Raw genomic sequence first — 72,089 nt, forward strand, 5'->3', positions numbered from 1 at the left:
TCTAATGCCTTGGAAATTCTTTTGTACCCTTCTCCTGACTGATACCTTTTAACAATGAGATCCCTCTGATGCTTTAGAAGCTCTCTGCGGACCATGGCTTGTGCTGTAGGATGCGACTAACAAAATGTCAGGAAAGACCGACTAGAACAGCTGAACTTTATTTGGGGTTAATCAGAGGCACTTTAAATGATGACAGGTGTGTACTGACTCCTATTTAACATGATTTTGTATGTGATTGCTTAATTCTAAACACAGCTACATCCCCAGTTATAAAAGGGTGTGCACACTTATGCAACCATATTTTAGTTTTTTTATTTCCCTTCACCTAAAAGATTTCAGTTTGTTTTTCAATCGAGTTGTACAGTTTATAAGTCACATTAAAGGTGGAAAAAGTTCTGAAATGATTTATCTTTGTCTCATTTTGTTACATCACAGAAACCTGACATTTTAACAGGGGTGTGTAGACTTTTTATATCCACTGTATATCTATCTGCTGTATCTTAGACGTGCATTCGGAAGATTTGAAAGGAAACAAATGCAGAAGAAATCAGACTCTGAAAATAGCTGAATGCCGCTAGCGGCCGCCACCTTCCCCATTATTATTATAATAATAATGCCCATGGGTACAAGGATAACAGTACAATGGAGAAACAATACGATTAAAGGCAAAATTTTACATACAAATACAGGGGAAATTGAGATTTTATTCCAAAACACAGTTCAATTCAATGGCATCTATTTATCAAGCCGTCAACCGCAAATACGCTGGAATTCTGCAGCATATTTGTGGTAAGCCTGATTCCCCTTAGTTATCAAACCCTACAGACCGGCAAAAATAGAATTTTGTGACGTAACATACGATCCGCCGGACTCAGTCCGACACAGATCGATGCTTACGTCACTACAGATGTTCCGAATGCAAATTTGGCACAATCCGACTACTTTTGCTAGTTATCAAATGTCTACCAGGTACGCTCAGCACTGTTCCAGCCCAGCGTACCTGGTTTTCAATCCGCTGCCCTGGACTCCCATAGGATCAGATTAGATTAGGGCAGATTAGAGGTTAATAAGTATAATGTAGGTGTCGGCGGTGTAGGGGGGGGCAGATTAGGGGTTAATAAATATAATGTAGGTGTCGGCGGTGTAGGGGGGGCAGATTAGGGGTTAATAAGTATAATGTAGGTGGCGGCGGTGTAGGGGGGGGGCAGATTAGGGGTTAATAAGTATAAAGTAGGTGGCGGCGGGCTCCGGGAGCGGCGGTTTAGGGTTTAAACAATTTATTTAGTTTCGGCGGGGTCCTTGAGCGGCGGTTTAGGGGTTAAACAATTTATTTAGTTGCGGCGGGGTCCGTGAGCGGCGGTTTAGGGGTTAAACAATTTATTAAGTTGCGTCGGGGTCTGTGAGCGGCGGTTTAGGGGGTAAACAGTATAGTATAGTGTGGGTGTTTAGTGACAGGGTACTAATAAAGCTGTGAAAAAGCCAAAGAGCAGCGAGATTAATGACTGTTAGTTAACAACAGTCCGCTGCTCATCGCACCGTACTTGGTGTGCGGCTTTTTGACAACTTTTTTGATAATTTTGGAGAACGTATTCAGGTCCGCAGCAGCGATGTTAGGCGAGCGTATTGGTGCCGGCGAATGCAGGCAAGTTGACAGGTTGATAAATAGATGCCAATTTGTCATCTAATATATGCATAATCACTTGTACTAATTTATCATGGTTTACATAAATAAAGTACTTGTGATATTTGCAGGCGAATTACATTTTGCGTGTAGGTAACTGCTCTATAAGAGATTGTGAGATTAGAGGTGCGGTTGTCATTTGCCTAAATCCCATTATTGAATTCTAAAAAACAAAGTAAGTTGGAATTTTCCAGGGCTCTCTTTTCTATAAACATCTTTGACTCACAGTAGATCTCTCTGATTCTTTAAATCTCTGGATGTCCCCTATTGCTTTTCTCGCACTGTTTCCCATACAAAACATTCCCGCACTGCTGAACATTCTCAGAGAGTTCTGCATTCTGCTCATTGCTCACTTCTGTAACACGGGGGGCCCCAGATTCACACAAGCTTTGTCTTCTCAATCTCAGGCTCTTTATAGTATTACTAGACTTTCCATGAGCCGTCAGACCTGGGAGTTAGCTCTGCATTCATATCACATCTCTAGCTGCTACATTTGTATTGTTATTGTATGATAATATAACTAGATTATACTTATCAATAAGGTTTTGTGTGTGTAAGGCTTTAGTTCTCCAGTGTTGTGAGTGACTGAACTCTGCACAACAGGTACTGTAAGCTCTGCAGGGCAGGGAGTGCTGTATAGTTATTAGATAGTAAGCTCTGCAGGGCAGGGAGTGCTGTATAGTTATTAGATAGTAAGCTCTGCAGGGCAGGGAGTGCTGTATAGTTATTAGATAGTAAGCTCTGCAGGGCAGGGAGTCAGTGAGTGCTGTATAGTTATTAGATAGTAAGCTCTGCAGGACAGGGAGTCAGTGAGTGTTCTATATCTAATAGATAGTAAGTTCTGCAGGACAGGGAGTCAGTGAGTGTTCTATATCTAATAGATAGTAAGTTCTGCAGGACAGGGAGTCAGTGAGTGTTCTATATCTAATAGATAGTAAGTTCTGCAGGACAGGGAGTCAGTGAGTGTTCTATATCTAATAGATAGTAAGTTCTGCAGGACAGGGAGTCAGTGAGTGTTCTATATCTAATAGATAGTAAGCTCTGCAGGACAGGGAGTCAGTGAGTGTTCTATATCTAATAGATAGTAAGTTCTGCAGGACAGAGAGTCAGTGAGTGTTCTATATCTAATAGATAGTAAGTTCTGCAGGACAGGGAGTCAGTGAGTGTTCTATATCTAATAGATAGTAAGTTCTGTAGGACAGGGAGTCAGTGAGTGTTCTATATCTAATAGATAGTAAGTTCTGCAGGACAGGGAGTTAGTGAGTGTTCTATATCTAATAGATAGTAAGTTCTGTAGGACAGGGAGTCAGTGAGTGTTTTATAGCTAATAGATAGTAAGTTCTGCAGGACAGGGAGTCAGTGAGTTCTCTATATCTAATAGATAGTAAGTTCTGCAGAACAGGGAGTTCGTGAGTGTTCTATATCTAATAGATAGTAAGTTCTGCAGGACAGGGAGTCAGTGAGTGTTCTATATCTAATAGATAGTAAGCTCTGCAGGACAGGGAGTCAGTGAGTGTTCTATATCTAATAGATAGTAAGTTCTGCAGGACAGGGAGTCAGTGAGTGTTCTATATCTAATAGATAGTAAGTTCTGCAGGACAGAGAGTCAGTGAGTGTTCTATATCTAATAGATAGTAAGTTCTGCAGGACAGGGAGTCAGTGAGTGTTCTATATCTAATAGATAGTAAGTTCTGCAGGACAGAGAGTCAGTGAGTGTTCTATATCTAATAGATAGTAAGTTCTGCAGGACAGAGAGTCAGTGAGTGTTCTATATCTAATAGATAGTAAGTTCTGCAGGACAGAGAGTCAGTGAGTGTTCTATATCTAATAGATAGTAAGTTCTGCAGGACAGAGAGTCAGTGAGTGTTCTATATCTAATAGATAGTAAGTTCTGCAGGACAGGGAGTTAGTGAGTGTTCTATATCTAATAGATAGTAAGTTCTGCAGGACAGGGAGTCAGTGAGTGTTCTATATCTAATAGATAGTAAGTTCTGCAGGACAGAGAGTCAGTGAGTGTTCTATATCTAATAGATAGTAAGTTCTGCAGGACAGAGAGTCAGTGAGTGTTCTATATCTAATAGATAGTAAGTTCTGCAGGACAGGGAGTCAGTGAGTGTTCTATATCTAATAGATAGTAAGTTCTGCAGGACAGGGAGTCAGTGAGTGTTCTATATCTAATATATAGAATGCTCTGCAGGACAGGGAGTCAGTGAGTGTTCTATATCTAATAGATAAGTTGTGCAGGACAGGGAGTTAGTGAGTGTTCTATATCTAATAGATAGTAAGCTCTGTAGGGCAGGGAGTCAGTGAGTGTTCTATATCTAATAGATAGTAAGTTCTGCAGGACAGGGAGTCAGTGAGTGTTCTATATCTAATAGATAGTAAGCTCTGTAGGGCAGGGAGTCAGTGAGTGTTCTATATCTAACAGATAGTAAGTTCTGCAGGACAGGGAGTCAGTGAGTGTTCTATATCTAATAGATAGTAAGTTCTGCAGGACAGAGAGTCAGTGAGTGTTCTATATCTAATAGATAATAAGTTCTGCAGGACAGGGAGTCAGTGAGTGTTCTATATCTAATAGATAATAAGTTCTGCAGGACAGGGAGTCAATGAGTGTTCTATATCTAATAGATAGTAAGTTCTGCAGGACAGGGAGTCAGTGAGTGTTCTATATCTAATAGATAGTAAGCTCTGCAGGGCATGGAGTCAGTGAGTGTTCTATATCTAATAGATAGTAAGTTCTGCAGGACAGGGAGTTAGTGAGTGTTCTATATCTAATAGATAGTAAGTTCTGCAGGACAGGGAGTCAGTGAGTGTTCTATATCTAATATATAGAATGCTCTGCAGGACAGGGAGTCAGTGAGTGTTCTATATCTAATAGATAGTAAGTTCTGCAGGACAGGAAGTCAGTGAGTGTTCTATATCTAATAGATAGTAAGCTCTGCAGGGCATGGAGTCAGTGAGTGTTCTATATCTAATAGATAGTAAGTTCTGCAGGACAGGGAGTCAGTGAGTGTTCTATATCTAATAGATAGTAAGTTCTGCAGGACAGAGAGTCAGTGAGTGTTCTATATCTAATAGATAGTAAGTTCTGCAGGACAGGGAGTCAGTGAGTGTTCTATATCTAATAGAGAGTAAGTTCTGCAGGACAGAGAGTCAGTGAGTGTTCTATATCTAATAGATAGTAAGTTCTGCAGGACAGGGAGTCAGTGAGTGTTCTATATCTAATAGATAGTAAGTTCTGCAGGACAGAGAGTCAGTGAGTGTTCTATATCTAATAGATAGTAAGCTCTGCAGGACAGGGAGTCAGTGAGTGTTCTATATCTAATAGATAGTAAGTTCTGCAGGACAGAGAGTCAGTGAGTGTTCTATATCTAATAGATAGTAAGCTCTGCAGGACAGGGAGTCAGTGAGTGTTCTATATCTAATAGATAGTAAGCTCTGTAGGGTAGGGAGTCAGTGAGTGTTCTATATCTAATAGATAGTAAGCTCTGTAGGGTAGGGAGTCAGTGAGTGTTCTATATCTAATAGATAGTAAGTTTTGCAGGACAGGGAGTCAGTGAGTGTTCTATATCTAATAGATAGTAAGTTTTGCAGGACAGGGAGTCAGTGAGTGTTCTATATCTAATAGATAGTAAGTTCTGTAGGGCAGGGAGTCAGTGAGTGTTCTATATCTAATAGATAGTAAGTTCTGCAGGACAGGGAGTCAGTGAGTGTTCTATATCTAATAGATAGTAAGTTCTGCAGGACAGGGAGTCAGTGAGTGTTCTATATCTAATAGATAGTAAGTTCTGCAGGACAGGGAGTCAGTGAGTGTTCTATATCTAATAGATAGTAAGTTCTGCAGGACAGGGAGTCAGTGAGTGTTCTATATCTAATAGATAGTAAGTTCTGCAGGACAGGGAGTCAGTGAGTGTTCTATATCTAATAGATAGTAAGCTCTGCAGGACAGGGAGTCAGTGAGTGTTCTATATCTAATAGATAGTAAGTTTTGCAGGACAGGGAGTCAGTGAGTGTTCTATATCTAATAGATAGTAAGTTCTGTAGGGCAGGGAGTCAGTGAGTGTTCTATATCTAATAGATAATAAGTTCTGTAGGACAGGGAGTCAGTGAGTGTTTTATAGCTAATAGATAGTAAGTTCTGCAGGACAGGGAGTTAGTGAGTGTTCTATATCTAATAGATAGTAAGTTCTGCAGGACAGGGAGTCAGTGAGTGTTCTATATCTAATAGATAGTAAGTTCTGCAGGACAGGGAGTTAGTGAGTGTTCTATATCTAATAGATAGTAAGTTCTGCAGGACAGGGAGTCAGTGAGTGTTCTATATCTAATAGATAGTAAGCTCTGCAGGACAGGGAGTTAGTGAGTGTTCTATATCTAATAGATAGTAAGTTCTGCAGGACAGGGAGTCAGTGAGTGTTCTATATCTAATATATAGTAAGCTCTGCAGGACAGGGAGTCAGTGAGTGTTCTATATCTAATAGATAGTAAGTTCTGCAGGACAGGGAGTCAGTGAGTGTTCTATATCTAATAGATAGTAAGTTCTGCAGGACAGGGAGTCAGTGAGTGTTCTATATCTAATAGATAGTAAGTTCTGCAGGACAGGGAGTCAGTGAGTGTTCTATATCTAATAGATAGTAAGTTCTGCAGGACAGGGAGTCAGTGAGTGTTCTATATCTAATAGATAGTAAGTTCTGCAGGACAGGGAGTCAGTGAGTGTTCTATATCTAATAGATAGTAAGCTCTGCAGGACAGGGAGTTCGTGAGTGTTCTATATCTAATAGATAGTAAGCTCTGTAGGGCAGGGAGTCAGTGAGTGTTCTATATCTAATAGATAGTAAGTTCTGCAGGACAGGGAGTCAGTGAGTGTTCTATATCTAATAGATAGTAAGCTCTGTAGGGCAGGGAGTCAGTGAGTGTTCTATATCTAATACATAGTAAGTTCTGCAGGACAGGGAGTCAGTGAGTGTTCTATATCTAATAGATAGTAAGTTCTGCAGGACAGGGAGTCAGTGAGTGTTCTATATCTAATAGATAGTAAGCTCTGCAGGACAGGGAGTCAGTGAGTGTTCTATATCTAATAGATAGTAATTTCTGCAGGACAGAGAGTCAGTGAGTGTTCTATATCTAATAGATAGTAAGTTCTGCAGGACAGGGAGTCAGTGAGTGTTCTATATCTAATAGATAGTAAGTTCTGCAGGACAGGGAGTCAGTGAGTGTTCTATATCTAATAGATAGTAAGCTCTGCAGGACAGGGAGTCAGTGAGTGTTCTATATCTAATAGATAGTAAGTTCTGCAGGACAGAGAGTCAGTGAGTGTTCTATATCTAATAGATAGTAAGTTCTGCAGGACAGGGAGTCAGTGAGTGTTCTATATCTAATAGATAGTAAGTTCTGCAGGACAGGGAGTCAGTGAGTGTTCTATATCTAATAGATAGTAAGTTCTGCAGGACAGAGAGTCAGTGAGTGTTCTATATCTAATAGATAGTAAGTTCTGCAGGACAGGGAGTCAGTGAGTGTTCTATATCTAATAGATAGTAAGTTCTGCAGGACAGGGAGTCAGTGAGTGTTCTATATCTAATAGATAGTAAGTTCTGCAGGACAGGGAGTCAGTGAGTGTTCTATATCTAATAGATAGTAAGCTCTGCAGGGCATGGAGTCAGTGAGTGTTCTATATCTAATAGATAGTAAGTTCTGCAGGACAGGGAGTCAGTGAGTGTTCTATATCTAATAGATAGTAAGTTCTGCAGGACAGAGAGTCAGTGAGTGTTCTATATCTAATAGATAGTAAGTTCTGCAGGACAGGGAGTCAGTGAGTGTTCTATATCTAATAGATAGTAAGTTCTGCAGGACAGGGTGTCAGTGAGTTCTCTATATCAAATAGATAGTAAGTTCTGCAGGACAGGGAGTCAGTGAGCGCTGTATAACTATTAGATAGTAAGCTCTGCAGGGCAGGGAGTCAGTGAGTGTTCTATATCTAATAGATAGTAGGTTCTGCAGGACAGGGAGTCAGTGAGTGTTCTATATCTAATAGATAGTAAGTTCTGCAGGACAGGGAGTCAGTTAGTGTTCTATATCTAATAGATAGTAAGCTCTGCAGGGCATGGAGTCAGTGAGTGTTCTATATCTAATAGATAGTAAGTTCTGCAGGACAGGGAGTCAGTGAGTGTTCTATATCTAATAGATAGTAAGTTCTGCAGGACAGAGAGTCAGTGAGTGTTCTATATCTAATAGATAGTAAGCTCTGCAGGACAGGGAGTCAGTGAGTGTTCTATATCTAATAGATAGTAAGCTCTGTAGGGCAGGGAGTCAGTGAGTGTTCTATATCTAATAGATAGTAAGCTCTGTAGGGCAGGGAGTCAGTGAGTGTTCTATATCTAATAGATAGTAAGCTCTGCAGGGCAGGGAGTCAGTGAGTGTTCTATATCTAATAGATAGTAAGTTCTGCAGGACAGGGAGTCAGTGAGTGTTCTATATCTAATAGATAGTAAGCTCTGTAGGGCAGGGAGTCAGTGAGTGTTCTATATCTAATAGATAGTAAGTTCTGCAGGACAGGGAGTCAGTGAGTGTTCTATATCTAATAGATAGTAAGTTCTGCAGGACAGGGAGTCAGTGAGTGTTCTATATCTAATAGATAGTAAGTTCTGCAGGACAGAGAGTCAGTGAGTGTTCTATATCTAATAGATAGTAAGTTCTGCAGGACAGAGAGTCAGTGAGTGTTCTATATCTAATAGATAGTAAGTTCTGGAGGACAGAGAGTCAGTGAGTGTTGTATATCTAATAGATAGTAAGTTCTGGAGGACAGAGAGTCAGTGAGTGTTCTATATCTAATAGATAGTAAGTTCTGGAGGACAGAGAGTCAGTGAGTGTTCTATATCTAATAGATAGTAAGTTCTGCAGGACAGGGAGTCAGTGAGTGTTCTATATCTAATAGATAGTAAGTTCTGCAGGACAGGGAGTCAGTGAGTGTTCTATATCTAATAGATAGTAAGTTCTGCAGGACAGGGAGTCAGTGAGTGTTCTATATCTAATAGATAGTAAGTTCTGCAGGACAGGGAGTCAGTGAGTGTTCTATATCTAATAGATAATAAGTTCTGCAGGACAGGGAGTCAGTGAGTGTTCTATATCTAATAGATAGTAAGTTCTGCAGGACAGGGAGTTAGTGAGTGTTCTATATCTAATAGATAGTAAGTTCTGCAGGACAGGGAGTCAGTGAGTGTTCTATACTAATTGATAGTAAGCTCTGTAGGGCAGGGAGTTAGTGAGTGTTCTATATCTAATAGATAATAAGTTCTGCAGGACAGGGAGTCAGTGAGTGTTCTATATCTAATAGATAGTAAGTTCTGCAGGACAGGGAGTCAGTGAGTTCTCTATATCTAATAGATAATAAGTTCTGCAGGACAGGGAGTCAGTGAGTGTTCTATATCTAATAGATAGTAAGTTCTGCAGGACAGAGAGTCAGTGAGTGTTCTATATCTAATAGATAGTAAGCTCTGCAGGACAGGGAGTCAGTGAGTGTTCTATATCTAATATATAGTAAGTTCTGCAGGACAGGGAGTCAGTGAGTGTTCTATATCTAATAGATAGTAAGCTCTGTAGGGCAGGGAGTCAGTGAGTGTTCTATATCTAATAGATAGTAAGCTCTGTAGGGCAGGGAGTCAGTGAGTGTTCTATATCTAATAGATAGTAAGTTCTGCAGGACAGGGAGTCAGTGAGTGTTCTATATCTAATATATAGTAAGTTCTGCAGGACAGGGAGTCAGTGAGTGTTCTATATCTAATAGATAGTAAGCTCTGTAGGGCAGGGAGTCAGTGAGTGTTCTATATCTAATAGATAGTAAGCTCTGTAGGGCAGGGAGTCAGTGAGTGTTCTATATCTAATATATAGTAAGTTCTGTAGGGCAGGGAGTCAGTGAGTGTTCTATATCTAATAGATAGTAAGCTCTGTAGGGCAGGGAGTCAGTGAGTGTTCTATATCTAATAGATAGTAAGTTCTGCAGGACAGGGAGTCAGTGAGTGTTTTATAGCTAATAGATAGTAAGTTTTGCAGGACAGGGAGTCGGTGAGTGTTCTATATCTAATAGATAGTAAGTTCTGCAGGGCATGGAGTCAGTGAGTGTTCTATATCTAATAGATAGTAAGTTCTGCAGGACAGGGAGTCAGTGAGTGTTCTATATCTAATAGATAGTACGTTCGGCAGGATAGAGAGTCAGTGAGTGTTCTATATCTAATAGATAGTAAGCTCTGCAGGACAGGGAGTCAGTGAGTGTTCTATATCTAATAGATAGTAAGTTCTGCAGGACAGGGAGTCAGTGAGTGTTCTATATCTAATAGATAGTAAGTTCTGCAGGACAGGGAGTTAGTGAGTGCTGTATAACTATTAGATAGTAAGCTCTGCAGGGCAGGGAGTCAGTGAGTGCTGTATAACTATTAGATAGTAAGTTCTGCAGGACAGGGAGTCAGTGAGCGCTGTATAACTATTAGATAGTAAGCTCTGCAGGGCAGGGAGTCAGTGAGTGCTGAATAGCTATTAGAAAGTAAGCTCTGCAGGGCAGGGAGTCAGTGAGTGCTGTATAACTATTAGATAGTAAGCTCTGCAGGGCAGGAAATCAGTGAGCTCTGTATAGCTATTAAATAGTAAGCTCTGTAGGGCAGGGAGTCAGTGAGTGTTCTATATCTAATAGATAGTAAGTTTTGCAGGACAGGGAGTCAGTGAGTGTTTTATAGCTAATAGATAGTAAGTTCTGCAGGACAGGGAGTCAGTGAGTGTTCTATATCTAACAGATAGTAAGTTCTGCAGGACAGGGAGTCAGTGAGTGTTCTATATCTAATAGATAGTAAGTTCTGCAGGACAGAGAGTCAGTGAGTGTTCTATATCTAATAGATAGTAAGTTCTGCAGGACAGGGAGTTAGTGAGTGTTCTATATCTAATAGATAAGTTCTGCAGGATAGAGAGTCAGTGAGTGTTCTATATCTAATAGATAGTAAGTTCTGCAGGACAGGGAGTCAGTGAGTGTTCTATATCTAATAGATAGTAAGTTCTGCAGGACAGGGAGTCAGTGAGTGTTCTATATCTAATAGATAGTAAGTTCTGCAGGACAGAGAGTCAGTGAGTGTTCTATATCTAATAGATAGTAAGTTCTGCAGGACAGGGAGTCAGTGAGTGTTCTATATCTAATAGATAGTAGGTTCTGAAGGACAGAGAGTCAGTGAGTGTTCTATATCTAATAGATAGTAAGTTCTGCAGGACAGGGAGTCAGTGAGTGTTCTATATCTAATAGATAGTAAGCTCTGCAGGACAGGGAGTCAGTGAGTGTTCTATATCTAATAGATAGTAAGTTCTGCAGGACAGGGAGTCAGTGAGTGTTCTATATCTAATAGATAGTAAGCTCTGCAGGGCAGGGAGTCAGTGAGTGTTCTATATCTAATAGATAGTAAGCTCTGCAGGGCATGGAGTCAGTGAGTGTTCTATATCTAATAGATAGTAAGTTCTGCAGGACAGAGAGTCAGTGAGTGTTCTATATCTAATAGATAGTAAGTTCTGCAGGACAGAGAGTCAGTGAGTGTTCTATATCTAATAGATAATAAGTTCTGCAGGACAGGGAGTCAGTGAGTGTTCTATATCTAATAGATAGTAAGTTCTGCAGGACAGGGAGTCAGTGAGTGTTCTATATCTAATAGATAGTAAGTTCTGCAGGACAGAGAGTCAGTGAGTGTTCTATATCTAATAGATAGTAAGTTCTGCAGGACAGGTAGTCAGTGAGTGTTCTATATCTAATAGATAGTAAGTTCTGCAGGACAGGGAGTCAGTGAGTGTTCTATATCTAATAGATAGTAAGTTCTGCAGGACAGGGAGTCAGTGAGTGTTCTATATCTAATAGATAGTAAGCTCTGTAGGGCAGGGAGTCAGTGAGTGTTCTATATCTAATAGATAGTAAGTTCTGCAGGACAGGGAGTTAGTGAGTGTTCTATATCTAATAGATAGTAAGTTCTGCAGGACAGGGAGTCAGTGAGTGTTCTATATCTAATAGATAGTAAGTTCTGCAGGACAGGGAGTCAGTGAGTGTTCTATATCTAATAGATAGTAGGTTCTGCAGGACAGGGAGTCAGTGAGTGTTCTATATCTAATAGATAGTAAGTTCTGCAGGACAGGGAGTCAGTGAGTGTTCTATATCTAATAGATAGTAAGTTCTGCAGGACAGGGAGTCAGTGAGTGTTCTATATCTAATAGATAGTAAGTTCTGCAGGACAGGGAGTCAGTGAGTGTTCTATATCTAATAGATAGTAAGCTCTGTAGGACAGGGAGTCAGTGAGTGTTCTATATCTAATAGATAGTAAGTTCTGCAGGACAGGGAGTCAGTGAGTGTTCTATATCTAATAGATAGTAAGTTCTGCAGGACAGGGAGTCAGTGAGTGTTCTATATCTAATAGATAGTAAGTTCTGCAGGACAGGGAGTCAGTGAGTGTTCTATATCTAATAGATAGTAAGTTCTGCAGGACAGGGAGTCAGTGAGTGTTCTATATCTAATAGATAGTAAGTTCTGCAGGACAGGGAGTCAGTGAGTGTTCTATATCTAATAGATAGTAAGTTCTGCAGGACAGGGAGTCAGTGAGTGTTCTATATCTAACAGATAGTAAGTTCTGCAGGACAGGGAGTCAGTGAGTGTTCTATATCTAATATATAGTAAGTTCTGCAGGACAGGGAGTCAGTGAGTGTTCTATATCTAATAGATAGTAAGCTCTGCAGGACAGGGAGTCGGTGAGTGTTCTATATCTAATAGATAGTAAGCTCTGTAGGGCAGGGAGTCAGTGAGTGTTCTATATCTAATAGATAGTAAGCTCTGTAGGGTAGGGAGTCAGTGAGTGTTCTATATCTAATAGATAGTAAGTTCTGCAGGACAGGGAGTCAGTGAGTGTTCTATATCTAACAGATAGTAAGTTCTGCAGGACAGGGAGTCGGTGAGTGTTCTATATCTAATAGATAGTAAGTTCTGCAGGACAGGGAGTCAGTGAGTGTTCTATATCTAACAGATAGTAAGTTCTGCAGGACAGGGAGTCGGTGAGTGTTCTATATCTAATAGATAGTAAGTTCTGCAGGACAGGGAGTCAGTGAGTGTTCTATATCTAATAGATAGTAAGCTCTGCAGGACAGGGAGTCAGTGAGTGTTCTATATCTAATAGATAGTAAGTTTTGCAGGACAGGGAGTCAGTGAGTGTTCTATATCTAATAGATAGTAAGTTCTGCAGGACAGGGAGTTCGTGAGTGTTCTATATCTAATAGATAGTAAGCTCTGTAGGGCAGGGAGTCAGTGAGTGTTCTATATCTAATAGATAGTAAGTTCTGCAGGACAGGGAGTCAGTGAGTGTTCTATATCTAATAGATAGTAAGTTCTGCAGGACAGAGAGTCAGTGAGTGTTCTATATCTAATAGATAGTAAGTTCTGCAGGACAGGGAGTCAGTGAGTGTTCTATATCTAATAGATAGTAAGTTCTGCAGGACAGGGAGTTAGTGAGTGTTCTATATCTAATAGATAGTAAGCTCTGTAGGGCAGGGAGTCAGTGAGTGTTCTATATCTAATAGATAGTAAGCTCTGTAGGGTAGGGAGTCAGTGAGTGTTCTATATCTAATAGATAGTAAGCTCTGTAGGGTAGGGAGTCAGTGAGTGTTCTATATCTAATAGATAGTAAGTTCTGCAGGACAGAGAGTCAGTGAGTGTTCTATATCTAATAGATAGTAAGTTCTGCAGGACAGGGAGTCAGTGAGTTCTCTATATCTAATAGATAGTAAGTTCTGCAGGACAGGGAGTCAGTGAGTGTTCTATATCTAATAGATAGTAAGTTCTGCAGGACAGAGAGTCAGTGAGTGTTCTATATCTAATAGATAGTAAGCTCTGCAGGACAGGGAGTTAGTGAGTGTTCTATATCTAATAGATAGTAAGTTCTGCAGGACAGGGAGTCAGTGAGTGTTCTATATCTAATAGATAGTAAGTTCTGGAGGACAGAGAGTCAGTGAGTGTTCTATATCTAATAGATAGTAAGTTCTGGAGGACAGAGAGTCAGTGAGTGTTCTATATCTAATAGATAGTAAGTTCTGTAGGGCAGGGAGTCAGTGAGTGTTCTATATCTAATAGATAGTAAGCTCTGCAGGACAGGGAGTTAGTGAGTGTTCTATATCTAATAGATAGTAAGTTCTGCAGGACAGGGAGTCAGTGAGTGTTCTATATCTAATAGATAGTAAGTTCTGCAGGACAGGGAGTCAGTGAGTGTTCTATATCTAATAGATAGTAAGTTCTGCAGGACAGGGAGTCAGTGAGTGTTCTATATCTAATAGATAGTAAGTTCTGCAGGACAGGGAGTTAGTGAGTGCTGTATAACTATTAGATAGTAAGCTCTGCAGGGCAGGGAGTCAGTGAGTGCTGTATAACTATTAGATAGTAAGTTCTGCAGGACAGGGAGTCAGTGAGTGCTGTATAACTATTAGATAGTAAGCTCTGCAGGGCAGGGAGTCAGTGAGTGCTGTATAACTATTAGATAGTAAGCTCTGCAGGACAGGGAGTCAGTGAGTGTTCTATATCTAATAGATAGTAAGTTCTGCAGGACAGGGAGTCAGTGAGTGTTCTATATCTAATAGATAGTAAGTTCTGCAGGACAGGGAGTTAGTGAGTGTTCTATAGCTAATAGATAGTAAGTTCTGCAGGACAGGGAGTTAGTGAGTGTTCTATATCTAATAGATAGTAAGTTCTGCAGGACAGGGAGTTAGTGAGTGTTCTATAGCTAATAGATAGTAAGTTCTGCAGGACAGGGAGTTAGTGAGTGTTCTATATCTAATAGATAGTAAGTTCTGCAGGACAGGGAGTTAGTGAGTGTTCTATAGCTAATAGATAGTAAGTTCTGCAGGACAGGGAGTTAGTGAGTGTTCTATATCTAATAGATAGTAAGTTCTGTAGGGCAGGGAGTCAGTGAGTGTTCTATATCTAATAGATAATAAGTTCTGTAGGACAGGGAGTCAGTGAGTGTTTTATAGCTAATAGATAGTAAGTTCTGCAGGACAGGGAGTTAGTGAGTGTTCTATATCTAATAGATAGTAAGTTCTGCAGGACAGGGAGTTAGTGAGTGTTCTATAGCTAATAGATAGTAAGTTCTGCAGGACAGGGAGTTAGTGAGTGTTCTATATCTAATAGATAGTAAGTTCTGTAGGGCAGGGAGTCAGTGAGTGTTCTATATCTAATAGATAATAAGTTCTGTAGGACAGGGAGTCAGTGAGTGTTTTATAGCTAATAGATAGTAAGTTCTGCAGGACAGGGAGTTAGTGAGTGTTCTGTTTCTAGTAGATTGTAAGTTCTGCAGGGCAAACTCAATATTTATTTAGTTGAGAACCGTGCCAGGGCGTTAGTTATAACTGTGAGTACCGTTGTTAACATAAACAATTATTTCCCGCAGTTACGTCTGAGTGAAACGCAATATAATCACACTAGGGACAGTCCCCTCTCTGTCGCTGAGTGACACTCAGGGACGCTTTGTCCTCCTGGATCAGAGAGTGACAGATGAGGGAAGACTTAATGGCCTTGTATTTGCTGAGAGTAAACAGCTCAGTTTGTTTTTTAAATCCCTTTCCACCTCCTTTCTGCACCCTTTAACCCTTTCACTGCTGCACTGCTTTCCAGTTCCTCTAAAGACCCTTTAACAGAGAAAGGTACAAACTACTGATCTGAATTCCCCTTTAAATATTTTGTATTAATTCCCTTCCCCAATCGGTCCCACAACTATTAGTAAAATCACAGTACAAAGTAAAGGAACATAAAGGTACAGAAGCACAGTTCAAATTCACTGAGATTTGTTTGTGATATTCAGAAATGCTTTATAAATGTTCTTCCAGCACGTGACCCGCTGAGTATCTGACGATACGAATTCTATGCATTTATGTGATACTCGTGCTTTCTGCTAGTGCTATATCCCTGCCAGCACGTGCCCGCTGAGTATCTGACGATAAGAATTCTATACATTTATGTGATACTCGTGCTTTCTGCTAGTGCTATATCCCTGCCAGCACGTGACCTGCTGAGTATCTGACTGTAAGAATTCTATACATTTATGTGATACTCGTGCTTTCTGCTAGTGCTATATCCCTGCCAGCACATGACCCGCTGAGTATCTGACGATACGAATTCTATGCATTTATGTGATACTCGTGCTTTCTGCTAGTGCTATATCCCTGCCAGCACGTGACCCGCTGAGTATCTGACGATAAGAATTCTATACATTTATGTGATACTCGTGCTTTCTCCTAGTGCTATATCCCTGCCAGCACGTGACCCGCTGAGTATCTGACGATAAGAATTCTATACATTTATGTGATACTCGTGCTTTCTGCTAGTGCTATATCCCTGCCAGCACGTGACCTGCTGAGTATCTGACGATAAGAATTCTATACATTTATGTGATACTCGTGCTTTCTGCTAGTGCTATATCCCTGCCAGCACGTGACCCGCTGAGTATCTGACGATAAGAATTCTATACATTTATGTGATACTCGTGCTTTCTGCTAGTGCTATATCCCTGCCAGCACGTGACCCGCTGAGTATCTGACGATAAGAGTTCTATACATTTATGTGATACTCGTGCTTTCTCTTAGTGCTATATCCCTGCCAGCAGGTGACCCGCTGAGTATCTGACTGTAAGAATTCTATGCATTTATGGGATGCTCGTGCTTTCTCCTAGTGCTATATCCCTGCCAGCACGTGACCTGCTGAGTATCTGACTGTAAGAATTCTATGCATTTATGGGATGCTCGTGCTTTCTCCTAGTGCTATATCCCTGCCAGCACGTGACCCGCTGAGTATCTGTCGATAAGAATTCTATACATTTATGTGATACTCGTGCATTCTCCTAGTGCTATATCCTTGCCAGCACGTGACCTGCTGAGTATCTGACTGTAAGAATTCTATACATTTATGTGAAACTCGTGCATTCTCCTAGTGCTATATCCCTGCCAGCACGTGACCCGCTGAGTATCTGACTGTAAGAATTCTATAAATTTATGTGATACTCGTGCTTTCTCCTAGTGCTATATCCCTGCCAGCACGTGACCCACTGAGTATCTGACGATAAGAATTCTGTACATTTATATGATACTCGTGCTTTCTCCTAGTGCTATATCCCTGCCAGCACGTGACCCGCTGAGTATCTGACGATAAGAATTCTATACATTTATGTGATACTCGTGCTTTCTCCTAGTGCTATATCCCTGCCAGCACGTGACCCGCTGAGTATCTGACGATAAGAATTCTATACATTTATGTGATACTCGTGCTTTCTGCTAGTGCTATATCCCTGCCAGCACGTGACCTGCTGAGTATCTGACGATAAGAATTCTATACATTTATGTGATACTCGTGCTTTCTGCTAGTGCTATATCCCTGCCAGCACGTGACCCGCTGAGTATCTGACGATAAGAATTCTATACATTTATGTGATACTCGTGCTTTCTGCTAGTGCTATATCCCTGCCAGCACGTGACCCGCTGAGTATCTGACGATAAGAATTCTATACATTTATGTGATACTCGTGCTTTCTGCTAGTGCTATATCCCTGCCAGCATGTGACCCGCTGAGTATCTGACGATAAGAGTTCTATACATTTATGTGATACTCGTGCTTTCTCTTAGTGCTATATCCCTGCCAGCAGGTGACCCGCTGAGTATCTGACTGTAAGAATTCTATGCATTTATGGGATGCTCGTGCTTTCTCCTAGTGCTATATCCCTGCCAGCACGTGACCTGCTGAGTATCTGACTGTAAGAATTCTATGCATTTATGGGATGCTCGTGCTTTCTCCTAGTGCTATATCCCTGCCAGCACGTGACCCGCTGAGTATCTGTCGATAAGAATTCTATACATTTATGTGATACTCGTGCATTCTCCTAGTGCTATATCCCTGCCAGCACGTGACCTGCTGAGTATCTGACTGTAAGAATTCTATACATTTATGTGAAACTCGTGCATTCTCCTAGTGCTATATCCCTGCCAGCACGTGACCCGCTGAGTATCTGACTGTAAGAATTCTATAAATTTATGTGATACTCGTGCTTTCTCCTAGTGCTATATCCCTGCCAGCACGTGACCCACTGAGTATCTGACGATAAGAATTCTGTACATTTATATGATACTCGTGCTTTCTCCTAGTGCTATATCCCTGCCAGCACGTGACCCGCTGAGTATCTGACGATAAGAATTCTATACATTTATGTGATACTCGTGCTTTCTCCTAGTGCTATATCCCTGCCAGCACGTGACCCGCTGAGTATCTGACGATAAGAATTCTATGCATTTATGTGATACTCGTGCATTCTGCTAGTGCTATATCCCTGCCAGCACGTGACCCGCTGAGTATCTGACGATACAAATTCTATGCATTTATGTGATACTCGTGCATTCTGCTAGTGCTATATCCCTGCCAGCACGTGACCCGCTGAGTATCTGATGATAACAATTGTATGCATTTATGTGATACTCGTGCATTCTGCTAGTGCTATATCCCTGCCAGCACGTGACCCGCTGAGTATCTGACAATAAGAATTTGATGCATTTATGTGATACTCGTGCATTCTGCTAGTGCTATATCCCAGCCAGCACGTGACCCCTGAGTATCTGATGAATAGAATTATATACATTTATGTGATACTTGTGCTTTCTCCTAGTGCTATATCCCTGCCAGCACGTGACCCGCTGAGTATCTGACGGTAAGAATTCTATACATTTATGTGATACTCGTGCTTTCTCCTAGTGCTATATCCCTGCCAGCACGTGACCTGCTGAGTATCTGACGATAAGAATTCTATACATTTATGTGATACTCGTGCTTTCTCCTAGTGCTATATCCCTGCCAGCACGTGACCCGCTGAGTATCTGACGATAAGAATTCTATACATTTATGTGATACTCGTGCATTCTCCTAGTGCTATATCCCTGCCAGCACGTGACCCGCTGAGTATCTGACGATAAGAATTCTATACATTTATGTGATACTCGTGCATTCTCCTAGTGCTATATCCCTGCCAGCACGTGACCTGCTGAGTATCTGACGATAAGAATTCTATACATTTATGTGATACTTGTGCATTCTCCTAGTGCTATATCCCTGCCAGCACGTGACCCGCTGAGTATCTGACGGTAAGAATTCTATACATTTATGTGATACTCGCGCTTTCTCCTAGTGCTATATATCTGCCAGCACGTGACCCGCTGAGTATCTGACGGTAAGAATTCTATACATTTATGTGATACTCGCGCTTTCTCCTAGTGCTATATATCTGCCAGCACGTGACCCGCTGAGTATCTGACGATAAGAATTCTATACATTTATGTGATACTCGTGATTTCTCCTAGTGCTATATCCCTGCCAGCACGTGACCCACTGAGTATCTGACGGTAAGAATTCTATACATTTATGTGATACTCGTGCTTTCTCCTAGTGCTATATATCTGCCAGCACGTGACCCGCTGAGTATCTGACGATAAGAATTCTATACATTTATGTGATACTCGTGCTTTCTGCTAGTGCTATATCCCTGCCAGCACGTGACCCGCTGAGTATCTGACGATAAGAGTTCTATACATTTATGTGATACTCGTGCTTTCTGCTAGTGCTATATCCCTGCCAGCACGTGACCCGCTGAGTATCTGACGATAAGAATTCTATACATTTATGTGATACTCGTGCTTTCTCCTAGTGCTATATCCCTGCCAGCACGTGACCCGCTGAGTATCTGACGATAAGAATTCTATACATTTATGTGATACTCGTGCTTTCTCCTAGTGCTATATCCCTGCCAGCACGTGACCCGCTGAGTATCTGACGGTAAGAATTCTATACATTTATGTGATACTCGTGCTTTCTCCTAGTGCTATATATCTGCCAGCACGTGACCCGCTGAGTATCTGACGGTAAGAATTCTATACATTTATGTGATGCTCGTGCTTTCTCCTAGTGCTATATATCTGCCAGCACGTGACCCGCTGAGTATCTGACGGTAAGAATTCTATACATTTATGTGATACTCGTGCTTTCTCCTAGTGCTATATATCTGCCAGCACGTGACCTGCTGAGTATCTGACGATAAGAATTCTATACATTTATGTGAAACTCGTGCTTTCTCCTAGTGCTATATCCCTGCCAGCACGTGACCTGCTGAGTATCTGACGATAAGAATTCTATACATTTATGTGATACTCGTGCTTTCTGCTAGTGCTATATCCCTGACAGCACGTGACTCGCTGAGTATCTAAGGATAAGAATTCTATACATTTATGTGATACTCGTGCTTTCTGCTAGTGCTATATCCCTGACAGCACGTGACTCGCTGAGTATCTGACGATAAGAATTCTATTCATTTATGTGAAACTCGTGCTTTCTTCTAGTGCTATATCCCTGACAGCACGTGACCCGCTGAGTATCTGACGATAAGAATTCTATACATTTATGTGATACTCGTGCTTTCTGCTAGTGCTATATCCCTGCCAGCACGTGACCCCTGAGTATCTGACTGTAAGAATTCTATACATTTATGTGATACTCGTGCTTTCTGCTAGTGCTATATCCCTGACAGCACGTGACCCGCTGAGTATCTGACGATAAAAATTCTAAACATTTATGTGATACTCGTGCTTTCTCCTAGTGCTATATCCCTGCCAGCACGTGACTCGCTGAGTATCTGACGATAAGAATTCTATACATTTATGTGAAACTCGTGCTTTCTGCTAGTGCTATATCCCTGCCAGCATGTGACCCGCTGAGTATCTGACGATAAGAATTCTATACATTTATGTGATACTCGTGCTTTCTGCTAGTGCTATATCCCTGCCAGCATGTGACCCGCTGAGTATCTGACGATAAGAATTCTATACATTTATGTGATACTCGTGCTTTCTGCTAGTGCTATATCCCTGCCAGCACGTGACTCGCTGAGTATCTGACGATAAGAATTCTATACATTTATGTGATACTCGTGCTTTCTGCTAGTGCTATATCCCTGACAGCACGTGACCCGCTGAGTATCTGACGATAAAAATTCTAAACATTTATGTGATACTCGTGCTTTCTCCTAGTGCTATATCCCTGCCAGCACGTGACTCGCTGAGTATCTGACTGTAAGAATTCTATACATTTATGTGATACTCGTGCTTTCTGCTAGTGCTATATCCCTGCCAGCACGTGACCCGCTGAGTATCTGACTGTAAGAATTCTATACATTTATGTGATACTCGTGCTTTCTCCTAGTGCTATATCCCTGCCAGCACGTGACCCGCTGAGTATCTGATGATTAGAATTATATACATTTATGTGATACTCGTGCTTTCTCCTAGTGCTATATCCCTGCCAGCACGTGACTCGCTGAGTATCTGACTGTAAGAATTCTATACATTTATGTGATACTCGTGCTTTCTGCTAGTGCTATATCCCTGCCAGCACGTGACCCGCTGAGTATCTGACTGTAAGAATTCTATACATTTATGTGATACTCGTGCTTTCTCCTAGTGCTATATCCCTGCCAGCACGTGACCCGCTGAGTATCTGATGATTAGAATTATATACATTTATGTGATACTCGTGCTTTCTCCTAGTGCTATATATCTGCCAGCACGTGACACACTGAGTATCTGATGATTAGAATTATATACATTTATGTGATGCTCGTGCTTTCTCCTAGTGCTATATATCTGCCAGCACGTGACGCACTGAGTATCTGATGATTAGAATTATATACATTTATGTGATGCTCGTGCTTTCTCCTAGTGCTATATCCCTGCCAGCACGTGACTCGCTGAGTATCTGACGATAAGAATTCTATGGGCTAGATTTGTTAAGCTGCGAATGCAGCAGTTTCGCCGGAAACAAAAGTTATGACCGCTGCTACTTAACTCATCCTCCACCTCTGAGACGTTGGACAGCAAACATCCCAGTCAGATATGATCGGGTTGATTGACACCTGATTGGCCGCGAATGTGCAGGGGGGCGGCATTGCACAAGAACTTCACTAGAACTGCTTGTGCAATGATAAATACCGACAGTGTATGCTGTCTGCATTTAGCGATGTCGGGCGGACGCCGATCATGTCCGTCCTACATTTAATAAATCTACCCCTATGCATTTATGTAATAGGGGTAATAGGTGTGTGTGTATATGTGTATATATAGATGTGTAGATAGAGATATAGATATATAGATATATAGATGTGTAGATAGAGATATAGATATATAGATATATAGATAGATATATAGATATATAGATATATAGATAGAGATATAGATATATAGATATATAGATAGAGATATAGAGATATAGATAGAGATATAGATATATAGATATATAGATTTGTAGATAGAGATATAGATATATAGATAGAGATATAGAGATATAGATATATAGATGTGTAGATAGAGATATAGATATATAGATAGAGATATAGAGATATAGATATATAGATATGTAGATAGAGATAGAGATATATAGATATATAGATAGAGATATAGAGATATAGATATATAGATGAGTAGATAGAGATATAGATATATAGATAGAGATATAGAGATATAGATATATAGATATGTAGATAGAGATAGAGATATATAGATATATAGATAGAGATATAGAGATATAGATATATAGATGTGTAGATAGAGATATAGATATATAGATAGAGATATAGAGATATAGATATATAGATGTGTAGATAGAGATATAGATATATAGATATATAGATAGAGATATAGAGATATAGATATATAGATGTGTAGATAGAGATATAGATATATAGATATATAGATAGAGATATAGATATATAGATATATAGATAGAGATATAGAGATATAGATATATAGATATATAGATTTGTAGATAGAGATATAGATATATAGATATATAGATAGAGATATAGATATATAGATATATAGATGTGTAGATAGAGATATAGATATATAGATGTGTAGATAGAGATATAGATATATAGATAGAGATATAGATATATAGATATATAGATAGAGATATAGATATATAGATAGAGATATAGAGATATAGATATATAGATGTGTAGATAGAGATATATAGATATATTGATAGAGAAATAGAGATATAGATATATAGATATATAGATAGAGATATAGATATATAGATGTGTAGATAGAAATATAGATATATAGATAGAGATATATAGATATAGATATATAGATGTGTAGATAGAGATATAGATATATAGATATATATATATATATATATAGATGTGTAGATAGAGATATAGATATATAGATAGAGATATAGAGATATAGATATATAGATGTGTAGATAGAGATATAGATATATAGATATATAGATAGAGATATAGAGATATAGATGTGTAGATAGAGATATAGATATATTGATATATAGATAGAGATATAGAGATATAGATATATAGATGTGTAGATAGAGATATAGATATATAGATATATAGAGATATAGATATATAGATGTGTAGATAGAGATATAGATATATAGAGATATAGATATATAGATGTGTAGATAGAGATATAGATATATAGATAGAGATATAGATATATAGATGTGTAGATAGAGATATATATATATATATATAGATAGAGATATAGAGATATAGATATATAGATATGTAGATAGAGATATAGAGATATAGATATAGAGATATAGAGATATAGATATATAGATGTGTAGATAGAGATATAGATATATAGATAGAGATATAGAGATATAGATATATAGATGTGTAGATAGAGATATAGATATATAGATATATAGATAGAGATATAGAGATATAGATATATAGATGTGTAGATAGAGATAGAGATATATAGATATATAGATAGAGATATAGATATATAGATGTGTAGATAGAGATATAGATATATAGATAGAGATATAGAGATATAGATATATAGATATATAGATGTGTAGATAGAGATATAGATATATAGATAGAGATATAGAGATATAGATATATAGATGTGTAGATAGATATATAGATATATAGATAGAGATATAGAGATATAGATATATAGATGTGTAGATAGAGATAGAGATATATAGATATATAGATAGAGATATAGAGATATAGATATATAGATGTGTAGATAGAGATATAGATATATAGATAGAGATATAGAGATATAGATATATAGATATGTAGATAGAGATAGAGATATATAGATATATAGATAGAGATATAGAGATATAGATATATAGATGTGTAGATAGAGATATAGATATATAGATAGAGATATAGAGATATAGATATATAGATGTGTAGATAGAGATATAGATATATAGATAGAGATATAGAGATATAGATATATAGATGTGTAGATAGAGATATAGATATATAGATAGAGATATAGAGATATAGATATATAGATATGTAGATAGAGATAGAGATATATAGATATATAGATATATAGATAGAGATATAGAGATATAGATATATAGATGTGTAGATAGAGATAGAGATATATAGATATATAGATAGAGATATAGAGATATAGATATATAGATGTGTAGATAGAGATATAGATATATAGATAGAGATATAGAGATATAGATATATAGATGTGTAGATAGATATAGATATATAGATAGAGATATAGAGATATAGATATATAGATGTGTAGATAGAGATATAGATATATAGATATATAGATAGAGATATAGAGATATAGATATATAGATGTGTAGATAGAGATATAGATATATAGATATATAGATAGAGATATAGAGATATAGATATATAGATGTGTAGATAGAGATAGAGATATATAGATATATAGATAGAGATATAGAGATATAGATATATAGATGTGTAGATAGAGATATAGATATATAGATGTGTAGATAGAGATATAGATATATAGATAGAGATATAGAGATATAGATATATAGATGTGTAGATAGAGATATAGATATATAGATATATAGATAGAGATATAGAGATATAGATGTGTAGATAGAGATATAGATATATATATATATATATAGATAGAGATATAGAGATATAGATATATAGATGTGTAGATAGAGATATAGATATAGATATATAGATATATAGATAGAGATATAGAGATATAGATATATAGATATATAGATAGAGATATAGAGATATAGATATATAGATATATAGATAGAGATATAGAGATATAGATATATAGATGTGTAGATAGAGATATAGATATATAGATATATAGATAGAGATATAGAGATATAGATATATAGATATATAGATAGAGATATAGAGATATAGATATATAGATATATAGATAGAGATATAGAGATATAGATATATAGATATATAGATAGAGATATAGAGATATAGATATATAGATGTGTAGATAGAGATATAGATATATAGATAGAGATATAGAGATATAGATATATAGATGTGTAGATAGAGATATAGATATATAGATGTGTAGATAGAGATATAGATATATAGATATATAGATAGAGATATAGAGATATAGATATATAGATATATAGATAGAGATATAGAGATATAGATATATAGATGTGTAGATAGAGATATAGATAGAGATATATAGATATATAGATAGAGATATAGATATATAGATGTGTAGATAGAGATATAGATATATAGATGTGTAGATAGAGATAGAGATATATAGATATATAGATAGAGATATAGATATATAGATGTGTAGATAGAGATATAGATATATAGATATATAGAGATATAGATATATAGATGTGTAGATAGAGATATAGATATATAGATATATAGAGATATAGATATATAGATGTGTAGATAGAGATATAGATATATAGATAGTACTATATATATATATATATGAAGGTATGAGGTTTGGAGCCAATAAAATAAATAGATTGTAAATAGGGAGGTTTGGAGCCAATAAAATAAATAGATTGTAAATAGGGAGGTTTGGAGCCAATAAAATAAATAGATTGTAAATAGGGAGGTTTGGAGCCAATAAAATAAATAGATTGTAAATAGGGAGGTTTGGAGCCAATAAAATAAATAAAATGAATAGCTCCTTACTAACTAGCGCACTCCTACAAAGTACTAATACACAGCTCTATAAAACTTATGTGTAAAGATAACGGTACAGTGTAATGAACAATAATATTATGTACAAAAAAGAATAGGGATTTATCAACCAAAAACTTTCTTCAAACTTGCACAAGACAAAAATATATCACTCTTCTTAATCATACAAAATCTCCCGTATCCAGAGTTCCTATTTGATTCCGATGTCAAAGGAGTTGACGTCACTTCTCTAGCCGGGACTGGTGGTTGTTTTGAGCTCTTTTGAATAGGAAGCTCGTTGTATCTTTGAGGATTACACTTGAATGTGCGACAAATAACAGCTCCTGAAGGATTTCAGTGAATATATCCAGTGGACCTTCATTCACACTCCCGTGAGGACGCTGATTCGGGTATATCCCGCTTGCTTGCTTGTGCTCACATACCTTATATGTTTGTGGTCATATCCTGTGAGTAGCTCTACACAAGGGATTGGGGCTACAGCTTTTATATGTTTAGTTTGTAATAAACACACTTAGAGTTTTTTGTGTGCTCTCTTTCCTTGTTTTTATAGAATTACTATATATATATATTACTGTCTTAGGCCATCATTAGATTTGTTGTTTAAGCAAAGTTTTATTATCATATATAATTATTTTTCCATCTTAATGGGAGGAGAGTCCACGGCTTCATTCATTACTGTTGGGAAATAAGAACCTGGCCACCAGGAGGAGGCAAAGACACCCCAGCCAAAGGCTAAAATATCTCCCCCACTCCCCTCATCCCCCAGTCATTCTTTTCCTTTCGTCACAGGAGGTTGGCAGAGAAGTGTTAGAAGATTTTGGAGTAGTCTCTTATGGAGGGTCGTACTCTTCGACATGGGACTGGAGTTTTAAGTAGTCTTCTCAGCCTCTCAGTGAGAGAATGGGTGAAAGTTAGAGTCCGGAGATGCAGGGAGAGTCTTTCTGCGAAACCATCCCGCCTCAGTTTAACAGCTCCATAAGCAATCAGTGTTGACGAGTTTCGCTGCCTGCTTTCTGCTCTCAAGTCCATGTCAGGAGCGATGCTACTACCCTGTCACACTTGAATGGCCGTGTCCCTGTTCCACGGCATAGATTCTGGTAAGATCATTTAATTTATACTTATTTGATAACGCAAGAAGACACGGTCACAGTGTGTCTCCATTTATCTGTATAGAATCAATGTTTAATATCCCTGGAGAGGGAGTTATATGAACATGGGGGGGGGGGTTTATGCATAATATTCTTTATTGTGTTTGATGCTGCGACATGTGTGAGATGAGGCTCTGGCAATGTGCGAACAGTCAGGTTTTCTTGAGAAATTTTTGCGCGGCCTCTTTTTGGCACATTTTTCTCTATAGTGCACGGGCGGTCCTGCATGGCACTCCTTGTGATCAGGTGTGGCCTCTTTAACTTCCTCTTTCTTGATCGGCGGTTGCAGGAGACAAAACGGTTTCTCTGTGGTCCGGGTCATAGGAGGTGGTGATTGCCCCGGCCATTTGGGTAAAAAGGTGCCATTTAATTCTATCTAGTCCGTAATAAAGGCGCAAGCTATGGAGGACTCTGATATATTAGAGGGTACTCCCTCCTTAACCAGATCTAATACCTGTGTTTATTGTGAGGAGGTTCCGGTAGATCCGCCTACTCAACTATGTTCCACATGCTTTGATAAAATTGCAATATCTAAAGAATAAGATATTTAGTACAACCGAGCCGTCCACCTCTGAGGGTTCTCCGTCCCGCGAAGTGCCTTGCCTACATTCATCTTTGATTACACATGCAGCTCCCTAGGGCTCTACTAATCCTTCCGCGGGAGGGGCCCTTTGGCCTCCAGATTTTGCTGATCAGTTGCAAACGGCGGTCACTGTGGCCTTCAATGCCTTACCACGGCCTGCTAAGTGCAAGAGAAAGGTGAAACATAGCTATCCGTCCCAGGGGATTTCTGACAGATTATCCGCTGATGAAGACGACTCCAACTCCTCAGAGGACACTCTCTCTGGGTCGGAATCGGCAAAATCTAGACCTCCGGCTGCGAAGGAGCCAGACTTTAAGTATAAAATGGAGCATTTGCGCTTCTTGCTGAAAGAGGTGCTTGCTACGTTGGAGGTTCCGGGACCGAAACTTCTGGAGGATCCTTCGATCCCTAAGCTAGGTAGGGTCTACAAGGACAGGATGGTGCCTCCGGCCTTCCCGGTTCCTGTTAAGATGGCTAATATAATTAAGAACGAATGGAAGAAACTTGGTACATCCTTTTCTCCCTCTACTTCTTTTAAAAAACTGTTCCCCGTTCCAGACTCTCCACATGAACTGTGGGGGGGCATTCCTAAGGTGGATGGAGCTATCTCCACACTTGCTAAGCGTACAACTATCCCACTCGAGGATAGTTCGTCGTTCAAAGAGCCCATGGATAAAAAATTAGAATCCATGTTGAGAAAGATGTTTCAGCTAACGGGGTTTGTATTTCAACCAGCAGTGGCGGTCACCGCGGTGGCTGGAGCTGCTACCTACTGGTGTGACGCTCTGTCAGCTATGGTCCAGGTGGAGACTCCCCTTGAGGTGATACAGAAACAAATTAAGGCCTTAAGGGTGGCTAATTCGTTTATCTGTGATGAAAATATGCAGATTATTCGCCTGATTGCCAAGACATCAGTTTTCTCTGTTCTAGCCCGTAGGGCTTTGTGGTTAAAGTCGTGGTCTCCTGACATGACTATACACAAACAACAGGATAATCCAAACATTCACTTAATGAACTCTGTGTGCAATCAATGTGTTAGGATACAGTCTTATTCAATAATAGTGAGATAGGAGTAGTGTGTGTGACTAGTTAACCAACTATAGTCTTGCAAACATGTTTTTTCTATGTATGCTATGTATAACTGGTATAGCTATAAAGGGTTAAGTTTGATTACTCAGGTGTGCCTTTTTTACCCTAACCGAGAGCTGTGAAAGGGTTTTTAAGCTGCAATTGTATATGCACTTTTAATGGCTATGAGTATGGTGTTCAACCAAACCTGTTTGTGAGGCACAGAGATATGCTTATCCCATGAATTTTAATATGCAACAATAAAAGCTAAATTTTATATAAATTCTGCAAGTGGACTCCTGGCATTTCTTTCTTTATTCTATTCTGCCTGCATGACTTCCAAGTATAGATTACTTTCCCTCCAGGGAATTTTTTTTTTGGTCCAGGCCTGGACTGTATTATATCCATGGTCACGGGAGGCAAGGGTGCTTTCCTACCGCAGGATAAGAAGAATAAGACTAAGGGGTCTACTTTTCGTCCATTTCGTTCGGACAAGTCCCAACGCCAGCAACCTGCTGTGAAACCCGAGCAGTCCAAAGGATCTTGGAAACCTGCTCAATCTTGGAACAAAGCCAAGCAGAGCAAGAAGCCTGCCAAGACAAAATCGGCATGAAGGGGCGACCCCCGATCAGTCTCTGGATCGCGTAGGGGGCAGACTATCACTTTTTGTGGAGGCTTGGATGAGAGACATTCACGATCCTTGGGTTCTGGAGGTCATTGCCCAGGGATACAGGATAGGGTTCAAGACTCATCCGCCCAGGGGCAGATTCTTTCGGTCAAACCTATCTTTAAGTCTAGAGAAGAGAGACGCCTTTCTAGAGTGCGTGAGAGATCTCTCCTTTCTTGGAGTAATCGTACCAGTACCCCTAGCGGAAAGAGGTCTGGGGTATTATTCAAACCTTTTCGTGGTGCCAAAGGAGGGCACGTTTTGCCCTATTCTAGATCTAAAGTGCCTAAACAAATTTCTGTTGGTCCCATCATTCAAGATGGAGACGATCAGGTTCATTCTGCCCCTAGTTCAAGAGGGACAGTTTATGACTACAATAGATTTGAAGGATACTTACCTTCACGTGCCAATCCACAAGGATCACTTCAGATTCCTAAGATTTGCGTTTCTAGACTAACACTTCTAGTTTGTAGCCCTACCGTTCAGTCTGGTGACTGCCCCAAGAGTCTTCAAGAAGGTTCTGGGTGCGCTGCTCACGGTAGCAAGAGCCAGAGGTATTGCAGTGGCACCTTATCTGGACGACATCCTGGTCCATGCTTTGTCATGCAGTCTAGCAGAGGACCATTCGAGGACTCTTCTTCTCCTTCTTTGATCCCATGGATGGAAGATAAATGAGGGAAAGAGTTCCCTGGTTCCCAGCAACAGAGTGGAATTTCTGGGCACATTCATAGATTCCATATCCATGAAGATATTCCTTACAGATCAGAGACGTTGCAAGATTGCGTCCAGCTGTCTTGCCCTTCAGACCTCCTTCAGGCCATCTGTGGCCCGGTGTATGGAGGTGATTGGGCTCATGGTAGCCAGCATAGATGTCATTCCATTCACCATTTTCCATCTCAGACCTCTTCAGTTGTGCATGTTAAGACAAAGGAACGGTCATCACTCAGATCTATCCCAACAGATCTCCTTGGACAACCAAACGAGGGAATCTCTCTCTTGGAGGATCTTCCCGGACCAACTGTCCCAGGGGACACCCTTCTTGAGACCATCCTGGGAGATTGTGACCACGGACGCAAGTCTGTCAGGATGGGGAGCTGTTTGGGGTGCCAGGAAGGTACAGGGCAGGTGGACTCAAGAGGAGTCGCTTCTCCCGATTAATATTCTGGAACTTCGAGCGATCTTCAATGCTCTGAGGGCTTGGCCCCTCCTTGGGCCATCCTGATTCATCAGATTCCAATCGGACAACATTACCTCTGTGGCTTAGATCAACAAGAAGTACCTACAATCCAATGGGCATTAACAGGAAGTACCTATTAGTCTGTTAGCATTAACAGGAAGTACCTACCAGCCATTGGGCATTAATAGGAAGTACCTATAAGTCTGTGATCATTAACAGGAATAACCTACCAGCCAATGGGCATTAACAGGAAGTACCTACCAGCCTATGGGCATTAACAGGAAGTACTTATCAGTCTGTAATCATTAACAGGAAGTACCTTTCAGCCAATGTCTATTAACAGGAAGTACACAACATTGGTGCTCAAATTTAATGGGCCTTAAACACTGAATAAATAATATATATAGTGCTGCATTCAAAGCAAATGATGTGGAAATGCATTCTGTAAAATGATATTAGATTCTTCTATCAAATAACGTACTTATAAATGTTGTCCATAATGTCCCTTTAATTCCTCTTTTATAAAACAGGCCCATATGTAGACAGAACCCGTTCCGCCATTATTGGTGATACAGTAGCGGACATAAATAGGTCTCGTATCGTCAGATTGAGACCTTGTGTAAACACACTTGTATCAGAAGAGCCTCTCGCTGAGATAACACACACAGATTAGGTGAGATTCCTGTATGGCCGCTGCTCTCACACAGCAAATCATGTACAGGGATCTGTCACCTTTTATTTATAATAAAAATGCTTGTGAGTAAAAATGATTTCTCTTTTTATTTGAGGAAACCTCCATAAATCATTCCCAGTTTTGGCTCATGAAACGTTGTATTATTTTTATTTAATAAGCACGTGTGTCATTTTATTTTTTCCCGCAACTGCTGCAAGAGAAAAACCTGCTATGGAACGTTATAGAGGCCAAGCTCGTAATACCGGGATCGATATTTTAGAAGTCTTAAAGGGACATGAAACCCAAAATAAATCTTCCGTGATTGAGACAAAGAATACAATTTTAAACAAAACTTTATTATATCTTCATTAAAACACTGTAATCCACTTAACAAGAATCACTATAGTCCTCCGTGACAAGATAGAGGCTGGCGCGTTTCGGCTCTTGCCGTAGCTACACCTCTTTAAAAACATAATCTTATTGTGATTGGCTAAAACCACATTGACATCAGAGGTTTCATTTAAGCATACAGGGCTAGATTACAAGTGGAGAGCTAAATTATTGTGTGCCCACGATAGGGCAAATGTACCCTTTTGCAGGCGCATGATAATTAACCAGCCATTACAAGTACCTGGTTATTGCTACTACAAACTCGCATGAGCAGTAAGGTCTCTGGTTAATTTTATAAATGTGCCCCGTATCCTCCCAAAATACAATGTAGTGTATTTTATTAAAAAGCAAATGCACTCAGCTAGCTCCCAGTATTGCTGTGCTGCACTAGAGCTTTAATGGCTGTATATATAAGTTTATGGCTATGAAACACACAAATAAAATGGCCAGTGGCACAGGGCAGCTGTACGTAAGGTTGCCACCAGATGTCCCCAAATCACACATTTATATTTCTGTTTTTTCTTAAGGGCCACAAGTGCCGGTGAAGAGGGACACACATGGCACATGATCGCTGTTATACATCTGGCACACCAAGAGATGTAGCACCCCAAAACCTCAAAGGTGCCCTGGAATTGTAGGGTAGTGCCCACTTCTCTGTGCACAACAAGGGACATGACACCCAAAAGTGTCTCCTTTGTTAAACATCTCGATAAGCCAATGGCAAGAGGGATATATGTGCAGCCACCAATCAACAGCTCCCAGTAGTGCATACCTAGGTATGTTTTTCAACAAAGGGTACCAAGAGAACTAAGTTGTTTGAAATTGCTGCTCTATCTTAATCATGAATTAAACATTTGGGGTGTCACATCCTTTTAAAGTAAGGAGAAGGAAGATTTTATAAAACTTGTCTAATCCCAGTATCCGCTGTACCCCAGATGTTTAGTGTGGGACAAGATGTTATGTAGCATTACAGTGACTCAGACAGACAGGCAGGGACAGAGAGCTTTTAGGGGATATAGTGTCCCCTATTGGCACCTGTGTACCCCAGATGTTTAGTGTGGGACAAGATGTTATGTAGCATTACAGTGACTCACACAGACAGGCAGGGACAGAGAGCTTTTAGGGGATATAGTGTCCCCTATTGGCACCTGTGTACCCCAGATGTTTAGTGTGGGACAAGATGTTATGTAGCATTACAGTGACTCACACAGACAGGCAGGGACAGAGAGCTTTTAGGGGATATAGTGTCCCCTATTGGCACCTGTGTACCCCAGATGTTTAGTGTGGGACAAGATGTTATGTAGCATTACAGTGACTCACACAGACAGGCAGGGACAGAGAGCTTTTAGGGGATATAGTGTCCCCTATTGGCACCTGTGTACCCCAGATGTTTAGTGTGGGACAAGATGTTATGTAGCATTACAGTGACTCACACAGACAGGCAGGGACAGAGAGTGAGAGCTTTTAGGGGATATAGTGTCCCCTATTGGCACCTGTGTACCCCAGATGTTTAGTGTGGGACAAGATGTTATGTAGCATTACAGTGACTCACACAGACAGGCAGGGACAGAGAGCTTTTAGGGGATATAGTGTCCCCTATTGGCACCTGTGTACCCCAGATGTTTAGTGTGGGACAAGATGTTATGTAGCATTACAGTGACTCACACAGACAGGCAGGGACAGAGAGCTTTTAGGGGATATAGTGTCCCATATTGGCACCTGTGTACCCCAGATGTTTAGTGTGGGACAAGATGTTATGTAGCATTACAGTGACTCACACAGACAGGCAGGGACAGAGAGTGAGAGCTTTTAGGGGATATAGTGTCCCCTATTGGCACCTGTGTACCGCCTGTAGCCGCAGTATTTTCGGCGCCCGCCCCCCCATTCCTATTATTGTCGTCAGGCTCCGTGCCCAGCGAGACTAGCGCTGATATGTCTCCCCGTGTGTATATATATGTATATATACGCTGATAAATGAGCAGAACAGCTTCTGTTTATTCTCAGTTCCTCGGGCTGTTGGAGCTTTGGCAATGAGACGCGCTGAGGATATTAACTCCTTCCTGGGGTGGGGTGGGGGGGATCGCCTGCACTTTAAACACCTTTTCTAAACTGGCAACTTTTGTGTTGTTTAATGAATTACAAACACTGGGTAAACAGGCCGTTTGGTTCACATTAAAGGGACAGTAAATACTTTTAGGTGATGATATTGATGTTTATTGATAGTAAAGAAACTTTGCAATATATTTGTATTACTTAAAGGGATATGAAACCCAAACATTTCTCTTGTGATTCAGACTAGGGGGTATATTTATCATAGTGCGAGCAGACATGATACAATGTAGCGTATCATGTCCGCTGCACAATGCCCACAGCATACGCTCTCTGCATTTATCATTGCACCATCAGTTCTTGTGAACTGCTGGTGCAATGCCGCCCCCTGCAGATTCGCGGCCAATCAGCTACTAGCAGGGGGTGTCAATCAACTCGATCGTATTCAATCGTCTGTGGCCTCAGAGCAGGCGGACAGTTATGGAGCAGCGGTCTTTAGAACTTAAAGGGCCAGTAAACCTAGAAAATAATGTTATATAATTCTGCACATAGTGCTAGCTTTATGCGGTTACATTTTTATTATAAAAGAGGGGTTTTCAGGCCCTCTGTGCTCTACTGATCGGCTCTGGTTTTTTCACTGAGCGCATCTGACAGCCCGGGCCGATAGCGCCATTACACTCAGTGCAGCTCGCTGCCGCTGTCAGACAGAGTAGGAAGGAGCTGCACTGAGTGTAATGGCACGATCGGCCCGGGCTGTGACTAGACAGCTGCCAGATGCGCTCAGGGGGAAAACCAGAGCCGCTCAGTAGAGCACAGAGGGCCTGATAACCCCTCTTTTATAATAAAAATGTAACCGCATAAAGCTAGCACTATGTGCAGAATTATATAACATTTTACTGGCCCTTTAAGGCTCGCGCGGAAACGGGCATCAAGCTCCATACGCAGCTGATAAATCAGCCCCAGAGAATACAATTTACTTTTATTATCCAATTCCTAGGTAGGTGCACTACATGCAGGATCTAGTGCTCCTGCAAACTGCTGCCATCTAGTGCTCCTGCAAACTGCTGCCATCTAGTGCTCCTGCAAACTGCTGCCCTATAGTGCTCCTGCAAACTGCTGCCCTATAGTGCTCCTGCAAACTGCTGCCCTATAGTGCTCCTGCAAACTGCTGCCCTATAGTGCTCCTGCAAACTGCTGCCATCTAGTGCTCCTGCAAACTGCTGCCCTATAGTGCTCCTGCAAACTGCTGCCATCTAGTGCTCCTGCAAACTGCTGCCATCTAGTGCTCCTGCAAACTGCTGCCCTATAGTGCTCCTGCAAACTGCTGCCATCTAGTGCTCCTGCAAACTGCTGCCCTATAGTGCTCCTGCAAACTGCTGCCATCAAGTGCTCCTGCAAACTGCTGCCCTATAGTGCTCCTGCAAACTGCTGCCCTATAGTGCTCCTGCAAACTGCTGCCATCTAGTGCTCCTGCAAACTGCTGCCATCTAGTGCTCCTGCAAACTGCTGCCCTATAGTGCTCCTGCAAACTGCTGCCATATAGTGCTCCTGCAAACTGCTGCCCTATAGTGCTCCTGCAAACTGCTGCCATCTAGTGCTCCTGCAAACTGCTGCCATCTAGTGCTCCTGCAAACTGCTGCCCTATAGTGCTCCTGCAAACTGCTGCCATATAGTGCTCCTGCAAACTGCTGCCCTATAGTGCTCCTGCAAACTGCTGCCATATAGTGCTCCTGCAAACTGCTGCCCTATAGTGCTCCTGCAAACTGCTGCCATCTAGTGCTCCTGCAAACTGCTGCCATCTAGTGCTCCTGCAAACTGCTGCCCTATAGTGCTCCTGCAAACTGCTGCCCTATAGTGCTCCTGCAAACTGCTGCCATCTAGTGCTCCTGCAAACTGCTGCCCTATAGTGCTCCTGCAAACTGCTGCCATCTAGTGCTCCTGCAAACTGCTGCCCTATAGTGCTCCTGCAAACTGTTGCCCTATAGTGCTCCTGCAAACTGCTGCCATCTAGTGCTCCTGCAAACTGCTGCCCTATAGTGCTCCTGCAAACTGCTGCCCTATAGTGCTCCTGCAAACTGCTGCCCTATAGTGCTCCTGCAAACTGCTGCCATCTAGTGCTCCTGCAAACTGCTGCCCTATAGTGCTCCTGCAAACTGCTGCCATCTAGTGCTCCTGCAAACTGCTGCCCTATAGTGCTCCTGCAAACTGCTGCCCTATAGTGCTCCTGCAAACTGCTGCCATCTAGTGCTCCTGCAAACTGCTGCCCTATAGTGCTCCTGCAAACTGCTGCCCTATAGTGCTCCTGCAAACTGCTGCCATCTAGTGCTCCTGCAAACTGCTGCCCTATAGTGCTCCTGCAAACTGTTGCCCTATAGTGCTCCTGCAAACTGCTGCCATCTAGTGCTCCTGCAAACTGCTGCCCTATAGTGCTCCTGCAAACTGCTGCCCTATAGTGCTCCTGCAAACTGCTGCCCTATAGTGCTCCTGCAAACTGCTGCCATCTAGTGCTCCTGCAAACTGCTGCCCTATAGTGCTCCTGCAAACTGCTGCCATCTAGTGCTCCTGCAAACTGCTGCCCTATAGTGCTCCTGCAAACTGCTGCCCTATAGTGCTCCTGCAAACTGCTGCCATCTAGTGCTCCTGCAAACTGCTGCCCTATAGTGCTCCTGCAAACTGCTGCCATCTAGTGCTCCTGCAAACTGCTGCCCTATAGTGCTCCTGCAAACTGCTGCCCTATAGTGCTCCTGCAAACTGCTGCCATCTAGTGCTCCTGCAAACTGCTGCCATCTAGTGCTCCTGCAAACTGCTGCCATCTAGTGCTCCTGCAAACTGCTGCCCTATAGTGCTCCTGCAAACTGCTGCCCTATAGTGCTCCTGCAAACTGCTGCCATCTAGTGCTCCTGCAAACTGCTGCCCTATAGTGCTCCTGCAAACTGCTGCCCTATAGTGCTCCTGCAAACTGCTGCCATCTAGTGCTCCTGCAAACTGCTGCCCTATAGTGCTCCTGCAAACTGCTGCCATCTAGTGCTCCTGCAAACTGCTGCCATCTAGTGCTCCTGCAAACTGCTGCCCTATAGTGCTCCTGCAAACTGCTGCCATCTAGTGCTCCTGCAAACTGCTGCCCTATAGTGCTCCTGCAAACTGCTGCCATCTAGTGCTCCTGCAAACTGCTGCCCTATAGTGCTCCTGTAAACTGCTGCCATCTAGTGCTCCTGCAAACTGCTGCCATCTAGTGCTCCTGCAAACTGCTGCCCTATAGTGCTCCTGCAAACTGCTGCCATCTAGTGCTCCTGCCAACTGCTGCCCTATAGTGCTCCTGCAAACTGCTGCCATCAAGTGCTCCTGCAAACTGCTGCCATCTAGTGCTCCTGCAAACTGCTGTCCTATAGTGCTCCTGCAAACTGCTGCCATCTAGTGCTCCTGCAAACTGCTGCCCTATAGTGCTCCTGCAAACTGCTGCCATCTAGTGCTCCTGCAAACTGCTGCCCTATAGTGCTTCTGCAAACTGCTGCCATCAAGTGCTCCTGCAAACTGCTGCCATCTAGTGCTCCTGCAAACTGCTGCCCTATAGTGCTCCTGCAAACTGCTGCCCTATAGTGCTCCTGCAAACTGCAGCCCTATAGTGCTCCTGCAAACTGCTGCCCTATAGTGCTCCTGCAAACTGCTGCCCTATAGTGCTCCTGCAAACTGCTGCCATATAGTGCTCCTGCAAACTGCTGCCCTATAGTGCTCCTGCAAACTGCTGCCCTATAGTGCTCCTGCAAACTGCTGCCATATAGTGCTCCTGCAAACTGCTGCCCTATAGTGCTCCTGCAAACTGCTGCCCTATAGTGCTCCTGCAAACTGCTGCCATCAAGTGCTCCTGCAAACTGCTGCCATCTAGTGCTCCTGCAAACTGCTGCCATCTAGTGCTCCTGCAAACTGCTGCCATCTAGTGCTCCTGCAAACTGCTGCCATATAGTGCTCCTGCAAACTGCTGCCACCTAGTGCTCCTGCAAACTGCTGCCACCTAGTGCTCCTGCAAACTGCTGCCATCTAGTGCTCCTGCAAACTTCTGCCATATAGTGCTCCTGCAAACTGCTGCCCTATAGTGCTCCTGCAAACTGCTGCCATCTAGTGCTCCTGCAAACTGCTGCCATCTAGTGCTCCTGCAAACTGCTGCCATATAGTGCTCCTGCAAACTGCTGCCATCTAGTGCTCCTGCAAACTGCTGCCATCTAGTGCTCCTGCAAACTGCTGCCATCTAGTGCTCCTGCAAACTGCTGCCATATAGTGCTCCTGCAAACTGCTGCCCTATAGTGCTCCTGCAAACTGCTGCCCTATAGTGCTCCTGCAAACTGCTGCCCTATAGTGCTCCTTCAAACTGCTGCCATCAAGTGCTCCTGCAAACTGCTGCCCTATAGTACTCCTGCAAACTGCTGCCATCTAGTGCTCCTGCAAACTGCTGCCCTATAGTGCTCCTGCAAACTGTTGCCCTATAGTGCTCCTGCAAACTGCTGCCCTATAGTGCTCCTGCAAACTGCTGCCATCTAGTGCTCCTGCAAACTGCTGCCCTATAGTGCTCCTGCAAACTGCTGCCATCTAGTGCTCCTGCAAACTGCTGCCATCTAGTGCTCCTGCAAACTGCTGCCCTATAGTGCTCCTGCAAACTGCTGCCCTATAGTGCTCCTGCAAACTGCTGCCATCTAGTGCTCCTGCAAACTGCTGCCATCTAGTGCTCCTGCAAACTGCTGCCATATAGTGCTCCTGCAAACTGCTGCCCTATAGTGCTCCTGCAAACTGCTGCCCTATAGTGCTCCTGCAAACTGCTGCCCTATAGTGCTCCTGCAAACTGCTGCCCTATAGTGCTCCTGCAAACTGCTGCCCTATAGTGCTCCTGCAAACTGCTGCCCTATAGTGCTCCTGCAAACTGCTGCCATCTAGTGCTCCTGCAAACTGCTGCCATCTAGTGCTCCTGCAAACTGCTGCCATATAGTGCTCCTGCAAACTGCTGCCCTATAGTGCTCCTGCAAACTGCTGCCCTATAGTGCTCCTGCAAACTGCTGCCCTATAGTGCTCCTGCAAACTGCTGCCCTATAGTGCTCCTGCAAACTGCTGCCATCTAGTGCTCCTGCAAACTGCTGCCCTATAGTGCTCCTGCAAACTGCTGCCCTATAGTGCTCCTGCAAACTGCTGCCCTATAGTGCTCCTGCAAACTGCTGCCATCTAGTGCTCCTGCAAACTGCTGCCATCTAGTGCTCCTGCAAACTGCTGCCATATAGTGCTCCTGCAAACTGCTGCCCTATAGTGCTCCTGCAAACTGCTGCCCTATAGTGCTCCTGCAAACTGCTGCCCTATAGTGCTCCTGCAAACTGCTGCCCTATAGTGCTCCTGCAAACTGCTGGCCATCTAGTGCTCCTGCAAACTGCTGCCATCTAGTGCTCCTGCAAACTGCTGCCCTATAGTGCTCCTGCAAACTGCTGCCCTATAGTGCTCCTGCAAACTGCTGCCTATAGTGCTCCTGCAAACTGCTGCCCTATAGTGCTCTGCAAACTGCTGCCCTCTAGTGCTCCTGCAAACGGCTGCCATCTAGTGCTCCTGCAAACTGCTGCCATATAGTGCTCCTGCAAACGCTGCCCTATAGTGCTCCTGCAAACTGCTGCCCTATAGTGCTCCTGCAAACTGCTGCCCTATAGTGCTCCTGCAAACTGCTGCCCTATAGTGCCCTGCAAACTGCTGCCTATAGTGCTCCTGCAAACTGCTGCCCTATAGTTTGCTCCTGGCAAACTGCTGCTCTAGTGCTCCTGCAAAACTGCTGCCATCTAGTGCTCCTGCAAACTGCTGCCCTATAGTGCTCCCTGCAAAACTGCTGCCCTATAGTGCTCCTGCAAACTGCTGCCATCTAGTGCTCCTGCAAACTGCTGCCCTATAGTGCTCCTGCAAACTGCTGCCCTATAGTGCTCCTGCAAACTGCTGCCATCTAGTGCTCCTGCAAACTGCTGCCATCTAGTGCTCCTGCAAACTGCTGCCATCTAGTGCTCCTGCAAACTGCTGCCATCTAGTGCTCCTGCAAACTGCTGCCCTATAGTGCTCCTGCAAACTGCTGCCCTATAGTGCTCCTGCAAACTGCTGCCATATAGTGCTCCTGCAAACTGCTGCCATCTAGTGCTCCTGCAAACTGCTGCCCTATAGTGCTCCTGCAAACTGCTGCCCTATAGTGCTCCTGCAAACTGCTGCCCTATAGTGCTCCTGCAAACTGCTGCCCTATAGTGCTCCTGCAAACTGCTGCCCTATAGTGCTCCTGCAAACTGCTGCCATCTAGTGCTCCTGCAAACTGCTGCCCTATAGTGCTCCTGCAAACTGCTGCCCTATAGTGCCCTCTGCAAACTGCTTGCCCTAGAGTGCTCCTGCAAACTGCTGCCCTATAGTGCTCCTGCAAACTGCTGCCAGTATAGTGCTCCTGCAAACTTGCTGGCCCTATAGTGCGCCTGCAAACTGCTGCCATCTAGTGCTCCTGCAAACTGCTGCCCTATAGTGCTCTGCAAACTGCTGCCCTATAGTGCTCCTGCAAACTGGCTGCCCTATAGTGCTCCTCGCAAACTGCTGCCTATAGTGCTCCTGCAAACTGCTGCAATCTAGTGCTCCTGCAAACTGCTGCCATATAGTGCTCCTGCAAACTGCTGCCCTATAGTGCTCCTGCAAACTGCTGCCATCTAGTGCTCCTGCAAACTGCTGCCATATAGTGCTCCTGCAAACTGCTGCCTATAGTGCTCCTGCAAACTGCTGCCATCTAGTGCTCCTGCAAACTGCTGCCCTATAGTGCTCCTGCAAACTGCTGCCATATAGTGCTCCTGCAAACTGCTGCCATCTAGTGCTCCTCAAACTGCTGCCCTATAGGTGCTCCTGCAAACTGCTGCCCTATAGTGCTCCTGCAAACTGCTGCCCTATAGTGCTCCTGCAAACTGCTGCCTATAGTGCTCCTGCAAACTGCTGCCATCTAGTGCTCCTGCAAACTGCTGCCATCTAGTGCTCCTGCAAACTGCTGCCCTATAGTGCTCCTGCAAACTGCTGCCATATAGTGCTCCTGCAAACTGCTGCCATCTAGTGCTCCTGCAAACTGCTGCCATATAGTGCTCCTGCAAACTGCTTGCATCTAGTGCTCCTGCAAACTGCTGCCATATAGTGCTCCTGCAAACTGCTGCCCTATAGTGCTCCTGCAAACTGCTGCCATCTAGTGCTCCTGCAAACTGCTGCCCTATAGTGCTCCTGCAAACTGCTGCCATCTAGTGCTCCTGCAAACTGCTGCCATCTAGTGCTCCTGCAAACTGCTGCCATATAGTGCTCCTGCAAACTGCTGCCCTATAGTGCTCCTGCAAACTGCTGCCCTATAGTGCTCCTGCAAACTGCTGCCCTATAGTGCTCCTGCAAACTGCTGCCATCTAGTGCTCCTGCAAACTGCTGCCATATAGTGCTCCTGCAAACTGCTGCCATCTAGTGCTCCTGCAAACTGCTGCCCTATAGTGCTCCTGCAAACTGCTGCCATCTAGTGCTCCTGCAAACTGCTGCCCTATAGTGCTCCTGCAAACTGCTGCCCTATAGTGCTCCTGCAAACTGCTGCCATCTAGTGCTCCTGCAAACTGCTGCCCTATAGTGCTCCTGCAAACTGCTGCCATATAGTGCTCCTGCAAACTGCTGCCATATAGTGCTCCTGCAAACTGCTGCCCTATAGTGCTCCTGCAAACTGCTGCCATATAGTGCTCCTGCAAACTGCTGCCATATAGTGCTCCTGCAAACTGCTGCCCTATAGTGCTCCTGCAAACTGCTGCCCTATAGTGCTCCTGCAAACTGCTGCCCTATAGTGCTCCTGCAAACTGCTGCCATCTAGTGCTCCTGCAAACTGCTGCCCTATAGTGCTCCTGCAAACTGCTGCCATCTAGTGCTCCTGCAAACTGCTGCCCTATAGTGCTCCTGCAAACTGCTGCCATCTAGTGCTCCTGCAAACTGCTGCCATATAGTGCTCCTGCAAACTGCTGCCATATAGTGCTCCTGCAAACTGCTGCCATATAGTGCTCCTGCAAACTGCTGCCCTATAGTGCTCCTGCAAACTGCTGCCCTATAGTGCTCCTGCAAACTGCTGCCATCTAGTGCTCCTGCAAACTGCTGCCACTATAGTGCTCCTGCAAACTGCTGCCCTATAGTGCTCCTGCAAACTGCTGCCCTATAGTGCTCCTGCAAACTGCTGCCCTATAGTGCTCCTGCAAACTGCTGCCCTATAGTGCTCCTGCAAACTGCTGCCATCTAGTGCTCCTGCAAACTGCTGCCATATAGTGCTCCCTGCAAACTGCTGCCCTATAGTGCTCCTGCAAACTGCTGCCCATCTAGTGCTCCTGCAAACTGCTGCCATCTAGTGCTCTGCCAAACTGCTGCCATTTGTGCTCCTGCAAACTGCTGCCTATAGTGCTCCTGCAAACTGCTGCCATCTAGTGCTCCTGCAAACTGCTGCCCTATAGTGCTCCTGCAAACTGCTGCCCTATAGTGCTCCTGCAAACTGCTGCATCTAGTGCTCCTGCATACTGCTGCCCTATAGTGCTCCTGCAAACTGCTGCCCTATAGTGCTCCTGCAAACTGCTGCCCTATAGTGCTCCTGCAAACTGCTGCCCTATAGTGCTCCTGCAAACTGCTGCCATCTAGTGCTCCTGCAAACTGCTGCCATCTAGTGCTCCTGCAAACTGCTGCCCTATAGTGCTCCTGCAAACTGCTGCCATCTAGTGCCTCCTGCAAACTGCAGGCCATCTAGTGCTCCCTGCAAACTGCTGCCCTATAGTGCTTCCTGCAAACTGCTTCCATCTAGTGCTCCTGCAAAACTGCTGCCTATAGTGCTCCTGCAAACTGCTGCCATCTAGTGCTCCTGCAAACTGCCTGCCATATAGTGCTCCTGCAAACTGCTTCACTAAGTGCCTCCTGCAAACTGGCTGCCCTATAGTGCTCCTGCAAACTGCTGCGCCTATAGTGTCTGCAAACTGCTGCCTAAAAGCTCCTGCAATGCTGCCATCTAGTGGCTCTGCAAACTGTGCCCTCTAGTGCTCCTGCAAACTGCTGCCCTATCTAGTGCTCCTGCAAACTGCCTGGCCTGATAGTGCCTCCTGCAACACTGCTGTCATCTAGTGCTCCTGCAAACTGCTGCCCATATAGTGCTCCCTGGCCAAACTGCCTGCACTATAGTGCTCCTGCAAACTGCCTGCCCATCTAGTGCTCCTGCCAAACCTGCTGCCACTCTAGGTGCAACTGCCTAAGGCACTGCAAACTGCTATGCCATCTAGTGCCCTCCTGGCCAAACTGCTGCCCTCTAGTGCTCCTGCAAATGCTGCCCAATAGTGCTCCTCCAAACTGCTGCCCATACAAGTGCTCCTGCAAAACTGCTGCCCTATAGTGACTCCTGCAAACTGCTAGCCATTAGTGCTCCTGCAAACTGCATGCCCATCAAGTGCTCCTGCCAAACTGCTGCCCTATAGTGCTCCCTGCAACTGCCTGCCATCTAGTGCTCCTGCAAACTGCTGCCCTTATAGTGCTCCTGCAAACTGCTGCCCTATACGTGCTCCTGCAAACTGCTTGCCCATATAGTGCTCCTGCCAAACTGCTGCCATATAGTGCTCCTCGCAAACTGCTGCATAGTGCTCCTGCAAACTGCTGCCTATAGGCTCCTGCAAACTGCTGCCATCTAGTGCTCCTGCAAACTGCTGCCATATAGTGCCCTCCTGCAAAACTGCTGCCCTATAGTGCTCCTGCAAACTGCTGCCCTATAGTGCTCCCTGCAAACTGCTGCCCTATAGTGCTCCTGCAAACTGCTGCCCAATAGTGCTCCCTGCAAACTGCTGCCATCTAGTGCTCCCTGCAAACTGCTGCCATCTAGTGCTCCTGCAAACTGCTGCCCTATAGTGCTCCTGCAACTGCTGCCCTTATGTGCTCTGCAAACTGCTTGCCCTATAGTGCTCCTGCAAACTGCTGCCCTATAGTGCTCCTGCAAACTGCTGCCATCTAGTGCTCCTGCAAACTGCTGCCATCTAGTGCTCCTGCAAACTGCTGCCATATAGTGCTCCTGCAAACTGCTGCCCTATAGTGCTCCTGCAAACTGCTGCCATCTAGTGCTCCTGCAAACTGCTGCCCTATAGTGCTCCTGCAAACTGCTGCCATATAGTGCTCCTGCAAACTGCTGCCATATAGTGCTCCTGCAAACTGCTGCCCTATAGTGCTCCTGCAAACTGCTGCCATATAGTGCTCCTGCAAACTGCTGCCATATAGTGCTCCTGCAAACTGCTGCCCTATAGTGCTCCTGCAAACTGCTGCCCTATAGTGCTCCTGCAAACTGCTGCCCTATAGTGCTCCTGCAAACTGCTGCCTATAGTGCTCCTGCAAACTGCTGCCATATAGTGCTCCTGCAAACTGCTGCCATCTAGTGCTCCTGCAAACTGCTGCCCTCTAGTGCTCCTGCAAACTGCTGCCATCTAGTGCTCCTGCAAACTGCTGCCATCTAGTGCTCCTGCAAACTGCTGCCCTATAGTGCTCCTGCAAACTGCTGCCCTATAGTGCTCCTGCAAACTGCTGCCATATAGTGCTCCTGCAAACTGCTGCCATCTAGTGCTCCTGCAAACTGCTGCCCTATAGTGCTCCTGCAAACTGCTGCCATATAGTGCTCCTGCAAACTGCTGCCCTATAGTGCTCCTGCAAACTGCTGCCCTATAGTGCTCCTGCAAACTGCTGCCCTATAGTGCTCCTGCAAACTGCTGCCATCTAGTTGCTCCTGCAAACTGCTGCCCTATAGTGCTCCTGCAAACTGCTGCCCTATAGTGCTCCTGCAAACTGCTGCCGCTATAGTGCTCCTGCAAACTGCTGCCATCTAGTGCTCCTGCAAACTGCTGCCATATAGTGCTCCTGCAAACTGCTGCCCTATAGTGCTCCTGCAAACTGCTGCCCTATAGTGCTCCTGCAAACTGCTGCCCTATAGTGCTCCTGCAAACTGCTGCCCTATAGTGCTCCTGCAAACTGCTGCCATATAGTGCTCCTGCAAACTGCTGCCCTATAGTGCTCCTGCAAACTGCTGCAATCTAGTGCTCCTGCAAACTGCTGCCCTATAGTTGCTCCTGCAAACTGCTGCCCTATAGTGCTCCTGCAAACTGCTGCCATCTAGTGCTCCTGCAAACTGCTGCCATATAGTGCTCCTGCAAACTGCTGCCCTATAGTGCTCCTGCAAACTGCTGCCATCTAGTGCTCCTGCAAACTGCTGCCCTATAGTGCTCCTGCAAACTGCTGCCATATAGTGCTCCTGCAAACTGCTGCCATCTAGTGCTCCTGCAAACTGCTGCCATATAGTGCTCCTGCAAACTGCTGCCCTATAGTGCTCCTGCAAACTGCTGCCCTATAGTGCTCCTGCAAACTGCTGCCATCTAGTGCTCCTGCAAACTGCTGCCATCTAGTGCTCCTGCAAACTGCTGCCATCTAGTGCTCCTGCAAACTGCTGCCCTATAGTGCTCCTGCAAACTGCTGCCATATAGTGCTCCTGCAAAACTGCTGCCATCTAGTGCTCCTGCAAACTGCTGCCCTATAGTGCTCCTGCAAACTGCTGCCATCTAGTGCTCCTGCAACTGCTGCCCTATAGTGCTCCTGCAAACTGCTGCCCTATAGTGCTCCTGCAAACTGCTGCCATATAGTGCTCCTGCAAACTGCTGCCCTATAGTGCTCCTGCAAACTGCTGCCATCTAGTGCTCCTGCAAACTGCTGCCATATAGTGCTCCTGCAAACTGCTGCCATCTAGTGCTCCTGCAAACTGCTGCCCTATAGTGCTCCTGCAAACTGCTGCCCTATTAGTGCTCCTGCAAACTGCTGCCATATAGTGCTCCTGCAAACTGCTGCCATCTAGTGCTCCTGCAAACTGCTGCCATATAGTGCTCCTGCAAACTGCTGCCCATAGTGCTCCTGCAAACTGCTGCCCTATAGTGCTCCTGCAAACTGCTGCCATATAGTGCTCCTGCAAACTGCTGCCCTATAGTGCTCCTGCAAACTGCTGCCCTATAGTGCTCCTGCAAACTGCTGCCATCAAGTGCTCCTGCAAACTGCTGCCCTATAGTGCTCCTGCAAACTGCTGCCATATAGTGCTCCTGCAAACTGCTGCCATATAGTGCTCCTGCAAACTGCTGCCCTATAGTGCTCCTGCAAACTGCTGCCATATAGTGCTCCTGCAAACTGCTGCCATATAGTGCTCCTGCAAACTGCTGCCCTATAGTGCTCCTGCAAACTGTTGCCCTATAGTGCTCCTGCAAACTGCTGCCCTATAGTGCTCCTGCAAACTGCTGCCATCTAGTGCTCCTGCAAACTGCTGCCCTATAGTGCTCCTGCAAACTGCTGCAATCTAGTGCTCCTGCAAACTGCTGCCCTATAGTGCTCCTGCAAACTGCTGCCATCTAGTGCTCCTGCAAACTGCTGCCATCTAGTGCTCCTGCAACCTGCTGCCATATAGTGCTCCTGCAAACTGCTGCCATATAGTGCTCCTGCAAACTGCTGCCCTATAGTGCTCCTGCAAACTGCTGCCATATAGTGCTCCTGCAAACTGCTGCCATCTAGTGCTCCTGCAAACTGCTGCCATCTAGTGCTCCTGCAAACTGCTGCCCTATAGTGCTCCTGCAAACTGCTGCCTATAGTGCTCCTGCAAACTGCTGCCATCTAGTGCTCCTGCAAACTGCTGCCATATAGTGCTCCCTGCAAACTGCTGCCCTATAGTGCTCCCTGCAAACCTGAGGCCCTATAGTGTCTCTGCAAACTGCTGCCATCTAGTGCACCTGCAACCTGCTGCCATCTAGTGCTCCTGCAAACTGTGCCTATAGTGCTCATGCAAACTGCTGCCCATCTAGATGCTCCGTCAAATGGCCAAAACTGTCCTGCAACTGCTGCATAGTGCTTCCTGCAAACTGCTGCACCTCTAGTGCTCCTGCCAAACTGCTGCCCTATAGTGCTCCTGCAACTGCACTGCCCTCTCGTGCTCCTGCAAACTGCTGCATCTAACTGCTAGTCTGCAAAGCCTAGTGTCCAGTAATAGTGCTCCTGCAAACTGCTGCCATCTAGTGCTCCTGCAAACTGCTGCCATATAGTGCTCCTGCAAACTGCTGCCCTATAGTGCTCCTGCAAACTGCTGCCATCTAGTGCTCTGCAAACTGCTTGCATATAGTGTCTGCAACTGCTGCTATAGTGCTCCTGCAAACTGCTGCCCTATAGTGCTCCTGCAAACTGCTGCCATCTAGTGCTCCTGCAAACTGCTGCCCTATAGTGCTCCTGCAAACTGCTGCCCTATAGTGCTCCTGCAAACTGCTGCCTACTAGTGCTCCTGCAAACTGCTGCCCTATAGTGCTCCTGCAAACTGCTGCCTATAGTGCTCCTGCAAACTGCTGCCTATAGTGCTCCTGCAAACTGCTGCCCTTAGTGCTCCTGCCAAACTGCTGCCATCTAGTGCTCCTGCAAACTGCTGCCCCTATAGTGCTCCTGCAAACTGCTGCACTATAGTGCTCCCTGCAAACTGCTGCCATCTAGTGCTCCTGCAACCTGCTGCCCTTATAGTGCTCCTGCAAACTGCTGCCCTATAAGTGCTCCTGCAAACTGCTGCCATCTAGTGCTCCTGCAAACTGCTGCCATATAGTGCTCCTGCAAACTGCTGCCATCTAGTGCTCCTGCAAACTGCTGCCCTATAGTGCTCCTGCAAACTGCTGCCCTATAGTGCTCCTGCAAACTGCTGCCATCAAGTGCTCCTGCAAACTGCTGCCCTATAGTGCTCCTGCAAACTGCTGCCCTATAGTGCTCCTGCAAACTGCTGCCATATAGTGCTCCTGCAAACTGCTGCCATCTAGTGCTCCTGCAAACTGCTGCCATATAGTGCTCCTGCAAACTGCTGCCATCTAGTGCTCCTGCAAACTGCTGCCATCTAGTGCTCCTGCAAACTGCTGCCATAAAGTGCTCCTGCAAACTGCTGCCATCTAGTGCTCCTGCAAACTGCTGCCCTATAGTGCTCCTGCAAACTGCTGCCCTATAGTGCTCCTTGCAACTGCTGCCTATAGTGCTCCTGCAAACTGCTGCCCTATAGTGCTCCTGCAAACTGCTGCCCTATAGTGCTCCTGCAAACTGCTGCCCTATAGTGCTCCTGCAAACTGCTGCCCTATAGTGCTCCTGCAAACTGCTGCCTATAGTGCTCCTGCAAACTGCTGCCCTATAGTGCTCCTGCAAACTGCTGCCATCTATAGTGCTCCTGCAAACTGCTGCCCTATAGTGCTCCTGCAAACTGCTGCCATCTAGTGCTCCTGCAAACTGCTGCCATCTAGTGCTCCTGCAAACTGCTGCCCTATAGTGCTCCTGCAAACTGCTGCCCTATAGTGCTCCTGCAAACTGCTGCCCTATAGTGCTCCTGCAAACTGCTGCCATCTATAGTGCTTGCAAACTGCTGCCCTATAGTGCTCCTGCAAACTGCTGCCCTATAGTGCTCCTGCAAACTGCTGCCCTATAGTGCTCCTGCAAACTGCTGCCCTATAGTGCTCCTGCAAACTGCTGCCATCTAGTGCTCCTGCAAACTGCTGCCCTATAGTGCTCCTGCAAAACTGCTGCCCTATAGTGCCTCCTGCCAAACTGCTGCCCTATAGTGCTCCCTGCAAACTGCTGCCATCTAGTGCATCCCTGCAAACTGCATGCCATATAGTGCTCCTGCAAACTGCTGCCCTATAGTGCTCCTGCCAAAACTGCTGCCCTATAGTGCTCCTGCAAACTGCTGCCCTATAGTGCTCCTGCAAACTGCTGCCCTATAGTGCTCTACAATGTGCTATAGTGCTCCTGCAACTGCTGCCCAATAGTGCTCCTGCAAACTGCTGCCATCTAGTGCTCTGCAAACTGCTGCCACCTATAGTGCTCCTGCAAACTGCTGCACTATAGTGCTCCTGCAAACTGCTGCCCTATAGTGCTCCTGCCAAACTGCTGCCCCTATAGTGCTCCCTGCAGAACTGCTGCCCAATATGTGCTCCTGCAAACTGCTGCCCTATAGTGCTCCTGCAAACTGCTGCCCTATAGTGCTCCTGCAAACTGCTGCCCTCTAGTGCTCCTGCAAACTGCTGCCCTATAGTGCTCCTGCAAACTGCTGCCCTATAGTGCTCCTGCAAACTGCTGCCCTATAGTGCTCCTGCAAACTGCTGCCATATAGTGCTCCTGCAAACTGCTGCCATCTAGTGCTCCTGCAAACTGCTGCCATCTAGTGCTCCTGCAAACTGCTGCCATCTAGTGCTCCTGCAAACTGCTGCCATATAGTGCTCCTGCAAACTGCTGCCTCTAGTGCTCCTGCAAACTGCTGCCATCTAGTGCTCCTGCAAACTGCTGCCATATAGTGCTCCTGCAAACTGCTGCCATCTAGTGCTCCTGCAAACTGCTGCCCTATAGTGCTCCTGCAAACTGCTGCCCATCTAGTGCTCCTGCAAACTGCTGCCATCTAGTGCTCCTGCAAACTGCTGCCCTATAGTGCTCCTGCAAACTGCTGCCCTATAGTGCTCCTGCAAACTGCTGCCATATAGTGCTCCTGCAAACTGCTGCCATATAGTGCTCCTGCAAACTGCTGCCATCTAGTGCTCCTGCAAACTGCTGCCATCTAGTTGCTCCTGCAAACTGCTGCCATCGTAGTGCTCCTGCAAACTGCTGCCATATAGTGCTCCTGCAAACTGCTGCCATATAGTGCTCCTGCAAACTGCTGCCCTATAGTGCTCCTGCAAACTGCTGCCATCTAGTGCTCCTGCAAACTGCTGCCCATATAGTGCTCCTGCAAACTGCTTGCCCTATAGTGCTCCTGCAAACTGCTGCCATCTAGTGCTCCTGCAAACTGCTGCCATATAGTGCTCACTGCAAACTGCTGCCATATAGTGCTCCTGCAAACCTGCTGCCCTATAGTGCTCCTGCAAACTGCTGCCATCTAGTGCTCCCGCAAACTGCTGCCATCTAGTGCTCCTGCACATCTGATGCCCTATAGTTGCTCCTGCAAAAACTGCTGCCCTATAGTGCTCCTGCAAACTGATGCCATCTAGTGCTCCCTGCAAACTGCTGCCCTATAGTGCTCCTGCAAACTGCTGCACTATAGTGCTCCTGCAAACTGCTGCCCTATAGTGCTCCTGCAAACTGCTGCCCTATAGTGCTCCTGCAAACTGCTGCCCTATAGTGCTCCTGCAAACTGCTGCCCTATAGTGCTCCTGCAAACTGCTGCCCTATAGTGCTCCTGCAAACTGCTGCCATATAGTGCTCCTGCAAACTGCTGCCATCTAGTGCTCCTGCAAACTGCTGCCATCTAGTGCTCCTGCAAACTGCTGCCATCTAGTGCTCCTGCAAACTGCTGCCCTATAGTGCTCCTGCAAACTGCTGCCCTATAGTGCTCCTGCAAACTGCTGCCATCTAGTGCTCCTGCAAACTGCTGCCCTATAGTGCTCCTGCAAACTGCTGCCCTCTAGTGCTCCTGCAAACTGCTGCCCTCTAGTGCTCCTGCAAACTGCTGCCCTATAGTGCTCCTGCAAACTGCTGCCATCTAGTGCTCCTGCAAACTGCTGCCCTATAGTGCTCCTGCAAACTGCTGCCATCTAGTGCTCCTGCAAACTGCTGCCCTATAGTGCTCCTGCAAACTGCTGCCCATCAAGTGCTCTGCAAACTGCTGCCCTCTAGTGCTCCTGCAATGCTGCCCTATAGTGCTCCTGCAAACTGCTGCCATCTAGTGCTCCTGCAAACTGCTGCCCTCTAGTGCTCCTGCAAACTGCTGCCCTATAGTGCTCCTGCAAACTGCTGCCATCTAGTGCCTCCTGCAAACTGCTGCCCTATAGTGCTCCTGCCAACTGCTGCCCTAAGTGCTCCTGCAAACTGCTGCCATCTAGTGCTCCTGCAAATGCTGCCCCTTTAGTGCTCCTGCAAACTGCTGCCCCTATAGTGCTCCTGCAAACTGCTGCATCTAGTGCTCCTGCAAACCTGCTGCCCTATAGTGCTCCTGCAAACTGCTGCCATATAGTGCTCCTGCAAACTGCTGCCTATAGTGCCTCCTGCAAACTGCTGCCATCTAGTGCTCCTGCAAACTGCTGCCCTATAGTGCTCCTGAAACTGCTGCCATCTAGTGCTCCTGCAAACCTGCTGCCCTATAGTGCTCCTGCAAACTGCTGCCCTATAGTGCTCCTGCAAACTGCTGCCATCTAGTGCTCCTGCAAACTGCTGCCATATAGTGCTCCTGCAAACTGCTGCCCTATAGTGCTCCTGCAAACTGCTGCCATCTAGTGCTCCTGCAAACTGCTGCCATCTAGTGCTCCTGCAAACTGCTGCCATATAGTGCTCCTGCAAACTGCTGCCCTATAGTGCTCCTGCAAACTGCTGCCCTATAGTGCTCCTGCAAACTGCTGCCTATAGTGCTCCTGCAAACTGCTGCCCTATAGTGCTCCTGCAAACTGCTGCCATCTAGTGCTCCTGCAAACTGCTGCCCTATAGTGCTCCTGCAAACTGCTGCCCTATAGTGCTCCTGCAAACTGCTGCCCTATAGTGCTCCTGCAAACTGCTGCCATCTAGTGCTCCTGCAAACTGCTGCCATCTAGTGCTCCTGCAAACTGCTGCCATATAGTGCTCCTGCAAACTGCTGCCCTATAGTGCTCCTGCAAACTGCTGCCCTATAGTGCTCCTGCAAACTGCTGCCATATAGTGCTCCTGCAAACTGCTGCCCTATAGTGCTCCTGCAAAACTGCTGCCATCTAGTGCTCCTGCAAACTGCTGCCATCTAGTGCTCCTGCAAACTGCTGCCCTATAGTGCTCCTGCAAACTGCTGCCCTATAGTGCTCCTGCAAACTGCTGCCCTATAGTGCTCCTGCAAACTGCTGCCCTATAGTGCTCCTGCAAACTGCTGCCATCTAGTGCTCCTGCAAACTGCTGCCATCTAGTGCTCCTGCAAACTGCTGCCATATAGTGCTCCTGCAAACTGCTGCCCTATAGTGCTCCTGCAAACTGCTGCCCTATAGTGCTCCTGCAAACTGCTGCCCTATAGTGCTCCTGCAAACTGCTGCCCTATAGTGCTCCTGCAAACTGCTGCCCTATAGTGCTCCTGCAAACTGCTGCCCTATAGTGCTCCTGCAAACTGCTGCCATCTAGTGCTCCTGCAAACTGCTGCCATCTAGTGCTCCTGCAAACTGCTGCCCTATAGTGCTCCTGCAAACTGCTGCCCTATAGTGCTCCTGCAAACTGCTGCCATCTAGTGCTCCTGCAAACTGCTGCCCCTATAGTGCTCCTGCCAAACTGCTGCCCCTATAGTGCTCCTGCAAACTGCTGCCATCTAGTGCTCCTGCAAACTGCTGCCATCTAGTGCTCCTGCAAACTGCTGCCATCTAGTGCTCCTGCAAACTGCTGCCATCTAGTGCTCCTGCAAACTGCTGCCCTATAGTGCTCCTGCAAACTGCTGCCATATAGTGCTCCTGCAAACTGCTGCCATATAGTGCTCCTGCAAACTGCTGCCATCTAGTGCTCCTGCAAACTGCTGCCCTATAGTGCTCCTGCAAACTGCTGCCCTATAGTGCTCCTGCAAACTGCTGCCCTATAGTGCTCCTGCAAACTGCTGCCCTATAGTGCTCCTGCAAACTGCTGCCCTATAGTGCTCCTGCAAACTGCTGCCATCTAGTGCTCCTGCAAACTGCTGCCCTATAGTGCTCCTGCAAACTGTTGCCCTATAGTGCTCCTGCAAACTGCTGCCCTATAGTGCTCCTGCACACTGCTGCCATCTAGTGCTCCTGCAAACTGCTGCCATATAGTGCTCCTGCAAACTGCTGCCCTATAGTGCTCCTGCAAACTGCTGCCATCTAGTGCTCCTGCAAACTGCTGCCCTATAGTGCTCCTGCAAACTGCTGCCCTATAGTGCTCCTGCAAACTGCTGCCATCTAGTGCTCCTGCAAACTGCTGCCCTATAGTGCTCCTGCAAACTGCTGCAATCTAGTGCTCCTGCAAACTGCTGCCATATAGTGCTCCTGCAAACTGCTGCCCTATAGTGCTCCTGCAAACTGCTGCCATCTAGTGCTCCTGCAAACTGCTGCCATATAGTGCTCCTGCAAACTGCTGCCCTATAGTGCTCCTGCAAACTGCTGCCATCTAGTGCTCCTGCAAACTGCTGCCCTATAGTGCTCCTGCAAACTGCTGCCATATAGTGCTCCTGCAAACTGCTGCCATCTAGTGCTCCTGCAAACTGCTGCCATATAGTGCTCCTGCAAACTGCTGCCCTATAGTGCTCCTGCAAACTGCTGCCCTATAGTGCTCCTGCAAACTGCTGCCATCTAGTGCTCCTGCAAACTGCTGCCATCTAGTGCTCCTGCAAACTGCTGCCATCTAGTGCTCCTGCAAACTGCTGCCCTATAGTGCTCCTGCAAACTGCTGCCATATAGTGCTCCTGCAAACTGCTGCCATCTAGTGCTCCTGCAAACTGCTGCCATATAGTGCTCCTGCAAACTGCTTCCATCTAGTGCTCCTGCAAACTGCTGCCCTATAGTGCTCCTGCAAACTGCTGCCCTATAGTGCTCCTGCAAACTGCTGCCATCTAGTGCTCCTGCAAACTGCTGCCCTATAGTGCTCCTGCAAACTGCTGCCATCTAGTGCTCCTGCAAACTGCTGCCATCTAGTGCTCCTGCAAACTGCTGCCATATAGTGCTCCTGCAAACTGCTGCCCTATAGTGCTCCTGCAAACTGCTGCCCTATAGTGCTCCTGCAAACTGCTGCCATCTAGTGCTCCTGCAAACTGCTGCCATCTAGTGCTCCTGCAAACTGCTGCCATATAGTGCTCCTGCAAACTGCTGCCATCTAGTGCTCCTGCAAACTGCTGCCCTATAGTGCTCCTGCAAACTGCTGCCATCAAGTGCTCCTGCAAACTGCTGCCCTATAGTGCTCCTGCAAACTGCTGCCCTATAGTGCTCCTGCAAACTGCTGCCATCAAGTGCTCCTGCAAACTGCTGCCCTATAGTGCTCCTGCAAACTGCTGCCATATAGTGCTCCTGCAAACTGCTGCCATATAGTGCTCCTGCAAACTGCTGCCCTATAGTGCTCCTGCAAACTGCTGCCATATAGTGCTCCTGCAAACTGCTGCCATATAGTGCTCCTGCAAACTGCTGCCCTATAGTGCTCCTGCAAACTGTTGCCCTATAGTGCTCCTGCAAACTGCTGCCCTATAGTGCTCCTGCAAACTGCTGCCATCTAGTGCTCCTGCAAACTGCTGCCCTATAGTGCTCCTGCAAACTGCTGCAATCTAGTGCTCCTGCAAACTGCTGCCCTATAGTGCTCCTGCAAACTGCTGCCATCTAGTGCTCCTGCAAACTGCTGCCATCTAGTGCTCCTGCAAACTGCTGCCATATAGTGCTCCTGCAAACTGCTGCCATATAGTGCTCCTGCAAACTGCTGCCCTCTAGTGCTCCTGCAAACTGCTGCCCTATAGTGCTCCTGCAAACTGCTGCCATCTAGTGCTCCTGCAAACTGCTGCCATCTATAGTGCTCCTGCAAACTGCTGCCCTATAGTGCTCCTGCAAACTGCTGCCCTATAGTGCTCCTGCAAACTGCTGCCCTATAGTGCTCCTGCAAACTGCTGCCATATAGTGCTCCTGCAAACTGCTGCCCTATAGTGCTCCTGCAAACTGCTGCCCTATAGTGCTCCTGCAAACTGCTGCCATCTAGTGCTCCTGCAAACTGCTGCCATCTAGTGCTCCTGCAAACTGCTGCCCTATAGTGCTCCTGCAAACTGCTGCCCTATAGTGCTCCTGCAAACTGCTGCCATATAGTGCTCCTGCAAACTGCTGCCCTATAGTGCTCCTGCAAACTGCTGCCCTATAGTGCTCCTGCAAACTGCTGCCCTATAGTGCTCCTGCAAACTGCTGCCATCTAGTGCTCCTGCAAACTGCTGCCCTATAGTGCTCCTGCAAACTGCTGCCATCTAGTGCTCCTGCAAACTGCTGCCCTATAGTGCTCCTGCAAACTGCTGCCATATAGTGCTCCTGCAAACTGCTGCCATCTAGTGCTCCTGCAAACTGCTGCCATCTAGTGCTCCTGCAAACTGCTGCCATATAGTGCTCCTGCAAACTGCTGCCCTATAGTGCTCCTGCAAACTGCTGCCATCTAGTGCTCCTGCAAACTGCTGCCCTATAGTGCTCCTGCAAACTGCTGCCCTATAGTGCTCCTGCAAACTGCTGCCCTATAGTGCTCCTGCAAACTGCTGCCCTATAGTGCTCCTGCAAACTGCTGCCTATAGTGCTCCTGCAAACTGCTGCCATATAGTGCTCCTGCAAACTGCTGCCCTATAGTGCTCCTGCAAACTGCTGCCATCTAGTGCTCCTGCAAACTGCTGCCCTATAGTGCTCCTGCAAACTGCTGCCCTATAGTGCTCCTGCAAACTGCTGCCATCTAGTGCTCCTGCAAACTGCTGCCCTATAGTGCTCCTGCAAACTGCTGCCATATAGTGCTCCTGCAAACTGCTGCCATATAGTGCTCCTGCAAACTGCTGCCCTATAGTGCTCCTGCAAACTGCTGCCATCTAGTGCTCCTGCAAACTGCTGCCATATAGTGCTCCTGCAAACTGCTGCCCTATAGTGCTCCTGCAAACTGCTGCCATCTAGTGCTCCTGCAAACTGCTGCCCTATAGTGCTCCTGCAAACTGCTGCCCTATAGTGCTCCTGCAAACTGCTGCCATCTAGTGCTCCTGCAAACTGCTGCCATCTAGTGCTCCTGCAAACTGCTGCCATCTAGTGCTCCTGCAAACTGCTGCCCTATAGTGCTCCTGCAAACTGCTGCCCTATAGTGCTCCTGCAAACTGCTGCCATATAGTGCTCCTGCAAACTGCTGCCATATAGTGCTCCTGCAAACTGCTGCCATCTAGTGCTCCTGCAAACTGCTGCCCTATAGTGCTCCTGCAAACTGCTGCCCTATAGTGCTCCTGCAAACTGCTGCCATATAGTGCTCCTGCAAACTGCTGCCCTATAGTGCTCCTGCAAACTGCTGCCCTATAGTGCTCCTGCAAACTGCTGCCCTATAGTGCTCCTGCAAACTGCTGCCATATAGTGCTCCTGCAAACTGCTGCCCTATAGTGCTCCTGCAAACTGCTGCCATATAGTGCTCCTGCAAACTGCTGCCATATAGTGCTCCTGCAAACTGCTGCCATCTAGTGCTCCTGCAAACTGCTGCCTATAGTGCTCCTGCAAACTGCTGCCATATAGTGCTCCTGCAAACTGCTGCCCTATAGTGCTCCTGCAAACTGCTGCCCTCTAGTGCTCCTGCAAACTGCTGCCCTATAGTGCTCCTGCAAACTGCTGCCCTATAGTGCTCCTGCAAACTGCTGCCATCTAGTGCTCCTGCAAACTGCTGCCATCTAGTGCTCCTGCAAACTGCTGCCCTATAGTGCTCCTGCAAACTGCTGCCCTATAGTGCTCCTGCAAACTGCTGCCCTATAGTGCTCCTGCAAACTGCTGCCATCTATAGTGCTCCTGCAAACTGCTGCCCTATAGTGCTCCTGCAAACTGCTGCCCTATAGTGCTCCTGCAAACTGCTGCCCTATAGTGCTCCTGCAAACTGCTGCCCTATAGTGCTCCTGCAAACTGCTGCCATCTAGTGCTCCTGCAAACTGCTGCCCTATAGTGCTCCTGCAAACTGCTGCCCTATAGTGCTCCTGCAAACTGCTGCCCTATAGTGCTCCTGCAAACTGCTGCCATCTAGTGCTCCTGCAAACTGCTGCCCTATAGTGCTCCTGCAAACTGCTGCCCTATAGTGCTCCTGCAAACTGCTGCCCTATAGTGCTCCTGCAAACTGCTGCCCTATAGTGCTCCTGCAAACTGCTGCCCTATAGTGCTCCTGCAAACTGCTGCCCTATAGTGCTCCTGCAAACTGCTGCCATCTAGTGCTCCTGCAAACTGCTGCCATCTAGTGCTCCTGCAAACTGCTGCCCTATAGTGCTCCTGCAAACTGCTGCCCTATAGTGCTCCTGCAAACTGCTGCCCTATAGTGCTCCTGCAAACTGCTGCCCTATAGTGCTCCTGCAAACTGCTGCCTATAGTGCTCCTGCAAACTGCTGCCCTATAGTGCTCCTGCAAACTGCTGCCCTATAGTGCTCCTGCAAACTGCTGCCCTATAGTGCTCCTGCAAACTGCTGCCCTATAGTGCTCCTGCAAACTGCTGCCCTATAGTGCTCCTGCAAACTGCTGCCCTATAGTGCTCCTGCAAACTGCTGCCATCTAGTGCTCCTGCAAACTGCTGCCATCTAGTGCTCCTGCAAACTGCTGCCATCTAGTGCTCCTGCAAACTGCTGCCATCTAGTGCTCCTGCAAACTGCTGCCATATAGTGCTCCTGCAAACTGCTGCCCTATAGTGCTCCTGCAAACTGCTGCCATCTAGTGCTCCTGCAAACTGCTGCCCTATAGTGCTCCTGCAAACTGCTGCCATCTAGTGCTCCTGCAAACTGCTGCCCTATAGTGCTCCTGCAAACTGCTGCCATCTAGTGCTCCTGCAAACTGCTGCCATCTAGTGCTCCTGCAAACTGCTGCCCTATAGTGCTCCTGCAAACTGCTGCCCTATAGTGCTCCTGCAAACTGCTGCCATATAGTGCTCCTGCAAACTGCTGCCATATAGTGCTCCTGCAAACTGCTGCCATCTAGTGCTCCTGCAAACTGCTGCCATCTAGTGCTCCTGCAAACTGCTGCCATCTAGTGCTCCTGCAAACTGCTGCCATATAGTGCACCTGCAAACTGCTGTCCTATAGTGCTCCTGCAAACTGCTGCCCTATAGTGCTCCTGCAAACTGCTGCCATCTAGTGCTCCTGCAAACTGCTGCCATATAGTGCTCCTGCAAACTGCTGCCCTATAGTGCTCCTGCAAACTGCTACCATCTAGTGCTCCTGCAAACTGCTGCCATATAGTGCTCCTGCAAACTGCTGCCCTATAGTGCTCCTGCAAACTGCTGCCCTATAGTGCTCCTGCAAACTGCTGCCATCTAGTGCTCCTGCAAACTGCTGCCCTATAGTGCTCCTGCAAACTGTTGCCCTATAGTGCTCCTGCAAACTGCTGCCCTATAGTGCTCCTGCAAACTGCTGCCATCTAGTGCTCCTGCAAACTGCTGCCCTATAGTGCTCCTGCAAACTGCTGCCCTATAGTGCTCCTGCAAACTGCTGCCCTATAGTGCTCCTGCAAACTGTTGCCCTATAGTGCTCCTGCAAACTGCTGCCCTATAGTGCTCCTGCAAACTGCTGCCCTATAGTGCTCCTGCAAACTGCTGCCATCTAGTGCTCCTGCAAACTGCTGCCCTATAGTGCTCCTGCAAACTGCTGCCATCTAGTGCTCCTGCAAACTGCTGCCATCTAGTGCTCCTGCAAACTGCTGCCATATAGTGCTCCTGCAAACTGCTGCCATATAGTGCTCCTGCAACCTGCTGCCCTATAGTGCTCCTGCAAACTGCTGCCATCTAGTGCTCCTGCAAACTGCTGCCCTATAGTGCTCCTGCAAACTGCTGCCATATAGTGCTCCTGCAAACTGCTGCCATCTAGTGCTCCTGCAAACTGCTGCCCTATAGTGCTCCTGCAAACTGCTGCCATCTAGTGCTCCTGCAAACTGCTGCCATCTAGTGCTCCTGCAAACTGCTGCCATCTAGTGCTCCTGCAAACTGCTGCCATATAGTGCTCCTGCAAACTGCTGCCATATAGTGCTCCTGCAACCTGCTGCCCTATAGTGCTCCTGCAAACTGCTGCCATCTAGTGCTCCTGCAAACTGCTGCCCTATAGTGCTCCTGCAAACTGCTGCCATATAGTGCTCCTGCAAACTGCTGCCATCTAGTGCTCCTGCAACCTGCTGCCATATAGTGCTCCTGCAAACTGCTGCCCTATAGTGCTCCTGCAAACTGCTGCCATCTAGTGCTCCTGCAAACTGCTGCCATCTAGTGCTCCTGCAAACTGCTGCCATCTAGTGCTCCTGCAACCTGCTGCCATATAGTGCTCCTGCAAACTGCTGCCCTATAGTGCTCCTGCAAACTGCTGCCATCTAGTGCTCCTGCAAACTGCTGCCCTATAGTGCTCCTGCAAACTGCTGCCATCTAGTGCTCCTGCAAACTGCTGCCATATAGTGCTCCTGCAAACTGCTGCCATCTAGTGCTCCTGCAACCTGCTGCCATATAGTGCTCCTGCAAACTGCTGCCCTATAGTGCTCCTGCAAACTGCTGCCATCTAGTGCTCCTGCAAACTGCTGCCATATAGTGCTCCTGCAAACTGCTGCCCTATAGTGCTCCGGAAATGGGCCGGCTCCTAAGCTTACATCCCTGATTTTCAACAAAAGATACCAAGAGAACAATGGAAAACTGAAAAAAAATGGCATATTGGGGTTTTGTGTCCCAGCTATAGGTCAGCAGTGATAACAAGCCCTGATTGGCTCCTGCAAGTGGTAGGTGGAGCAGTTGAAACCAATTGCAACAAAGGATGCTAATGCTGCCCTATAGATAAGATACTGCAGTAACAAGCCCTGATTGGCTCCTGCAAGTGATAGGTGGAGCTGTTGAAACCAATTGCAGCAAAGGATGCTAATGCTGCCCTATAGATAAGATACTGCAGTAACAAGCCCTGATTGGCTCCTGCAAGTGATAGGTGGAGCTGTTGAAACCAATTGCAGCAAAGGATGCTAATGCTGCCCTATAGATAAGATACTGCAGTAACAAGCCCTGATTGGCTCCTGCAAGTGATAGGTGGAGCTGTTGAAACCAATTGCAGCAAAGGATGCTAATGCAACCTCCCTCACTATATTAAAGGGACATGAAACACATTTTTTTTTCTTCTTTGATGATTCTGACACAGTTTTAAACAACTTTCCAATTTACTTCTATTATCTCATTTCTTTTGTTCTCTTATCCTTTGTTGAAAAATATACCTAGGTAGGCTCAGGAGCTGTTGAATGGTGGATGCACATATATGCCTCATGGTATTGGCTGACCCTTGTGCATTGCTATTTCTTCAACAAAGGATATCAAGAGTACACAGCAAATTTGACAATAGAAGTAAATTGTAAAAATTGCTTAAAACTGTGTGTTCTATCTGAATCACCAAAATAAAATTGTTGTGTTTCATGTCCCTTGAAGTGTCACCCAGCCTCGATTGCTCATTTTTAGCGTAGTTTGCTGCTTAGCACCACTAACAAGATCGTGGAAAAAAATGGTTTTGCCCTTTCAATATTCACCTGTGATCGACTCAGCTGCAATAGCAATGTAACTCATTCACATCTTTGTCAGACCCCTATGCTTAGTCAATATGTTTTTTTTCTTGGTTTTAAACAAAACATATACTGTATATAATAATGAATTATTTAATGTTTAGTATATATGTGTTTAATATATTATTAATTCATATGTATATATGTTCCATATAACTCTTACTTATTCATATGAATACAGTAAATATGTGTTCTATGTGTTTAATATATTATAAATTCATATGTATATATGTTCCATATAACTTACTTATTCATATGAGTACAGTAAATATGTGTTTTATGTGTTTAATATATTATAAATTCATATGTATATGTTCCATATAACTCTTACTTATTCATATGAGTACATTAAATATGTGTTTTATGTGTTTAATATATTATAAATTCATATATATATGTTCCATATAACTCTTACTTATTCATATTAGTACAGTAAATATGTGTTTAATATATTATACATTCATATGTATATGTTCCATATAACTCTTACTTATTCATATGAGTACAGTAAATATGTGTTTAATATATTATACATTCATATGTATATGTTCCATATAACTCTTACTTATTCATATGAGTACAGTAAATATGTGTTTTATGTGTTTAATATATTATAAATTCATATGTATATATGTTCCATATAACTTACTTATTCATATGAGTACAGTAAATATGTGTTTTATGTGTTTAATATATTATAAATTCATATGTATATGTTCCATATAACTCTTACTTATTCATATGAGTACATTAAATATGTGTTTTATGTGTTTAATATATTATAAATTCATATATATATGTTCCATATAACTCTTACTTATTCATATTAGTACAGTAAATATGTGTTTAATATATTATACATTCATATGTATATGTTCCATATAACTCTTACTTATTCATATGAGTACAGTAAATATGTGTTTAATATATTATACATTCATATGTATATGTTCCATATAACTCTTACTTATTCATATGAGTACAGTAAATATGTGTTTTATGTGTTTAATATATTATAAATTCATATGTATATATGTTCCATATAACTTACTTATTCATATGAGTACAGTAAATATGTGTTTTATGTGTTTAATATATTATAAATTCATATGTATATGTTCCATATAACTCTTACTTATTCATATGAGTACAGTAAATATGTGTTTTATGTGTTTAATATATTATAAATTCATATGTATATGTTCCATATAACTCTTACTTATTCATATGAGTACAGTAAATATGTGTTTAATATATTATAAATTCATATGTATATGTTCCATATAACTCTTACTTATTCATATGAGTACAGTAAATATGTGTTTTATATATTATACATTCATATGTATATGTTCCATATAACTCTTACTTATTCATGAGTACAGTAAATATGTGTTTAATATATTATACATTCATATGTATATGTTCCATATAACTCTTACTTATTCATATGAGTACAGTAAATATGTGTTTAATATATTATAAATTCATATGTATATGTTCCATATAACTTACTTATTCATATGAGTACAGTAAATATGTGTTTAATATATTATACATTCATATGTATATGTTCCATATAACTCTTACTTATTCATATGAGTACAGTAAATATGTGTTTAATATATTATAAATTCATATGTATATGTTCCATATAACTTACTTATTCATATGAGTACAGTAAATATGTGTTTAATATATTATACATTCATATGTATATGTTCCATATAACTCTTACTTATTCATATGAGTACAGTAAATATGTGTTTAATATATTATACATTCATATGTATATGTTCCATATAACTCTTACTTATTCATATGAGTACAGTAAATATGTGTTTTATGTGTTTAATATATTATAAATTCATATGTATATATGTTCCATATAACTTACTTATTCATATGAGTACAGTAAATATGTGTTTTATGTGTTTAATATATTATAAATTCATATGTATATGTTCCATATAACTCTTACTTATTCATATGAGTACATTAAATATGTGTTTTATGTGTTTAATATATTATAAATTCATATATATATGTTCCATATAACTCTTACTTATTCATATTAGTACAGTAAATATGTGTTTAATATATTATACATTCATATGTATATGTTCCATATAACTCTTACTTATTCATATGAGTACAGTAAATATGTGTTTAATATATTATACATTCATATGTATATGTTCCATATAACTCTTACTTATTCATATGAGTACAGTAAATATGTGTTTAATATATTATAAATTCATATGTATATGTTCCATATAACTTACTTATTCATATGAGTACAGTAAATATGTGTTTAATATATTATACATTCATATGTATATGTTCCATATAACTCTTACTTATTCATATGAGTACAGTAAATATGTGTTTAATATATTATACATTCATATGTATATGTTCCATATAACTCTTACTTATTCATATGAGTACAGTAAATATGTGTTTAATATATTATAAATTCATATGTATATGTTCCATATAACTCTTACTTATTCATATGAGTACAGTAAATATGTGTTTTATGTGTTTAAATGCTTCACATTTTGAACTATCAGTCATAAAGGGCAACTAAAGTTGAGTTTAAGGGGCATATCTATCAAGCTCCGTACAGAGCTTGAAGCCCCGTGTTTCTGGCGAGTCTTCAGTTATGAAACAGCGGTCCATAACCTGTCCGCCAACTCTGAGGAGGTGGACGGACATCGCCGCAATTCAACCCGATGGAGTGCGATTGTGTTGATTGACACCCCCTGCTGGCAGCCAATTGGCCGCGAATCTTCAGGGTGCGGCGTTGCACCAGCAGCTTACAACAGCTGCTGGTGCAATGCTGAATACGGAGAGCGACAGACCTTTATTAAATAGGCCCCTTAGTGATCATTTATTTAAAATTCACCCTTTCTATGCCGTGGCAGCTCGGTAAAGTCAGAGCCTTCGGCTGCCCATGGCTCAGCGCTCTTCTTTAATGAGGTGATGTTTCCACCTCTAAACCAATAGCCGTGCTAGACATATGGCACTGTTCTGTATCCTAGCACGCTATTGGTTTAGAGGTGGAAACATCACCTTATTGGTAAAAGAGCGCTGTGCTGTGGTTGGCCAGAGGCTCTGACTTTAGCTAACTGCCGCAGCACAGACAGGGTGAGTTTAGCACCTTTGTTTAATAAATGATAAATGAAACTCAACATTATTTTTAGTGATGGTAAATTTGTTAAACACTTGGATTTACCATCACTTTAAGCTTGGAAAGGCTGTCAATGAGGGAGCTTTAGTAAATCAGTTACATAGAATATCATAGGAACTGGTGAAGCTGGAGGGAGCTTTAGTGAGTCAGTTACATAGAGTATCATAGGAACTGGTGAAGCTGGAGAAGCTGGAGGGAGCTTTAGTGAATCAGTTACATAGAGTATCATAGGAACTGATGAAGCTGGAGACGCTGGAGGGAGCTTTAGTGAATCAGTTACATAGAATAACATAGGAACTGGTGAAGCTGGAGAGGCTGGAGGGAGCTTTAGTGAATCAGTTACATACAATAACATAGGAACTGGTGAAGCTGGAGGGAGCTTTAGTGAATCAGTTACATAGAATAACATAGGAACTGGTGAAGCTGGTGAGGATGGAGGGAGCTTTAGTGAATCAGTTACACAGAATAACATAGGAACTGGTGAAGCTGGAGAGGCTGGAGGAAGCTTTAGTGAATCAGTTACATAGAATAACATAGGAACTAGTGAAGCTGGAGAAGCTGGAGGGAGCTTTAGTGAATCAGTTACATAGAATATCATAGGAACTAGTGAAGCTGGAGAGGCTGGAGGGAGCTTTAGTGAATCAGTTACATAGAATAACATAGGAACTAGTGAAGCTGGAGAGGCTGGAGGGAGCTTTAGTGAATCAGTTACATAGAATAACATAGGAACTAGTGAAGCTGGAGAAGCTGGAGGGAGCTTTAGTGAATCAGTTACATAGAATAACATAGGAACTAGTGAAGCTGGAGAGGCTGGAGGGAGCTTTAGTGAATCAGTTACATAGAATAACATAGGCACCCAAATCATACTCATGCATAGACTATTGGTTTATTAACCATAGTAATATGCCATTAGTTACAGACGCTGATATTTCTCCAATAACATGGTCTGACCACTCCTCAATATCGTTGACTCTGACCTGGCCCTCGGTGCCAATACACCCGTTTCACTGGAGACTGGATGAGGCTATGCTACATGACCCACTAGTCGTACAACAAACCCAGCGAGCTTTGACAGAGTACTTTCAGCTAAACTGCAACTCCCCGACGTACACTCCAATGACTTGGTTCACACATAAGGCTGTTCTCAGGGGGTCGTTGCTGAAACAGAAAGCTATTAAAAAGCGTTCTTCGCTAGCACAATACAAAACACTACTACAGAAAGTACAAACTGACGAAAATTCATATAAAAGTAATCCCCAGAGACAGGATCTTTTGCAGGCGCTAGCCACATCACGATCCCAGCTAAAAAACTACTTACATAAGGAGGCATGCGTAAAGGCTTTATATCTTAGGAAGATATACTTCTATGGAGGTAACAAATCTGGTACCCTTCTCGCTAGGGCCTTAAAGCGCAAATCATTACACAACTACATTCTCAATATAACAGCAGACGACGGCACGGAAACGTCGGACTCAAATCTGATAGCTAAATCATCACTGACCTACTATGGGAATATTAACAATCTCCCCTGTAATGAGCGGGTAACGCAAGCAGAATCTTTAGACACTTATATTCAAAGTGCAGATTTGAGTAAGATTCAAAGAGAGGACAAAGAGAGCTTAGACGAACCGATCAAACTACATGAAATACTGAAAGTTATTAATGACCTTCCATCACATAAAAGTCCTGGACCAGACGGGTTTTCAAACAAATATTACAAAACATATAAGGATATCTTAGCGCCACATCTATTAGAGTTATATAGGTATATAGATAAGGAAGGACATCTCCCCCCGGAATACTTAGAAGCCCAGATTTCAATTATTCCCAAACCAGGTAAACCCCCCACGCATCCTGGTAATTACAGGCCCATCTCTTTACTGAACACGGATTTAAAAATCTTTACAAAAATACTGGCTATAGGTTGAACCGAATACTCCCACAGATTATCCACTCTGATCAGGCTGGCTTTGTGCCTGGTCGAGAGGCCAGGGATAACACCATCAGATCACTTCAATTAATAGATCACGCTAAACATACAAACACGGATATGGTGGTTATTTCCATAGACGCTGAGAAAGCGTTTGATCGCCTAAACTGGGATTTTTTATTTGCTACACTTAGGGAGGTGGGTCTGGGGGAGGGTATGCTTCATAGAATTCAGAGCCTTTATCATGCACCATCAGCAAGGGTTAGAGTAAATAATATGATGTCCGATCCCTTCATTATCCACAATGGCACAAGGCAGGGTTGTCCGCTTTCCCCTATCTTATTCATAATCAGCATGGAAGTCTTAGCACAAAAAATAAGAAATAATCCGCTGGTTTTCGGCATTAAAGTAGGCCCTTTAGATTGTAAACTCTCGCTATACGCAGACGATGTCCTGTTCACGTTATCATCACCCCAGACATCTGTCCCTGAGGTCCTGAAAGTTCTCAAACAATTTGGTGACTTTTCCAATTTCAGGATTAATGAACAAAAGTCAGAAATCTTAAATATCTCCTTCCCACCTCAAGAATTTCAGACCCTGTTACAGTCCTGCACTCTTAAACACCAACCACAAGCGATCAAATATTTGGGGATGTATCTTGCTCCAAACATGAAAGCCCTCCTGGAGCTTAACTTCACTAATCTACTTAATACTATATCGACAGATTTAAAGACTTGGAAGGACCGTCCCTTTTCATGGTGGGGTAGACTCCAAATTTTGAAAATGAATATACTCCCTAGATTGCTGTACGCGATTCAAGCTGTCCCTATCACCCTACCACAGGGCCTCCTTACTCAGATACAACACGTTTTAGATTCCTTCGTTTGGGGTAGCATAAAACCCAGAGTTAAGAAGGCAACTATGTACAGGTCAGCCAGAGAGGGAGGGTTGGGTCTGCCTAAGATAGAAACCTATTATCAGGCCACGGGCTTACAGAGAATCATAGAGTGGCACAGAAATAGGGACTCTAAGGCTTGGATTCCAATAGATTCACATATACTTCACTCCCCCTCTCCGGGAGCTTTATGTTGGATAGCAGGGAAGAATCGACCCCCATGGTTGAAGGCATACCCGCTTTTACACCATGTGTTTGAATTATGGGACACTTTGATAAAGAGATTCCCAGGAATATCAACACTCAGATCACCCATGTCCCCAATTTCCCCGAATGCTGAGCTATTAGGGGGGGTAATGTTTGACAGGAATAACCTGAATAATTGGGAGATGGGTTACACGGTTCCCCTATTTAATTTACTCAGGGCAAACTCAAAAACAGGTTAGACCTTACAGACATCCTAGGTGGAGTTTTTGTTAGGTGGCTAAAATATAACCAAGTTCACCATTTTCTCCATACCCACCCTCTCAAACAGTCACTTACAAGAAATCTCACACCCTTCGAACAGACATGCACTATGACAAGTTCAGCACATCACACCTTATCATGGGCTAAGAGACTCATAGTTAATGCACAGAGCTCGAAACGTCCTGATTATATAGAAAGCTGGCATAGGGAATTGAATAAGAATATCACAGAAGCAGAGTGGGTAAAAAATTTTAATAATACAAGAAAATCTTCATCCTCAGCTAGATTTTTAGAGACAAATTACAAACTCCTGACTAAGTGGTACTTGACACCTACCAGACTTAAATGCATTTTCCCTGCCTCGTCGGACCTTTGTTGGAGGGGTTGTGGGGAAAGGGGGACGATGACACACATATGGTGGGCATGTCCTAAATTGTCAACTTTTTGGGAGGGCATAAAGAATATCCTACAAGTCATAATGGGGCGGGGGGATTCCTATCGGCTAGACCCGACAACGGCCCTACTGAACCTGTTACCTAAATGTAAATGTAAATTAAGAACACGACTAATTCAGTTGGCATTGAATTCTGCTAGGTCCTTGGTCGCTAGGCTCTAGAAATCTCAAATCTGCCCGACCCTAAAGGACTGGCACTCTCACATGACAGATACCTTGAGAATGGAAGAATACGGATTCTTTAAATCGAATAGGTTAGAATTCTTCCATGATTTAAAATTCATCTGGGATGAAATCCAAAATGATCTGAGGATAGAAGGGGGGAGCTTTACACAAGTTACAGGAGTGACCTAGGAGGAATGACAGGCCTAGTGTTATCTTAGAGAGGTGTGGCTGACGTGGTCCCACCCCTGCCTGATACTCTAATAATGACCTCTTTAGCTTAGCACTTCTCTCAAAGGTTGAAAGTTAAATACAAAGTCGAGGGACACCACTAGATGTGTATAATATATACAAAGTGATCTTAAATTAAGAAATTTCGGCATAGTTTTGTTGTTGTTTGAGTTATGTTTTGTACATTGGTGTCATTGTCAATCACCATGCATTTATATGGAGTGGGGCTACTGTTTTCAAATGGACTTATCACGGACAGTCTAGCTCTACTATTTCATTTTACTATATGGGAGTTCGTTCTCCTTTCTTTTGGAGACTGATGGTTTCTCCCTCTTTTGTTTCTGTTTAAACTTTTGTATCAACAGTGACATCCTTTTGTACCATGCTGCTAAATAATGATAATAAAAATGAATAAATAAAAAAAAAAAGAATAACATAGGCACTGGTGAAGCAGGAGAGGCTGGATAGAGCTTTAGTGAATCAGTTACATAGAATAACATAGGAACTGGTGAAGCTGGTGAGGTTGGAAGGAGCTTTAGTGAATCAGTTACACAGAATAACATAGGAACTGGTGAAGCTGGAGAGCCTGGAAGGAACTTTAGTGAATCAGTTACATAGAATAACATAGGAACTGGAGAGGCTGGAGGGAGCTTTAGTGAATCAGTTACATAGAATAGCATAGGAACAGGTGAAGCTGGAGAGGCTGGAGAGAGCTTTAGTGAATCAGTTACATAGAATAACATAGGAACTGGTGAAGCTGGAGAGGCTGGAGAGAGCTTTAGTGAATCAGTTACAAAGAATAACATAGGAACTGGTGAAGCTGGAGAGGCTGGAGGGAGCTTTAGTGAATCAGTTACATAGAATAACATAGGAACTGGTGAAGCTGGAGAGGCTGGAGAGAGCTTTAGTGAATCAGTTACATAGAATAACATAGGAACTGGTGAAGCTGGAGAGGCTGGAGGGAGCTTTAGTGAATCAGTTACATAGAATAACTTAGGAACTGGTGAGGCTGGAGAGGCCGTAGAGAGCTTTAGTGAATCAGTTACATAGAATAACATAGGAACTGGTGAAGCTGGAGAGGCTGGAGGGAGCTTTAGTGAATCAGTTACATAGAATAACATAGGAACTGGTGAGGCTGGGGAGGCTGGAGAGAGCTTTAGTGAATCAGTTACATAGAATAACATAGGAACTGGAGAGGCTGGAGGGAGCTTTAGTGAATCAGTTACATAGAATAACATAGGAACTGGTGAAGCTGGAGAGGCTGGAGGGAGCTTTAGTGAATCAGTTACATAGAATAACATAGGAACTGGTGAAGCTGGAGAGGCTCTAGGGAGCTTTAGTGAATCAGTTACATAGAATAACATAGGAACTGGTGAGGCTGCAGAGGCTGGAGAAAGCTTTAGTGAATCAGTTACATAGAATAACATAGGAACTGGTGAAGCTGGAGAGGCTGGAAGGAGCTTTAGTGAATCAGTTACATAGAATAACATAGGAACTGGTGAAGCTGGAGAGGCTGGACAGAGCTTTAGTGAATTAGTTACATAGAATAGCATAGGAACAGGTGAAGCTGGAGAGGCTGGACAGAGCTTTAGTGAATTAGTTACATAGAATAACATAGGAACTGGTGAAGCTGGAGAGGCTGGAGGGAGCTTTAGTGAATCAGTTACATAGAATAGCATAGGAACTGGTGAAGCTGGAGAGGCTGGAGGGAGCTTTAGTGAATCAGTTACATAGAATAACATAGGAACTGGTGAAGCTGGAGAGGCTGGAGAGAGCTTTAGTGAATCAGTTACATAGAATAACATAGGAACTGGTGAAGCTGGAGAGGCTGGAGGGAGCTTTAGTGAATCAGTTAGATAGAATAACATAGGAACTGGTGAGGCTGGAGAGGCTGGAGGGAGCTTTAGTGAATCAGGTACATAGAATAACATAGGAACTGGTGAAGCTGGAGAGGCTGGAGAGAGCTTTAGTGAATCAGTTACATAGAATAACATAGGAACTGGTGAAGCTGGAGAGGCTGGAGAGAGCTTTAGTGAATCAGTTACATAGAATAACATAGGAACTGATGAATCTAGAGAGGCTGGAGGGAGCTTTAGTGAATCAGTTACATAGAATAACATAGGAACTGGTGAAGCTGGAGAGGCTGGAGGGAGCTTTAGTGAATCAGTTACATAGAATAACTTAGGAACTGGTGAGGCTGGAGAGGCCGTAGAGAGCTTTAGTGAATCAGTTACATAGAATAACATAGGAACTGGTGAAGCTGGAGAGGCTGGAGGGAGCTTTAGTGAATCAGTTACATAGAATAACATAGGAACTGGGGAGGCTGGAGAGAGCTTTAGTGAATCAGTTACATAGAATAACATAGGAACTGGAGAGGCTGGAGGGAGCTTTAGTGAATCAGTTACATAGAATAACATAGGAACTGGTGAAGCTGGAGAGGCTGGAGGGAGCTTTAGTGAATCAGTTACATAGAATAACATAGGAACTGGTGAAGCTGGAGAGGCTCTAGGGAGCTTTAGTGAATCAGTTACATAGAATAACATAGGAACTGGTGAGGCTGGAGAAAGCTTTAGTGAATCAGTTACATAGAATAACATAGGAACTGGTGAAGCTGGAGAGGCTGGAAGGAGCTTTAGTGAATCAGTTACATAGAATAACATAGGAACTGGTGAAGCTGGAGAGGCTGGACAGAGCTTTAGTGAATTAGTTAAGTAGAATAGCATAGGAACAGGTGAAGCTGGAGAGGCTGGACAGAGCTTTAGTGAATTAGTTACATAGAATAACATAGGAACTGGTGAAGCTGGAGAGGCTGGAGGGAGCTTTAGTGAATCAGTTACATAGAATAGCATAGGAACTGGTGAAGCTGGAGAGGCTGGAGGGAGCTTTAGTGAATCAGTTACATAGAATAACATAGGAACTGGTGAAGCTGGAGAGGCTGGAGAGAGCTTTAGTGAATCAGTTACATAGAATAACATAGGAACTGGTGAAGCTGGAGAGGCTGGAGGGAGCTTTAGTGAATCAGTTAGATAGAATAACATAGGAACTGGTGAGGCTGGAGAGGCTGGAGGGAGCTTTAGTGAATCAGGTACATAGAATAACATAGGAACTGGTGAAGCTGGAGAGGCTGGAGAGAGCTTTAGTGAATCAGTTACATAGAATAACATAGGAACTGGTGAAGCTGGAGAGGCTGGAGAGAGCTTTAGTGAATCAGTTACATAGAATAACATAGGAACTGATGAATCTAGAGAGGCTGGAGGGAGCTTTAGTGAATCAGTTACATAGAATAACATAGGAACTGGTGAAGCTGGAGAGGCTGGAGGGAGCTTTAGTTAATCAGTTACATAGAATAACATAGGAACTGGTGAAGCTGGAGAGGCTGGAGGGAGCTTTAGTGAATCAGTTACATAGAATAACATAGGAACTGGTGAAGCTGGAGAGGCTGGAGGGAGCTTTAGTGAATCAGTTACATAGAATAACATAGGAACTGGTGAAGCTGGAGAGGCTAGAGGGAGCTTTAGTGAATCAGTTACATAGAATAACATAGGAACTGGTGAAGCTGGAGGGAGCTTTAGTGAATCAGTTACATAGAATAACATAGGAACTGGTGAGGCTGGAGAGGCTGGAGGGAGCTTTAGTGAATCAGTTACATAGAATAACATAGGAACTGGTGAAGCAGGAGAGGCTCTAGGGAGCTTTAGTGAATCAGTTACATAGAATAACATAGGAACTGGTGAAGCTGGAGAGGCTGGAGGGAGCTTTAGTGAATCAGTTACATAGAATAACATAGGAACTGGTGAAGCTGGAGAGGCTGGAGGGAGCTTTAGTGAATCAGTTACATAGAATAACATAGGCACTGGTGAAGCAGGAGAGGCTGGAGGGAGCTTTAGTGAATCAGTTACATAGAATAACATAGGAACTGTGGAGGCTGGAGGGAGCTTTAGTGAATCAGTTACATAGAATAACATAGGAACTGCTGAAGCAGGAGAGGCTGGAGGGAGCTTTAGTGAATCAGTTACATAGAATAACATAGGAACTGGTGAAGCTGGACAGGCTGGAGGGAGTTTTAGTGAATCAGTTACATAGAATAACATAGGAACTGGTGAAGCTGGAGAGGCTGGAAGGAGCTTTAGTGAATCAGTTGCATAGAATAACATAGGAACTGGTAAAGCTGGAGAGGCTGGAGGGAGCTTTAGTGAATCAGTTGCATAGAATAACATAGGAACTGGTAAAGCTGGAGAGGCTGGAGTGAGCTTTAGTGAATCAGTTGCATAGAATAACATAGGAACTGGTAAAGCTGGAGAGGCTGGAGGGAGCTTTAGTGAATCAGTTACATAGAATAACATAGGAACTGGAGAGGCTGGAGGGAGCTTTAGTGAATCAGTTACATAGAATAACATAGGAACTGGGGAGGCTGGAGGGAACTTTAGTGAATCAATTACATAGAATAACATAGGAGCTGGTGAAGCTGGAGAGGCTTGAGGGAGATTTAGTGAATCAGGTACATAGAATAACATAGGAACTGGTGAAGCTGGATAGGCTGGAGGGAGCTTTAGTGAATCAGTTACATAGAATAACATAGGAACTGGTGAATTTGGAGAGGCTGGAGGGAGCTTTAGTTAATCAGTTACATAGAATAACATAGGAACTGGTGAAGCTGGAGAGGCTGGAGGGAGCTTTAGTGAATCAGTTACATAGAATAACATAGGAACTGGTGAAGCTGGAGAGGCTGGAGGGAGCTTTAGTGAATCAGTTACATAGAATAACATAGGAACTGGTGAAGCTGGAGAGGCTGGAGGGAGCTTTAGTGAATCAGTTACATAGAGTAACATAGGAACTGGTGAAGCTGGAGAGGCTGGAGGGAGCTTTAGTGAATCAGTTACATAGAGTAACATAGTAACTGGTGAAGCAGGAGAGGTTGGAGGGAACTTTAGTGAATCAGTTACATAGAATAACATAGGATCTAGTGAAGCTGGAGGGAGCTTTAGTG

Source organism: Bombina bombina, chromosome 7 (assembly GCF_027579735.1).
Source record: "Bombina bombina isolate aBomBom1 chromosome 7, aBomBom1.pri, whole genome shotgun sequence".
Taxonomy (NCBI): domain Eukaryota; kingdom Metazoa; phylum Chordata; class Amphibia; order Anura; family Bombinatoridae; genus Bombina; species Bombina bombina.